Raw genomic sequence first — 68,952 nt, forward strand, 5'->3', positions numbered from 1 at the left:
AAATAAAACATTTTCGGCCAGGCGCGGTGGCTCATGCCTGTAATCCCAACACTTTGGGAGGCCGAGGTAGGCGGGTCACTTGAGGTCAGGAGTTTGAGACCAGCCTGACCAACATGGTGAAACCCCGTCTCTACTAAAAATACAAAAAGTAGCCACGTGTAGTGGTATGCGCCTGTAATCCCAGATACTCAGGAGGCAGAGGCAGGAGAATCACTTGAACCCGAGAGGTGGAGGTTACAGTGAACTAAGATTGCGCCACTGCACTCCAGCCTGCACAACAGAGCAAGACTCCATCTCAAAAAAAAAAAAGACATTTTCATCTTAGCTTTTTCCCCAGCGGTTGCAATGGGAGTGGTGGCGTGCGGAGATCTACCATATCCTACCCAGCAGAAGTGTTTCAGTTCTGCTTTCTACCATTTCCATTGGAGGTATTATTTCACTTCCTAGTATTTTTACTTAATTACATGACAACACAACTTCCTCTTGTTTAAACAAGTTATAGGGCTCTCTCTCATCTCTTTCAAAATAGATTTTTGTTTTGTTTTGTTTTTTTGAGACAGAGTTTTGTTCTTTGCTCTTGTTGCCCAGGCTGGAGTGCAATGGCGCAGTCTCAGCTCACTGCAACCTCAGTCTCCCCAGTTCAAGTAATTCTCCTGCCTCAGCCTCCAGAGTAGCTGGGATTACAGGTGCACACCACCATGCCTGGCTAATTTTTTTGTGTTTTCAGTAGAGACGGAGATTTACTGTGTTGGCCAGACTGGTCTCGAGTTCCTGACCTTAGGTGATCCACCTGCCTCAGCCTTCCAAAGTGCTGGGATTATAGATGTGAGCCACGGCGCCTGGCCGATGTTAACTATTTCCTGAACTTTCTTGAGGGATGGCCATTTTACTTCAAGTTGCTCATTTCCCTGTTCTTCTGTATTACAGATACTTCCCACTTTCTGTTTTTTAGTATGTTCACACTTCCTTATCTTCTCAAACTTTGCTTTTGGTGATATTAATATTTCAGATGACTTTATAGGTTTCACTGAGACTTAGGGGAGGAGGTGAAGGCTCCCCAGTCTGCCATCCGATTCCTCAATAAATTCTTCTTGAGAAACAACTTCCTCAAAAGCATTTTCTTCATCAGCTACATCGGTCTCCTTTGAGTGGAACTCTCTTCTCGTCTCCTCCTGAATTTTATGTGAGTGTTGTACATATCCATAGTGTCAGCTATCCTCTAATATTCGTAAGCCAATGATTCACATATCTATGACGAGCCTTCACCTCCATCTGGGCTTCCAGACCTATTCATCTACATTTTAATTATTTATTATTTTTATTTATTTATTTTTGAGACAGGACCTTGCTTTGTTGCCCAGGCTGGAATGCAGCAGTGTGATCACAGCTCACTGCCGCCTCGACCTCCCGGGCTCAGTTGATCCTCCTACCTTAGCCTCCTGAGTAGCTGGGACTATAGGTGTGTGCCACCATAATTTTCTTTTTTTTTGTAGAGACGGAGTTTTACCATGTTGCTCAGGCTGGTCTCAAACTAGGCTCAAGCAATCCACATGCGTTGGCCTCCCAAGTACCTGGGACTACAGGTGTCTACTCCACACCTGGCTTCACCCACACTTTTATCTCCAATAAAATGCAACATCTCTAAATTCACATCCTCCTCAAAGCTCTGATCCTCTTCCTATAATCCTATTTCTGGGGATGATACCGCCATCTGGCCATAGCCTGTATTATCATCCTGATCTCTCCCCCTCCCCATGTCTCACATCCAGTTGCTACTAAATCCTGTCCCATGCATACTGCCTGTCCTCCTCCTTCCCCACGGCCACCATACCAGCACTCATGCCTTCTGAGACCTGCCTTCCAGAGGAGTGCACATGCCAGGAGCGTTCACTGGGCACAAGTGGTTTTATTGTTTCTGCCTGGAAGAGGAAGCCCTGGCAGCAGCAGGGACACAGAGAAGACATGGAGCTGCATCCTGCCAGCAGCGTGGATGCTGGTGGCAGGAGTCCATGACTGTGAAGAGCTGTCAGCGTGTGAGCTGGAGCCACTGAGGAGCTGCACCTAGGCCTGCAGAGGTCACCAGCTTGAGAAGGGGGTCCCAGCCTCACCGATGCCGCTTTCGGATGCTCTGCAGCTCCTGGTAGATGGTGCTGAAGCTGGGCCGCTGCCCAGGCTCATAGGCCCAGCACTGCTCCATGAGCCTGAACACGGCATCAGGACACAGCTCTGGGCAGGGCAGACGGCCCCCTGTGAGGAGAGGCACAGCACACCAGGCATGAGGAGGGAGTTTGAGGGTGCTCAGCAGACTCTGAGGGATACCATGAGCCATAGGAGCTGCTTAAGATGCACTGTTCTGAAGGACGCACTGTTCTCCACCAAGGGCCCAAAGGACAAACAGGCCTGGCTTCTGATCCCAATCCCACCACATGCTAGTTTTGTGTCCTCTGCCAGTCTGTTTTTCCATCTGAGAAAGGGACATATTAATCCCTACCACACATGTAGTGATGAGCAAATTAAATAACGTGTGGTCTAGCACAGAACAGGTGCTTACTCAGTAGTAGCTACAGGGATATTCTATTTATTTTTTATTTTTTATTTTTTTTGAGATAGAGTTTCACTCTGTCACCCAGGCTGGAATGCGGAGGTGCGATCTCAGCTCACTGCAACCTCCACCTCCCAGGTTCAAGCGATTCTTGTGCCTCAGCCTCCCAAGTAGCTGGGATTACAGGCTTGTGCCACCATACCTGGCTAATTTTTTGTAGTTTTAGTAGAAACAGGGTTTTGCCATGTTGGCCACGCTAGTCTCAAACTCCTAGACTCAAATGATCCACACTCCTCAGCCTCTCAAAGTGTTGAAATTACAGGCGTGAGCCACTGCGCCCGAGTTTTTTTCTTTTTTGAGTCAAAGTCTCTCTCTGTCACCCAGGTTGGAGTGCAGTGGCATGATCTCAGCTCACTGCAACCTCTGCCTCCCATGCTCCAGTGATCCTCCCGCCTCAGCCTCCCGAGTAGCAGGGACTACAGGCACATGTCACCACACCCAGCTACTTTTTGTGTTTTTTGTTTTTTTTTTGAGATGGAGTTTTGCTCTTGTCGCCCAGGCTGGAGTGCAGTGGCACAATCTCAGCTCACTGCAGCGTCTGCCTCCTGGGTTCAAGCAATTCTCCCATCTCAGCCTCCCAAATAGCTGGGATTATAGGCACGTGCCACCATACCTGGCTAAATTTTGTATTTTTTTTTTTTTTTTTTTTTTTTTGAGGCGGAGTCTTGCTCTGTCGCCCAGGCTGGAGTGCAGTGGCGGGATCTCAGCTCACTGCAAGCTCCGCCTCCCGGGTTCCCGCCATTCTCCTGCCTCAGCCTCCCAAGTAGCTGGGACTACAGGCGCCCGCCACCTCGCCCAGCTAGTTTTTTGTATTTTTAGTAGAGACGGGGTTTCACTGTGTTTGCCAGGATGGTCTCGATCTCCTGACCTTCTGATCCGCCCGTCTCGGCCTCCCAAAGTGCTGGGATTACAGGCTTGAGCCACCGCGCCCGGCCAAATTTTGTATTTTTAGTAGAGACGGGGTTTCACCATGTTGGTCAGGCCTCCCAAAGTGCTGGGATTACAGGTGTGAGCCACCGCGCCCAGCCTATTTTTGTATTTTTGGTACAGATGGAGTTTCACTGTGTTGTCCAGGCTGATCTCGAACTCCTGGGATCAAGTGATCCACCCAGCTCAGCCTCCCAAAGTGCTGGGATGACAGGCATGAGCCACTGGCCAGGTTATTCTTATTCTGCCTGGTGGGAAGGTTGGCATTAAGGGATTTTGAAGAGTCTGGCTGGAGCATCTGGAAGAGGGTGCAGCCTGAGGCTGCTGTCATCACAGGGTGCTTACCCTTCTCCACGAACTCCCGTGTCTGCTGATTGCTAAGGTTGGGATAGGGGGAAGCCCCCAGGCTGAAGGTCTCCCACAGCAAGATGCCAAAGCTCCACACGTCGCTCTCGGAGGAGTAGCGGCCTGCAGAGGAGGCCAGGCAGCATGAGTAGACCCTCCCTGGGACCAGGGCGAGGCAGGAAGCAGGACCCAGGCCTTGCCTCTGGCCATGCAGTCCAGGGTGGACAGGGACTAGGTACCGTAGTTAAGGGCCTCAGGTGCAGTCCACTTCACAGGGACTTGTCTGAGGCCCCCTGAGGCCGCGTAGACCCCATCAGCTTCCTCTCGGGACATCCCAAAGTCACTGATCTTCAGGACATTCTTCTCTGTCACCAGGCAGTTCCGAGCAGCCAGGTCCCTGGGTGAGACAGGGCAGGGGCTCATTTGGCCAATAGTTGCCTGCCCAGCCCTGGCTGAACACTCTAGAAAAGCCAAGGACAAAAGCTGCTCCCAGCTCCGGGCACCCCTGTCTACCGGAGAGGCCCACTCCCCCTCTGGAGCTGATGCCTGATAGTCCGGCAGGGGCCCTAGAGGTATAGGTACTTCTTGACTCTGGTCGGAGGTGTTGGCAGGGCCCCTGGCCACCACCCACTCACCGATGTATGCAGCACTTGCTCTCCAGGTACTCCATGCCAGCAGCTGCATCCCCCACCATCTGCAGCAGAGTCTTCACCCGCAGGCGGGCCCCCTCCGTGCGGAGGAAGGTCAGGAAGTCACCCCCTGCAGGTGGGGAGGACCCGTGCTGAGCCTCCTGCGGTAGGGGTGCCACCTGGCCAGGCTGCGTGCCCTACCTGGAGCTCAGCACCCCATGCTCACCCTGCACGAGCTCCATGACGATGTAGATGGGCTGCTTCTGGGTGCAGACACCAATGAGACGCACGATGTTGGGGTGGCTGTACTGCTTCAGGATCCTGGAGGGCACTGCTGCTCAGACTCCATGTGGCCAGGCCCATCTCCCCAGGGCCCCTCAGGGATGATGGGAGAAGAGCTTGGCCTCCAAGGCCAGCAGACCCGGACGTGTGATCTGGGGCAGCCTCTACCCCTCGGCATTATAAGGGGATACTACCCGCAATGGGGGGGCCTCGAGGATTAAACGCCACCACAGAGGTCAAGCACTTTACACTGTGCCATGCAGTGTAACCTCTGTGTATGCGGGACCTGTGGAGATCATTAGTTTATCACCCACCTCGCTTCCTGTAGAAACTTGGCCTTGAGGTCAGGTGGGAGCGTCTCTCGACAAGACTTCACTGCCACCAGAGTGTTGTCGGCTCGCAGGCGTCCGCTGAACACTTCGCCAAAGTTCCCCTGAAACGGTCTTGGGCTCCTACCACGGCCTTCCCAGTCCCACAATTCTCTTCTCTGCTCCCCACCCATTCTTTACTCAGCCCCCGTGCTGGGACACCTCACACAGGCTCTCTGGGAGTTTGTCCCTCGCTGGGGAACCTAGAGAGCACACGGGGCAGGCAGGGAAAGTTGCCTCCAATGTGCCACCCTTCCTGACAGAAGTGACATGGAAATGCAAAAATCACTCTCCCTTGGGTTTGAAAAGCATTCTGATTTTTAGGAAAGTGATTTCTTCCCTAAATAGGTATCTTATGGTTTACAGTAACAGGGTGTCTCCCTGTGTGCACATAAGAGCTCGAGGGGGGCGGCCTGGGTGGGGGTAATGAGGTCAGGGTGCTGGCAGAGCTGTCTGCTGGGAGTTTTCAGGGTAGGTACTATCCCGTTTCCTGGAGGACGGTGTGTGGTGGGGGCTGGGCAGGGAGTTGGGGTACAAGTGGGGAATCAGATGGGGCATGGAGGTCTCTGGGTGGTAGCACAGGGGGCCCAGGCGTGACTCGGGAGAAGCTGCCAGCGACAAGGAGACCAGCAGAGGTGCACTCACCCGTCCAATCTGCTCGCCCAATACCAGGTCCTCATGGTTCAGCACCCACTTATCCTGGGGAAGAGAGGAGTTAGGGGATCAGAAGTCTGAAGAAAAGGGGAGCTGGGCCCTTAGAAGGGCTATGTCCTCCATTTCTTGACGCCTCCATATGTGACCAGGGGTGGGACCACACGGGAGCACACTGAAATGATACGGGGTCCAGGCAGGTACCCTGACCAGGTAAGCACCAGCCTGGTATGTACAGCCCATGGTGTAGGAGTGGCCCTGACATTCCAAACCTAGAGCGAGGCTGGCCCCGAGGGTCACTCACTCTGCACCTTGTATGTACATGGAAAGCCTGGAAAGCCCTTTCTGCTCAGACGCTGGGTGGGCCTGACCCACACTCCCCAAGCCCTGCCACAGGTGGCATGGGCCGGGCTGGGTGCAGGCTCACCTTGGGCACAGCCCTGTGCAGGACGACACCACTCTTCTTGGTGAGGGGCTGCTGGGTGCTCAGTAGGTGGTCGATGAGCAAGGGAATGCTGGGAAAGCCTTCCCCTTCCAGTCGGTACAGGTTCTGCAGGGCAGGGGACCCGGGGTCAACAGCCTCCATTCTGAGGGGGCCTGAACCCTGGGAGGGGAAAGGGAGAGCAGCAGGGGAGAAATGGCCTGCCCAGGACCAGGGGCAGAGAGACCTCCAGAAAAGATGCCATCTGATAGCGTATGACATCCTCCTGCCCCACCAGGAAGGACTCACACTTAAGCCTCTATTTTGTTGCAGGGACTGGGTGGTCTCTGTGGCCCTTTCCAGCCAGCCCTGCTAGGGAGGCATTCAACACCTGACAGCTACCCCCTACCCTGAAAGGTCATTCCCCCTGGAGAAGGGAAGGGAGGGGAAGAGTGAGGCCTGGAAGGCTCGGGTCCCAGCCCCACTCACGTCCAAGGACTGGATGATGAAGTGCCGGGGCAGACCATCCCACAGCACTGACAGCACGTACTCCTGCTTGCCCTGGCTCTCCCGCACCAGGAAGTCCCCAGAGTGCACCAGCAGCTCAGCCACCTCTGCCCTTGGGATGGCCCCGTGGTACCACAGCTGCTCATGCAGGGGCTTCTGCACCTCCGGAACAAGCTGCAGCGGTGGAGGGAGCTGGGCAAGGGAGGATCGAGGAGGAGTCACTCAACCAGCTTGTTGAAGAGGCCATGGGGGCAGCCAGGGTCTCTCTCTCCCCTCTATATGCCCTCAGCCCTCACAACCACAGAGTGGCATGCAGAGCCATCCACAGGCCCCTGGAGTGGGCAGTGGACTGGCCCAGGCTCATGCTGGGCAGAGACGGGAAGGGAAGCCCAGGCAGGAAGACCCCAAACCAAGCTGGTGCCTCCTCCTCCAGGCCACAGGCCCCCAGCCACTCCTGGAACAGGGAGAGCCATGGAATAGTCAAGGTTGCTGGTCCCTTTAGCACACAGGGGCAATGGAGAGGGAGGGGTCACAGGGGTGGCAGGGTTTGGGGACATGTGCAGCCTGGAATCCCAGGGAAGAGAGGAACTTCCCAATAAAAGCAGCCTGGGCAGAGCCTCCTCCCTAGGACATCCCAGTGACTAAATTTGAAACACAACAATAGGGGGGTCCAGGCTGGGCGTCACTCACCGAGAACTTGGGGCGGAAGATTCCTGAGATGTGGCTCTTAAGGATCTCCAGTGTGGGCGTCCTTCCCCCCTCTCGCTCCTGCTCCTGAGGCCAGGGACAGACGTCAGCAGGTGGCCAGGCTTAGGGAGGGGGAGGGCGAAAATGAGGAGCACAGCCCCAGGTGGGCAGGCCGGTGGCGGGGCAGTGGCGTGGGCTGGGCAGCTCACCGAGGACGATGTGGAGTGGCGGTCATCCTGCAGGAGCAGCACGGGCGGGGGCTCGCCGGGGCCCAGCTGCTCCAGCTTGGTCTGCAGCAACTCCTGCTGGGCCTGCAGCTTGGCCTGGTTGCACCGTGCTACCTGCAGCCCCTGCAGTGCTTCCTGCAGCGCCTGCCTCTTGCCCAGCAGCTGCACCCTGCAGGCAGGGGTGGGTGGGAAGGTGGGTGAGAAAGGGCTCAGTCTGCGGCGGGTAGCTAGCAGCAGGTAGGGTAGGTAGGAGGGAGGGAGGCCCAAGAGGCTGCTGCAGGCAGGGGCCTACTCACCGCCCCCGGGGGTGGGTGTTCTCCTCTTCATTCCGGAGCTCCTGTTGCAGCTGTGTAACCATCTCCTGCCGCCTGAACACCATCTCAGTGGCCACAGCCAGCTCATCTGTCACTGAGGTCAGCCTGTACCCAAGAGAAGGGCAGCATTAGAGCCAAGCCCTCCTGCCCCCTCAACCCACGTCCAGTGCATCCCTGTAGAGCCAAGCAAGCCCAGCCACCTGGTGACAGCTCTGTGTGGGCAGTGTCCACGACCTAGCCCTGCCTACATAAACACCCACGGTCTGCTGGGAGCCCCGCCACAGCCCAGGTGCGAAGCCACCACCCACGTGTGCTGCACGCTCTCCACAGTCAGCTCGTTCAGCTGGAGCTCCCCAGGCTCCAGTGGTTCACCCTCCTCAAGCAGTGACTCATCGAATGTGACACAGGGTGGGACGTCAGGTGCAGACCTGTGGGGGACAGCGCCCCATCAGTGGACAGGCCGGCAGCCCTGGGCCCAGCAGGAACAAGAACGGGGCTTACCCATACTGTCGAAGGAAGCCTTGGTACTCAGCCTCAGGCTGGATGCGGGCAGCAGCTGCAGCCATCTCCCGGTGAATGGCTACCACCTCATCCTGCACCAGGCTGCTAATCTCCAGGTATTCCTGCAGGATCTCCTTCCTGCCCCCCAGATGGGATCCCCAGTCAGGGAGGCCTCAGGCTGGGCAAGGCTGGGCAGTTCAGGCCTAGGACCCTGGGTTTGGAGTCAGGGCTGGGGTTGATCCCCACCTCACTTGGTGCTAGCCATGCCACTCTAGGCAAATTATTTAATTGCTCCCTAATCTTCTATTTCCTGATATGTATAAGAGGGACACTGGCAGTTGTAATAAGAATCCAGTGGGCCGGGCACAGTGGCTCATGCCTGTAATACCAACACTGGGAGGTCGAGGCGGGTGGATTGCCTGAGGTCAGGAGTTTGAGACCAGCCTGGCTAACATGGTGAAACCCCGTCTCTACTGAAAAAAAACAAATACAAAAATTAGCCGGGCATGGTGGCACATGCCTGTAGTCCCAGCTACTTGGCTACTTGGGAGGCTGAGGCAGGAGAATTGCTTAAACCCAGGAGGTAGGGGTTGCAGTGAGCCAAGATCGCACCACCGCACTCCAGCCTGGGTGACAGAGTGAGACACCATCTCAAAAGAAGGGATCTAATTGGGATCCTGTGTGCAGAGTGTCTGCTGTACAGGGAGTGCTCAGTAAACATGAGCTACAGTCATCCCTGGCCTGGTTAGTTAGCTCTGCATACCCACTACCAAATAAGCCATCAACATGCTTCCCACCCCCGTCCATATCTCCCAGCCCAGGCACCTACCCTGAGCCCCAACCTCATGTACTCTCTCAGCTACTCAAAATGTCCCATTGGCTAGCTCTAAGACACCCCAACCTCTCCAGTTGAAAATTGAGGCCGGGCACAGTGGCTCATGCCTGTAATCCCAGCACTTTGGGAGGCTGAGGTGGGTAGATCATGAGGTCAAGAGATGGAGACCAGCCTGGCCAACATGGCAAAACCCCATCTCTACTAAAAATACAAATATTAGCTGGACGTGGTGGCATGCACCTGTAATCCCAGCTACTCGGGAGGCTGAGACAGGAGAATCGCTTGAGCCCGGGGGGTGGAGGTTGCAGTGAGCCAAGATTGTGCCACTGCACTCCAGCCTGGCGAAAGAGTGAGACTACATCTCTAAATAAATAAATAAATAAATAAATAAATGAATGAATGAATGAACGGCTACCCTAGTATCCTAAACGTCTTCCTCCCACAGCCTTCCCTACGTAAGTTAACAGCCACTCCATCTTCCAGCTGCTCCAGGCCAAATCCCCAGAGTTACCCCGACCGACTCCTCTATTTCACACTCCACTTCCAATCCATAGGGAAATCCCACCGGCTCCACCTTCAAATTAGCCCCAGGACCTGACCGCTTCTCACCTCCATTGCTACCTCCCCGTCCTAGTGGCCAAAAGTTTGGATATGGATTACTGCAAGAGCCTGCTCTCTGGCCTCCCAGCTTCTGTCCTTGCCCCCTGAAGTCTATTCGCAGCATAACAGCCAGAGTGGCCTTATTAAAACAGAGGTCAGGGCTGGGCATGGTGGCTCATGCCTGTAATCCCAGCACTTTGGGAGACAGAGGCAGGCAGATCACTTTGAACCCAGAAGTTAGAGACCAGCCTGGGTAACATGGTGAAACCCCATCTCTACTAAAAATACAAAAATTAGCTGGGTGTGGTGGTGCATGCCCATAGTTCCAGCTACTCGGGAGGCTGAGGCAGGGGAATCGCTTGAACCTGGGAGGGGGAGGGGGAGGTTGCAGTAAGCCGAGATCATGCCACTGCACTCCAGCCTGGGCAACAGAGAGAGACCTGACTCAAAAAAAATTAAAACAAAATGAAACAAAAAAACAAGAGGTCAGATCATGCCATTCTTGTTCGCCCAGAGCCAAAGTCCTCACCATGGCCCTGCTGAACCCTCTATCACCCAGTAGCCCTTGATGCCTGACTCCTCTAGCCTCATGTATGACTCTCCCCCTCCCTCACTCTCAGAGGCACCACTGGTTCCTGGCTATTAGTCCCTGGTACTCTTCTACCTCAGGGCCTGTGTACTTGCTGTCCTCTTTTCTGGAATGGTCTTTCTCCAAATAGCCCCAGGATTCACTCCTGTGCCCCTCTCAGGGGCCTCTTTGAATGTCACCTCTCAAGAGGCTTTTCCAGACCACTCTGTGGACAACTGTCACCTCCTCCCTTGCCTCCATGCTCTCAGGTCCCAATCCACTTCTCTTACTTTATTTTTCTCCATGGCTCTTAGTGCTCCTCACATCCTCACTCCACCAACATGAAAGATCCCTAAGGATAGATGTTTTTGTCTACCATTGTTCTCTGCTATAATCCAGAGCCTGGCACAGTGCTCAATGAATGTAATAAAACCCTGGAATAATGGGACCCTGGAACAGTGTAATTTGGAGTTAAGTTGCCTGTTTCCAGTCCTTGGCCCAGGTCCCATTCTCATGTGGTTACATGGCCAGCACTTTCCCAGCAATGGATTTTCTGGGTCCTGCCTCTGGGCCTGATGGCTGGGCTTAGGGCTGCTCAAGGGTGGGGGCCAGGGGACGGGGCTGCAGGCTTACAGGATGCAAGCCATCTCCTCGTGCAGGTCCTGCAGTGACCGCAGCAGGCCGGGCAGTAGGAGCTGGTGGTGGTGCTGGTGGTGTAGCTGTGCAGCCCGCACGCCCAGCACATAGCGGTTGTGGTGAGCAAAGAGCTTCCACAGGCTGCGCACATACTTGTCCTTGGCCTTATCACGGTCCTTGTCTGCCGGATGGGGGGCAAGGGGTATAGATGACTGCATGGAGGCCCAGGCAGCCCCCACTCTCTGGGTACCCAAGGACAGGTCAGCACTGGCTTCGGATTCCCTCCCTGCCAGCAAGGGAAGCCACGAACCTTTGCTGGCCTCCTGGTACTTGCGCTTGGCTTGGGCACTGTCCCGTGCCAGGGCTCGGTACTGGCTCTTCAGCTTCTCAATGTCCTGGCTGTGAGTCTAGGGAGAGAGAAGAAGCCAGTGTGGGGCAGCAGGTCCCCAACTGTGGAAGATTCTTGCCTGGGGTGAAGCCCTGGAAAGGTCCTGTCGTCAGGCAAGGAGCACCTGGAGACTTCTGGGAAAGCTGGCTGCTAGTGTGAGAGTCAAAGATCAGAGGGCCTGTTAAAGACAGGCCCCTTGGGGAGGCAAAGAGGTAGACTACAGGCTATAACGGTCCCTCCTTGGACTGAGGATGGTAGCCTGATGGCAGGCAGGGCCAGTTGCAGGTGTGTGCGGCCTATGCAGTCACACGGGGCTCTACATGTAAAAGGGCCCTGTGCTTGGTTTCATGCTCCATTATTACCACCTTGAAATTCTTAACAATCTTTTAACAAAGACCCCCACAATTTCATTTTGCACTGGGTCCTGCAAATTATGTTCTTGGCAGTAGGAATAGATGACAGCCCGAGATCCGTGTTCTCGTCCCTGTTCTCCTGTTTATGTGCTGGGATATATTGGGCAAGGACCCAACCTCAGTTTCCACATCTGTAACTGAGCTAAATTCCTCGACTAGATCCGTCTTTTTCTTAAAGAGCCAGATAGTAAATAAATATTTTAGGCTTGTAGGCCATATAGTCTCCGTCACAATTACTCAACTCTGTCATTGTAGTCACAGACAATATGAAAACAAAGGGGCATAGCTGTGTTCCAGCAAAACTTGACAAAAATGGGCCCACCCTTGAATTAGATGATCTTTTGGGGAGAGGAATGGGGCCAGGGTGGCCACCAGGGGCCGCTGTGGGTCCATGGCTAGGCTGGGCTCTGCACTTGAGGAAGGGGTGTGGTGCAGGGAGGGTGACCAGCACACTGAATGGGGGCACTAGGCTCCCAGATAAATAGCCAGCTCCAAATCACACAGCCTCTAGACCGAGGAGCTCAGTGGGATTCAAACCTAGGCAGGCTGACTTCACGGCCCAAGTCCTTGACCTTCAGGAGGCCATGCTGCTGCCCAGTCTCTGGGGCCCTGAGAGGAGCCTGCCTAGGTGGAAGGCAAACAGACTGACCCTCATTCCTCTCCCTGACTCTCAGAGCCCAGAGTCAGATGGCACAGTGCGGAGGCGAGTACCGATTCTGAGCTTCTCCCAGGCAAATGACCGGTCACTCATCCTTACATTCCCAGCACTTTGCCCAGGCACAGAAAAAGCACAGAGAGGCCTTGCTGCAAGCCAGCCCAACGTAGGGGAGGAGGAGAGGAAGCTGCATCAAGGTTAGAGCAAGCCAGGCCTACGGTCAGGGACTTCCACTTCCCCAGTGAATCCAGTGCCTCTTGTGTAAAACAACCCCTTGGAGGCTCAAAATTTAGATGGAAATGACTGAAGCCCCATTGCTGCCCGCTCACCTTGGTGAGCTCCTGCTGCAGCTGCTGCCACTGCTCGCTGTAGGTCTTGCGAAGCTGCTGCCGTTCCCGGATGAGCAGGCTCAACTTGCTCAGAGGCCCTGAGTTCAGATCCTCTGCGTGCTGCCGCAGCAACCGGCTCAGGCCCTCAGTTTGGCTGGTGATCTCCATCCAGGACTATACAGCACAGATTGGGGAGGCAGGGAGGAGGGGACAATGGCTCCCAAGGCTGGGCCTGCCAAATCTCCAACCACTGCCCCAGAGGGCCCCCAGGAGAGGAAGGAGAAGGCAGTTACAGTCAGCACCCACCAGAGTCCCACGGAGACCCACCTGGCTGATGGGGCTGTCGGGGCTGATGCCCCGGCTCTGGCCCCCACTGTCCTGCACAGACATGTGATGAAGCAGTCCTGCATACTCCCTGTCACTCTTGACCCGTTGGGCCATCCACTTTCTCATGCCCTCCAGTAGACGAAGCTCGGCCTCCTGCATCTGCTGCAGGACCCCGTGGCCCTGGGGGGTGCACAGCTCCGAAGAGAAGCCCATAGTGCTGTCCTGGGGACAGAAAGGGGGCCATCCCTGGGGGCAAGGCAGCAGCTGGAGATGGAGGCATGGGAAGAGGAGGCTGGAGACTATAGGGTCAGGATGGGCTACAGACAGGGAGGAGGTGGGGTCCTGCCTCTCTCACAGGCAGCCATGGGTACCTAGCAGCAGCCTGGCCTGGGGACTGGCCCTCATTGCTTCCTTAGTGTCAGGGTTCCCTCCCCCGTTCGGGAACAGGAGCCAACCTGGAGCCTCTCTCCCCAGGCCCTTCCACCCACCGCCCCTTACAAGGACACCCTTGCCCAGGTCCTTGACAGGCCAAGGCTGCCCCAGTTGAAGCCTCAGGCTGCCATGGCCTGAGCCCTGCTCCTGCGGCCATCCCCGCCCTTCCGCGGCCCCTACCCCCACCTGGGTGGGTCTCCGGCCCTCGGAACGCCTGCTCTGCCCCTGCCTGCTGTGCCCCCTGCTCCCACCGCTCCTCCAGGCCCCGGGGCTAGAGTTACCCGCGCGGGCAGCTGCTCCTGGGGCGGCCTCGGACCGACTCAGGCCCGGTGCCGACCCCGGCCAGTTCCTGATTCCGCGCTTCCTCCTCCCGCGGTTTCAGTTGGCCCAGGCCCCGGGGCGGGCCTGTGGAGGGGAAGGGGCGGGCGGGACCGGCCCGACGGCCCCGACGCCTGCCAGCCCCCCTGCTCCGCGCTGGGCCGCAGCCTCCAGCCGGCCGCACGGCCACGGAAACGGAAGGGAGGAGGGGGCCGGCAAAGAATGGCCCAGCCGAGAGCCGCCTGCGCCCCGCAGCCCCCAGGGCCCGACAGCGCCCGGGGAACACCGGGAAGGGGTGCAAAGTGGGGGTCAGGAGGGGGGGCGCAGGGTGAGGCCCCAGGCAGATGCTGGGCCCAGGGAAGCCCAGGGTGTCCCCGGGGAACTGAGGAGAGGTGCGCGGTCCTAGCACCAGGCCAGGGGCACTGCAGAAGAGAAAGAGTGGTCCCAGCCCTCCCCACCTCACGGAATTCCCAAAGGAGAGGCTCAGGCGCCAGCTTCCATTTGAATAAAATTTCCAAGTAAATATCCCGAACAGAGGCTGCTTCTCAGGGACAGGTCCTAGTGGCTCTGTCCCCATCCTCCTACCCCCAGGCAGGGGCTTCCTGTCCCAAGGGAGACCTGGGGCAATCAAGGGGCAGGGGTTGGGGAGTGGAGATGTGTGGAGTTTTCCATTTGGGACTCAGGCTCCTCACAGCAAGTCATCTCGATTCAGTCCGGCCCCCACCTTAGGCCTCAGCCCTATAGCCCGCAGCGGCCAGGTCACTTCAGCCAAGGAAGACACAATAGGCCCAGTTCTTCACACTGCTGGAAACCAGGACTTTGGGAGTGAAGTGCTCAGCTCCTGAGGACCAGGGGTCACCAGCCCCATCCCAGGGGGCTGGCCTCCAGCCACAGTCTCCTTCCACTAGGGGCTGGCACATCCTCCCGCCCCTTGGAGGACTTTGGCCTTCTGACTGGGGCCCACATCCAGGCAGGCAGGCCACTGTGTGGGCCTAACTGGCCCCCATCCTCAGCTGCGATGCAGGAGCAATGGTACCACACTGGAGACTGGGCCTGGTTTGCATAGTCTGCACGTTTAATCACTTTAAAACCTCTAACATTATCTCGTGTCCATTAAATAGAACCAACAATGCTGGGCCTGTTTAAATTACAAGAAAAAAATCACTGTGCACCAACCCAGTATCTTACAAAACCAGCCGGGCTGGCCACGAGGGTAGGGGGATGGGAGAGGAGGGGGCACCCCTGGGCAGGTGGCTGGGTACCAGGAATGGCTAGGGGAGATAAAGAAAAGGAGGCTCCCAGATGGGAGGGGACTGATTGTCCTAATGGGAGGGGTGCAAAAGGCACGTCAGAAGAGGAGGTTTGAGGGGGGCATGACAGGTCAGTGCTTTCTCCATCAGGGCACAGTGTTGGAGGGGGCTAAGTGCCACCACCTGCCTACCCCTGGCACTTGGAGAGCCAGTGACCTATGAGCCCCTGGCATGGTGAGCCCCACTTGAAACACAGGTGTCAGCCTGCCCCTCCCACTGGGACCCCCTTTCCTTGAGCCCGCCTGGCTGGCCTGCCTCTTCAGGACTTGGGGCTCAACTATTCCTCACTCCTCAGCAACATGCTGCAGCCCCCACACCTCAGGGCCAGGGCAGCCAGGGAGGAGCAGGGCGGACGGTGGGTGTGAGAAGGTGGGTAGTCCAGCTGCTACCCCCATTAAAAATACAAAAACAAATCATCAGCGTCTAAAGTGAAATAATCACAAAGTGAAAATATATCCTCAAACAGCCCCTGAGATCCCCACAGGGGAAAGCAGCATTGGGTGGGAGGCCAGAGAGGCTGGCTGGGCCACTGCCCCTCCCCACCATCCACCCAGGGGCTCCAGGTCTGTGAGTGCCAACAGCCCAGGCAGCCCGGGCTCAGAAAACAGGGACTTGGGCCCTGACAGGAGAGGCAGGTGCAAAAGAGGGGAGGATGGTCAGGACACCAGCACAGGCTTCAGCCAAAATTTCAGCCTTGGCTGTGCCAGCCTGGTGGCCAGTGGTGGTGGAGGCACGGAGCACAGGGGTGGGTCATGGGACACAGGCCACAGGCCAACATGCCACTTGCACACCTGGAGGCACCTGCCTTGCCTTGGTCCCTTCGTATGATGGCTGCCGCCGCCAAGACTCACCAGAGCTGGGGGACAAGGTGGAGGGTGCAGAAGCCCTTGGAGAGGTGGCCTCCTCCCTCAGATACCTCCTAGGCCAGCCCCCGACTGCCTGGATGGGACCATTATTGCTTTAGAGGGACAGGGAAGGGCAAGAGCTGCGGCCTGGGTCAGGAATTCCAACAAGCAAAGGCTGCCCCTCTTCACTCCGCAGGAACCCTGGCTGGGGCCGGGGCCTGGGCCGGAGCCTGGGCAAGCTGCCCTAAAGGTTTCACTCCTTTCTCCACATGGAGGGGGTGCTGAGGGTGGGGTACGGCCCTCCCCGCACCCCAGCTGGTCCTGGGCCCACCTCAGGTGGCCAGATGGGCCCGGGGGTAGGAAGGGAAGCAGTCTCCACCCCTCTTGCCTCCCAGCTGGGGTCCAAACCCAGTCCCAAGATAAAAAAATACTTTGGTGAATTAAAAAGTGCCCAAGGAGGGGATTGGCTTGAGGGGGTGGGCAGTGGGCTCATCAGAGGGCGCTCTGGTCTTTGATAAAGGCGGTCCTCTCGCCCCGGCCCTCATCCTCTTCTGAGTCGGACGGGCACTCCTCCTGCCAGGCTTCAGGGGGCAGCCCCTTGTAGGAGATGAGGCCACGGTCCATGGTGTACACCTTCACCCCCCGGAAGCTAAAGCCAGAGCGCAGCTGCAGGACCAGGAAGACAGTGACAAAGACCAGCACGATGAAGGCGCAGCTGAGGCCGGCCACCACCTCCGGCAGGTGTGAGGGCAGCAGCCCTGCCCGCAGCCGCGGCCCCGCCTCCATCTCTGGGGGCAGCCGGGGTGGCTGCTGCTGTGGCGGGGACTCTCGGCTGCTCTGGCTTTGCCGGGAGCAAGTCTGCTCCACAGGGTCCAAGGAGGCATGGCTGGGGCAGCTGAGGCAGTCTGTCGGGGCCGGCCCCTGGCATGTGGCACATGAGGCGTGGCAGGGGGCGCAGACGCTGGCCCGGATGGTCTCCACATCATTCTCGGTGCTATAGTGTGTATCGAGGACTTGGGGGGCGAAGCCTGGAGGGCAGTGCTGGACACAGCTCTTCTGGTGCAGGGAGAAGCCTTCCTCGCACACTGCCGGCGTGGGAGAGAGGGCGAGTGTGTGTCAGTTAAACAGACTGTAGCCCCAGGACCATAGCAGCCCCAAGCCAAGTCACCACATCCCCAAGATCCCCCAGCCCCAGAACTGTGGTCATCCCAAGAGCCCCAGGGGCCCTAGGTCTCTTGAGACTTTTTTCTCTTAGAGCTGGGCTTCAGGACAGGCATCCACCATCCCCCCAGACTCAGGCCCCCAAAGCCCAACAGCACCCACTACTGACCCACACAGGCCTGACTGGATGTGAGGGTCTTGCAGCCACTGCTTTCTGGAGGTATGGGCAGCCCATCAGGGGCAGTGCCATAGAGTACGAGGGTGAACTTTGTCAGTGTCCCTGTTGCAGAGTGGTGAGGAGGCAAGAGTTGGACAGTGCTGGCACCATGCCCAGTGCCCTAGATCCTGCCAGCCCTCCACCTCGTACCCCTACCCAAGTGCCCCCAGTACCATAGTTGTTGGCTTCGCTGGTGTTTTCAATCTCTAGGACCCACTCGCCAGAGGGATCCTCATCCCAGGAATGAGTTGTCATGAAAGCCCAGTCATTAAACCCATCTGCGGAGTAGTCATGTGGCCTGGGGAGGGGAGTGCATACAGCCCTGAGGCCTCTGGGGGACCCCAAGCTAGGGACATCTAACCCATAGCACATGGGCCACACACCCTTCCCCCACGCAGACCAACCCCATGGGGCCAGAAGTGCCTGCTGGCTTGTTTCCCAGCAAGCCAGACATGCTCAACCAGGGGATTCTAGAAAGATACACAGGCACTGCACAAGGTGGGGCACACTACTGACATTAAATAGGTGCAAGCCAGGGATTTCTGCAACATGGGACAGTCCCACAGGACAAAACTGTCCCTCCCAAAATGCCAAGAGTGCCCCACTGAGTAGCACTCAGCGCCCCCTGGGCCGTGTGAGCGAGCAAAGGCAAGCACGCGGGCTGTGAGAGGAGGCGATGGGCAGGGCGGGCAGGGACAGAGCAAGCACCTGGCTGCCAGCAGGGTGGAACGGGTGCCCATGGGGCTGACCAGGTGGATGGCCAGGTCGCCACGGCGATTATAGGACAGGGTGAGCCGCGCCTGAGCGTGCTCCAGCCGAGTGATATGGTTGGGCTCGCCCAGGCACGCGGTCACGGTCTTCCGCACCTCGAGCCGTTTCCCGATGTCTCTGTGCAGGAGAGCACCATGATGGTCAGCCTGGCCCAGAGGGACCAGCAGGCACCCCCTGCGACTCTGGTCCCACTGGCCCCCTCCCAGCCTGGGTCCAGCCCTCACTTGGGCTCCATGAGGATGTCGATGATGCACTTCCGCTGGGGGCCCACTGTGGTCCAATTCTGGGCCAGGGCCACCATGGCGCCTGCATCCAAAAGCCCGTAGCCATACGAGTGGCTCACTGTGGGAACAGGGAAGGTGAGGTCAGCTGTGAGACACAGAGTGCCTTCCATCTAACTCCACATCCAGCCTGCCGGGCCAGCCTGTCCTCACCTTTCCGGCCCACACCATTGGTGGCCCAGTCATTGGCGTTGAGGTGGGCTGGCTTCGAGGTCTGTACCACCAGGTGCTGCATGTCCCGCCATGTGAGGTTTTTACTGCAAAGAAGGAAGGGAGAGGTCAGGGATCAGTCTTTTTTGGGAGCAGCTGGAGACTAAGGGCTGCCCTACAGAGAGTGCTGGTAGGGACAGGGTTGCCCCTGGCCCCCACCCACTTACTTGGCCTCCAGGGTGAGAGCAATGATGCCAGCTGCTAAGGGGGCAGACGCTGAGGTGCCCGTGTGAGACTCTGTGCACTTCTGCCGCAAGTCAGTCGTCACCTGCCAGGAAGATAATCATATTGGGGCCTATGATGGGTGGAGGGGGCTAGAGGAGTCACTTGCCTACCCTCCCTCTGCATACAGGCCCTGGGCACCACAGATGGTATGAGAAGCCAGGGCCAAGACCCCTGGGTCCCAGCTGCTGCCCTGCTAACTTGCTGTGGACAGGCTAATGATGAGCCCCTCCTGGGCCTCATTTTCCAAAGGAATAAGGGGGTTCAACTAGCAGTTGGAGATGAATAAGAACAACGTATGTTTTTAGGGAGAGACTAGGCTTTTCAAAGGCTTCAGAGATGGCTCCACCGCCTCCAAGAACTTAGAGAGCCTCAGAGTTCATGTTCCATGATGCCTGAGCCACTATCACCCAGCCACATGGGGGTGGAGGCAGACAGCCTCCAAAAGAGGGTGCTGGGCAAAGCCAGCCAGCAGCCCCATTTCCCCAGCCCCCAAGCCCAGGTAAGACTCACGATCTGCTTCTCATTCTGGTTGCCACTGCTGTAGGTCGTGGCCAGTGTGGATGAGCAGGCCTCACTGTACCAGGGCACGTTGCCAAACTGCGTAGCGCTGCTGATGGACAGCGTGTAGATACTGTTGGTGTAGCCGTCGCAGTTGCAGCTGTCATGTTCCCGGCCCCCGTTCCCCGAGGCCCAGACAAAGATGGAGCCCAGCCCCCCTCGGCCCTGTGGACAGAGTGGGCTGGGGTCATTCAAGATTGGGACTTGAGGGAGGGTTGGCAGGAGGACACTGCTGGAGAACTGGGAAGGCTGGGGCCTCATTCTCTGGGAACCTCCTGTCCCCTGTGAGATCCCTGGTGGATCAAGTGTGTATCCAAATATGTCTATCTAGACACACAAAAAATCAGACCAGAAGACCAAGGTGGGAGGATTGCTTGAGGCCAGGAGTTCAAGACCAGCCTGGGTAACATAGCAAGACCTCATCTCTAAAAAAAATCTGTTTTTTAATTAGCCAAGTGCAAGTGGTATATGCACTTTACTTTTCTTTTGTCCCTTAATGTTTCAATAAAGATGCTTTGTGTAAAGTTAAACATGAGAATAAATAAACCAAAAAAAACACCCAGCCTGCCCCCATGGGCTGGACCGATCCCCACCTCACCTGGCTAACCCCACGGAAGAAGGCCTCCTCAGCGAGGCGGGCTGGCCCATCCACTGTCTTGCCGTCATCCTCGGGGCCCCAGCTAGCACTGTAGATGTGGATGTGGTTGGGGTTCAGGCCCAGCGAGCGTGCCTCCACTGCATCTGTCACCTCGCCATCCAGCATGCGCACCCCTGGCCATGAAGAGGGGGCATGAAGAGGGATGCTGCGTGGGTCCAGCTGTCGGGGCTCCCACCCCAAGGAGCACACCCAGCCCTGCACCCCAGGGGATGAGCAGGGGAAGGTGGAGGCTGATGCTGGGAAACCCTGAACCCCCAACTACCCGTCTGCCTCTGCCTTTCAAAGACAAGACCCAGAGAAGGGAAAAGAGAACACCTCCTGCCCCCAACCACACCTTCTGAACCAGAAAGAGTCTCCGGTTCCCAAAGGAGCCTGGTGATCAAGGATCTGCTACATGAGGACTCACAATGGGTCGTGAGGATTTCAGGAGACTCCTGCTAGGAAACCCTCACTCCACAGGAGTCCAACTCTTTCAGTCTTTGACCCTTTGAGAACCCTCCATAGAACAGCCATGTGATCAAAGGATCCACAGTGGGAAAGTGGCAGGCATTAGCCAGATGGGAAGCGGGCAGGGAAAAATCCCACTGAAGGGACCTCCCAAAGACAGGGTGGCCCAGGCCCACACTTACCTCCAATGCGGGCGTTGTAGGCCACACCTACACCACAGACACCATTGTTGGCCACCGCAGCCACTTCCCCCGCACACCGTGTGCCATGCCTGCCATGGCCAAGTGCATAGCATGAGTAGGACGAATGGAGTGAACAGGGCCCAGCAGATGTGGCCTGAGGAGCACGAGGGATCTGCACATCTGACACCCATCATCCCGAGTGCCCAGCCCGTCTCCCACACTCCACTGGGCCTGTGGCCATCTCCACTCTGACCAAGCCCTCCCTCAGAGCCCTAGGTGGGCCAGGACTGTGGAAAAAGCCTCACCCTTTTAGGCAGGGCACATCTCACCCAGGCTCAGCCCTGTTCCTCAGTGGAATAAAGGAGAAGGGAGGCAGAGGCCAGGAGCCTGCCACTTCTTACCTGTTGTCATTCATCTGTGTGTAACGAGGCTGGGGGTCAGGGTCCTGGTCATTGACATCAAAACTGGCCCCAGGATCCTAAGAAGGATTTGGCCACCATCAGGAGAAGGCTGACCTCACTGATAGGACAGCCCCTAGACACACCTCACCACAGATCACGGCCTCCCTCCCCCACTTCCTCACATAATTGCCTGCCAAGTCCGGGTGGTTCTTCTCGATGCCATCGTCCAGAATGGAGACCACAATGCCGTGCCCTGTGTAGCCCTGCGCCCAGGCCTCCTTCACATTCAGGTCCCGCTGAGTGACACCAGACTGCAGAGACACCCACCCCATCACTTATGAGAGATGATTGGTTTTGTGAGGCTAGGGGCAACTTGAAGAATCCCCTTGCCACCCTAAAACCTCCTCCTCTACCCATCCCTGCTCCTGAAAGGCTGCCACTGACTGTTTGGACTCCATGGGAATGTAGAGGACTCTGGGAGGGCCACCCCCAGGATTGCTTATTAGGATAGGCCCAGAAGAGACTGCCCAGCAGGAGGAAAGGAAAAGAATCAGAGGAGGCCTCGAAGTCAGCCTCCTCTGTCCAAGAGCTCATGGTGGGTGGATGGTGCATCTGGGGAGGAGGTCCCAGCAGCTGAGAAGGCCGCATACCAGGTACCACTGCTGAGGAAACTTGGGGTCTGTGGGCTCCTGGTACAAGTCCCGTTTAGTCCGTCGCTTTGCCACCTGCTGTTCCAGCCACTGTACCTGCGGGGGAGTGGAGGAGAGATGGTGTGGGTGGAGCAGGAGACGAGAGGGGCTCCTGAGAGCAGGAGGGGGAGGGTGGCAGCAGGAGGGGGCTGGGGCCACTCTCACTTGAGGCTCCCGCTGCAGCCGGCTGTGCCGCGGGCGGTGAGGCGACAGGGACCGCTTCGTCACTCCTCGATGCCAGAAGTGGTAATAGTCCCCGAAGATCTGCAATAAAGCAGGGAGACTGAGCTGGGCTTTCCATCTGTCAGTCCCCAGGGAGGCGGGGGACGGGGGTGGACAATGGCTTCACCAGAGGCTCGCCACGGTCGGGGGTGCGGGGCATCTGCTCTCTGTCCAGGACCCAGCAACATGCAGGGACCGTGAGGACTCACTCTCACTGGGATATGCTGCTCGCCTGAACCACCTGTGCTTTCCTCCTGGCCACCCAGAACATGCCACCTACCCAGATGCCCCTGAGCAAACAAGGCCAACAGTTCCTGCTCCCTGGTACCAGAATCCCTGTCTTCTCTGGTCCCACCCCCTGGCAATGTCCTGTGCCTAGGCCAGCAGCCCAGGTAAGAACACCTACCTGGCCCAGGTTGAGGAACCCATGCTTCCGTGCCACGCTGTTGGCCACCGCTGGGCCTCCAGGGATGTGCACAGCCCACGTGTTGGTGAAGACCTTCTGGCCCTGAGCATCAGCTGCTAGCAGGACCAAGGTTCCTGTTGCTGCTACCACCCATAGCAACCAGGACCTCAGCTCCATGGAGGGGACAGGTGGCTGGGATCCTGGAGCGCCCGTCTCCTTGGCCTGGTCACAGGGCCTCGGCTCCCAGGTGCCTGCTCACTGCCTGTGGCCCGGGGCTGACTGGTGGGGGCATGGGGACGAGATGGGCAGGGCTCGGGAGGGTGAGGAGTGCCGACTCTGAGAGGAATAAGAAGAGAAAAGCGGGGAGAGGGTCAGTTCCTCCCCTGCCATGCACTAAAGCTGCCCTGCCCACCTCAAGTTTCAACTGGGGCCTGAAATGAGATCTGGGGGAGAAGGGTAAAAAAATAAGTACTCCCCAGAAGAAATCTAGCACCCGAGGCCAGTCAGATAGATGGACAGATGGATGCCCTCACAATCCCACCCAATCCTTTCTCCATGCAAGAATGTAAGAAGTGTAACAGAAGGGCCAGGCATGGTGGCTCACTCCTGTCATCCGGCACTTTGGGAGGCTGAGGCGGGTGGATCACCTGAGGTCAGGAGTTAGAGGCCAGCCTGGCCAATGTGGTACAACCTCATCTCTACTAAAAATACAAACATTAGCCAGGTGCTTGCAGTCCCAGCGACTCGGGAGGCTGAGGCACAAGAACTGCTTGAGCCCAGGAGGTGGAGGTTGCAGTGAGCCAAGATCGCGCCACTGCACTCCAGTCTGTGCAACAGAACAAGACTCCCTCTCAAAAAAAAAAAAAGTGTAACAGAAGCAGCAGGATGAAGACTATCAAGCCCTGAGTCACTCAAAATCTGAAACAACAAATGAATAAATATTCAACTGATCAAGGTAAAAAAGATGCATTATAAAGCAGTATGTACACATAATCCCATTTTATTTTTTAAAAACTATTTATACATGTATATTTATACAAACCAAAACAAAATCTGGAAGGACACATGCTATAAAACCTTAACAGTGGTTATCTCAAGATGGTGAGAATTACAAGTAATTGTTATTTTCTTCTTTGTGTCACTGTATTCTCCAAATCACCTAGGTACATTTTACATAGGAATAAGATGTTGGCTTTTCAAGGTTTTTAAATTAATGGCATCTATACAACTCACTAGGGTTTCCTAGTTCAGCAAAGCAGATTCAGCCATAGGAGTTATTTGCAAAGCCCCACAGCTCCTAGGAAGAAAGAATGGGTGACCCTAGGTGGGATGGTACTTTTATGGGCCACGTCCTGAGGGGGTGCGGGGTGGCGATCACAGGGGCTTCACCTCCCTCTACGGCTGAGATGGCTCTATCAGCAAAGTCAGGGGCCCAGGCTCGTTTTTACTGTTTCCTGGGGAACGCTGGGGCCACCAAGCCCTGCCCCGCCTGGGCCTGGAGGCCCCCAGCTGCCCCTTTGCTTGCTCCACGCCCACCAGTCTTGCGTCATCCGAGCCCAGGCAGCCAGGGCAAACACTGGCTGCTGAGCCAGGAGCGCCAAGGTGAGGCTGAATCAATAGTCCGAGTGTTGTTTTTCCTCCTTCAGCAAACAGACGGCGGGACCTCTCTGCCCGGGGCCACATAACTGTCCCCACATAGAGCCCCTAACTAGCCAGAAGCCAAGCCCCTGGAGGAAGGAGGGAAGCTGGGGGAGGTCCCAGCAGTGCTGCTGGGGGTATCCCGTATCAGTGCCAAGTTCCATTAGCAGCGGCAGGTCCCTGGATACCCTTACCACTTCCATAGCCAAGGCCACTCTTTGCCGGATACCAAAAGAAAGGCACCTTTTGCCTCACGTAGGTCCTGGGGAGCTAGAGAGGCAGGCTCACCATAGAGAACTCTTTACTTCTCCAGAGGCTGCCCTTAGACACAACCGGCCTCCCTGACTGCTGCAGTCCCACCCTGCAGGCTGGGGGTACTCCACACACAATTCCTGGAGTATTTTCAGTTTGGACCAAAATAACCTGACAGCTGATGGCAGGAGATATCTACAACACAGCTCCTGCACATCCCTGTGGGCAGACTCCACAGGGCGCCAGGGCAGGCCTGGGAACCACAGCCCCATGGTGCCTTGGGTGGTTGGTTCCAGAAAGCTGGCCTGATCAATGGCTGGGCAGCTAGGCGCCACAGCCCTAGGGGATGGAGGGACCTCCTCCCAAGTCCCTCATTTAACAGAGGATGTGGGACCCTGGGGGCAGAGCCTCATAGGAACAGGGCCTCATCTCTCTCCTCCTGCCACCACAGCTGCCTCTTGGATCCAGATGTCACGCAACTATCCCCCTGCCCCCACCACCACCAACCACAGTGCTGTGAGTCCTGCTGGAGCCCCCAAATCGAGGCTGGGTTCATCTGGGTCTAGCCCAGATTCCAGCACACTGTAGATGGAGCCGCAGCTGCTTGGCGTTAAAAGTGATTAACCAACTATTTAATTACCTTGCAGCATTCGGAAAGAAAGCAGGCTTCAGGCGCAATTGAACAGTCCCCCCAAAGAAAGAGGGCCAGCCTCCCTCTATCCAACAACCCCACCCATGGTGAAGGGTGGGGATGGCTTCCAGAAAATGAGACCCCCACAGACGGCTCTGCCACAGCATGCGGGACAAGGGAGGATCCCCGAAAAGAGTAAGAACTGAAAACAATGAATGAATGGGTTTCTCCCCACCCCCATCCCAGACTCTGACTCACCCTCTAGTCCCAGTTTGTCTCAAACCTGGAGGCTTGCTGTATTTCTCATGATCTTGTTTCACATGGGACTCTGCTCCAGGCTGTGGCCAGAGAGAGCTGTGGGTGCTCTTCCTGGCTATGTTCTTGGGCAGAGCCCTTTTCTCCAGCTCTAGAACCTCCCGACACAGAAAGCCACTCTGGGTCACTTAAACTGCGCCTTACCCCAGGACCCACTGCTGTTTCCCAGACACTGGGGGTCTGGTTCTGACACAGCCACAGAGCAGGCCACGGGAGGGCCACTCGGACACCCAATCAGTCTCTTCCTCTAGAAGAGACACCACGCAGGGTCCTGTTACCCGCCCTGGGAAGCTCCCGTGAAATTATAGCTCCCAGTCCCTGCCCACTATTTGCTAGATGATCTTAACAAGTCACTTCCTCTCCCTGGGCCTCAGTTTCCTTGGTGGTAAAAACTGCTAGACCAGCGGCTTTCAAACTTTTTTTAAAAAGCCACAGAATCCTTTTTAAAATCAAATGCTCCAGTATAGGAAATAGTAAAAGGAGGGCTGCTCTGCTTGAGAAGAGGCCAGGCTTGGCTACTCTCCTATGCTGTGTCCACACCTGCTCAGCAGCCGCTCTCATCAGGCCACATCACCTGGGTTCCCCTCGCACTTCCCAAGTCAGAATAAGAATTCCAACACCCTCCGGTGGATGAGGGTCTGCACCTCAGGGGCCATGGGGTAGAGGATGATGGGAAAGCGGGTTCTGACCAGACAAGTGACTGCCGTCAGACCTGTCTGGCAAGCAGGCCGCCCCTCGGTTCAGCCACCCCGCGGAGGCACAGGGGCCTCGGCCAGGCCGCGGCAGAAGGCAGCCCCGGGACCTACCTGCGCCGGCCGCTGGCGCCCGCGGATCCCGCACCTTAGTCCTCACCGCACAGGTGTGCGGGCGGGGGCGAGGCCCGGGAGAAGGATCCCCCGCCTCGCCCCCGGCCGCTCCTCCCCTCCTCGGGCGGAACGCAGGCCCTACGCGGCCGCGGAGTGGGCGAGCCGGCTGCAGCCCCCAAGGCGGCGGGGAGGCGGGAGCACCCGGCGCCTGCGGAATTTTCTCCCCATCCCACCCCCAGCAAGGGCCCCGCAGGCGCTTCCTGAGGTCAGAGGGCTCGCCCTGGCCTCACGCGGAAAAGTACCGGCCAGGGCCGGGGGTCCGAGACGGGCCCGACACACTCAGGTGGGCTGCGGAGCGCCCTGTCTGCTCCCGGCAGCTCCACCCTCGGGGCCGGCCCCGGAGCCAGTTCCCGAAAGCGGGCGGGCAGCCGGGCCCCGGGGGACCCGGGTCGGGGCTGCACCGGCGCCAGTGCCCTGACCCTCCCCGGCCCGGGCACCCGGGCCGCGGAGCTCGCTCCTGGGGCAGAGCGGCCCGGCCGGCCGGCTCCCCTCCGGCCCGGCTCCCAGGCGCGCTTGCCTTCCCCGGGCCCTGGGCCCCGCGCCCTCGCTGCTTACCCTCGGGAGCCCGGGCGGGGAAACTTTTACAGGCGAGCGCCGCGGCGGCTCGGGCGCCTCTCGGCCGAGCGAAGAGCCCGGCGGCGGGGGCCTGGGCTCGGCGCGGTCCCCGCGCCCGGCGGCAGCGTCACGGCGCGGAGGCGGGGAGGCGCGGCGGCGCGGCCTCGGCCCGGCCGGCGACCAGGGCAGGGCTCGGCCTGGGCTCCAGCTCCGGCGCGGGCGGGGGCAGCGGCCGGGCCGCGGCGGCGCGGCTTGTTTACTCGGGCCGCTGTCAGCGGCGGCGGCGGCGGCGGCCGGGGCTCCTCCTCCTCCGCCGCCGCGCCCCTCCCCCTCGCGGCGCCACCTCCGCGCTTCCCCGGCCGCCGCCACCGCCGTCTCCGGCTCGGCCGCCTGCCGCCCATGTCGCCCGGCCCCGGGCCCGCGTTCCCAGCGCCGTGCGCCCCAGCGTGTCCGGCCCCGAGCGGCGGCCCTGCAGGGCCTTCTGGGGCGCCCGCTGCCTCCGACTCCCAGTAGGGGCAGGTAGGAAGTGGGGCAGGCGATCCCAAAGTCCTCGCGGCCGCCCGGCACGAGGCGCCGCTGCAGTGCCCCCGTCCCCGGGCTCGGCTCTTCGCCCCGCGAGCTCCCTGGGAAGACGGCCGCGGAGACCCGAACTCGGAACCGAGGGGAAAGGCTTGGGGGAGGCACTCCGAGCCCTGCCTCGGCCGGACTCTTGGGGGGCCGACCCTCTCCGCCCCCCTCTTCCCCACTCCTGGGCCACGAGTTTGAGCCTAACCGGGTTAAGTGCCCAGGGACGGCGGACCTGGGGTCCTCCAGTCCAAGGTCGAGGGAGGACTGCACAGCGGCAGGGCCAGCCTCCTCTGGGCCTACTGTTAGAGGAGTCACGACTTCGTCTGCATTTGTATAGACAGGTGGATATATGAGCAGAAGTAACCCACCCCCTTTTAATATTTTTAGCTTTTTGTTTTTTTTAAACACCAACCGCTTGCCAGGCACCAGGCCAGTCACTTTATATTATCTCCTCATTATGTACATGATTTGATTCACATAATCCTGTCAGGCTGACATTATTAATCCCATTTTACAGATAAGGAAACTGAGGCGCACAACGTTTAAATAATTTGCCCAAAGTTCCACAACCAGCAGACCTCAGATCCTGCAGGAGACTGGGGTGTTTGGCAGAACCTGAATCCAAGCTACTTGCAATATACTAGCCGGAGCCTCTCCCTCCCTGGGCCCTAGAAAACGTTTGTGCTACTTGGCTGAGGCCGACGCTGCTTGAGCTGAGAAAGAAAAGAAGGAAAATGTGGCCAAGAGCTTCCAAGCTGGGTTATTCCAAGGTCGCAGAGCAGCCTGTGCCCAACTCTTTTCGCTTCCTGTGAGATAACCTGGCTCCACAGGATCAGCCTGTGGCCTCCTGAACACAGGTTCCCGGGTAATGGAAAGAAAAAAAATCGGCCGGGCGCGGTGGCTCAAGCCTGTAATCCCAGCACTTTGGGAGGCCGAGACGGGCGGATCACGAGGTCAAGAGATCGAGACCATCCTGACTAACATGGTGAAACCCCGTCTCTACTAAAAATTACAAAAAACTAGCCGGGCGAGGTGGCGGCGCCTGTAGTCCCAGCTACTCCGGAGGCTGAGGCAGGAGAATGGCGTAAACCCGGGAGGCGGAGCTTGCAGTGAGCTGAGATCCGGCCACTGCACTCCAGCCTGGGTGACAGCCCGAGACTCCGTCTAAAAAAAAAAGAAAAAGAAAAAAAAATCCAGAGTGTTTTCTGTGAGCCAGGCACCATTGAGAACTCTTTTCCTGTGTCAACCCCTTCTATCCTCACCACATGCCCCATGAAGTGGGTACAGTACATTTTCCTTTAAGTACCTTTGGTGTATCACTGTCTACATTTTATGTAGGAGGAAACTGAGGCCCAGAGAGGTTAAATCATGGTAATTCTTAAGGCAACTGATGAAAATCAGCAAACCGGTTCAAATCCCTGGGGCACTATTTTTTACTGGGACACCTTAGACAAGTTAATTTATCAGAGACTTCCTCAATTTACTCCTCTATAAAATGGAGATAATATTTAATGAATGCCGATCCCATTCATTCAAAGGTACGATTCGGGCACCTTTAGAAACACTGCAAAAACTGGAAACTGGAGGAACAATGCCAGATCCTCAAAGTTGAGCTGGAAGGTAAGTCCAGTTGGCCTTGTCCCAAAGTGGGGACTTCCCCTCCACCAAGGAACTAAGACTTGTAGGGGCCACACTGGGTAGTGCCAGCCACAGTTGGGAGAACAATACTCCAGCAGTCAGACTGAGGCAGGAAGTGAGTCACGCTTCTTCCTTAGGCTGTGAGCAAGAGAACTCCATTGAGGGGAAACAGGGACAGGGCTGGCCCCACCTATCTTCCCACTTGTCCTCAGGCCTAGAAGAAAGGTCAGCCCAAAAAAAAGCAATACTTGCTGCTTCAGGTGCCCCACCCATTCTGGAGGCTGGCCCCAGGGGAGCCCGCAGTGGGTCTTTGGAGGGGGAAGGGCTAGCCTAGGCTCAGATGGCTGCCACCCAGGCAGAGGCGGTGGGAAGTGCAGCTTCCCAGTTTCTCCCAGCCAGCTTGCCTCTTCAATCCTGACTTTGGCATAAGGCAAAATTCTCTAAACTGGGTTCTCGGAGGTGCATCCCTCAGAGGGAGGAATGAGGACAGGATTGAGCAGGTAAGCACCTCTCTCTGCTTCACCCAGAGTGTCTCATATTTTAGGGTTTCACATGAGATTGTATTTTACAACAACTCTGCTGCTAAAAAGAATTTGAAAGCCACTCTCCGTGAGACCTCACTGGAAAAAATCCCATTTGACCACAACTGGTGACTTCTGCCTTTATCTCATTGCAACAAGTCCTGTGGGCAGGTATTGTTCTCTTTATCACTCTCAACTGGCCCTGGAGCCCAGGTCTCCTGACTTGGGGCCCTAGGGGCCCAAGGTCCTCTGGATCCCACCTTATCAGTTTTACACAACAGTTAGCAGGACTTGGGCATGTGACAGAAGTCTGGAGATGAGTGGGAGGAGCAGGGCCTGATGGGTAAGTGGGGGCTGCAAAGGGGCTCCCATTTTCCCAGCAGGGCTCTGGGAGGAAGAGTTCAGCTAGGCCTCTCTTTATCCTTGATTTGGGGCTAATCCAGGGAGGCTCCTGAGAGTAACATAGTCCTAAATCCACCCAGTCATCCTGACTCCAAGTGCTCCTGTTGTCTCCTTGGGGTGCTCTGGGAGTCCTCTGTGAAATCTCTGGCCCACCTCAGGCACAGCAAATAAAGCCTCCGGCAGCAGCACCCACACCTCGTTTTAAGCAGAATGTCTACACAACATTCAGACTTGCATAGAAGGATGCCCAACAAAATTCCACTGGTGTTCTCTCCGAGTGAAAGGGTCACATTTGCGATCTTTGTTTTCTTCTTTTTGCTTACCTGCATTTTTCAGGAATGTCTACAAGAACTCCTAAAATAATTAAACCTTTAAGTCAATGCGAAATCGAATAAAGCATATCCATACTTCACCATCCAGCTCTAGAACACCTGGGATTCATCCTGGCCGCTGCTGCTTCCCCACCACAGGCTGCAGCTGCAACAGTCAGGCTCCTATCCCTTCACAGGGCGGGGCTCTTCCAGTTCTGGCTAAACCACTTTGGGAAAACCTTCTTTATATGACAGGCAAATAGGGTGTCTGTGGGTGGGGGGAGGAGCTAAAAGTGATGTGGTGGTGACATATCTGGTCGCGCTGGGACTGGATCCTAACATGGCCAGCCCTTCTCATTTTCCTCACGTACTGGGGTAGGTCTGCGCTTACCTTCTGCCTAGCTTTGCTGCATCCCAGCCACTGGCTGACTTAATGGCTTCCTCCCACCAGCTCCAGCTCCTTGTCTTCTGCCTTGCCTTCCATGGCCAGCAAGTGCTGCCACAATTATGTACCTAATAAATGCTTTGGGTGCGGTCTCACCTGGCAGACATTCATTGAGCAGCTGCTGAACGCTGGGCTGTGGTGCGCCATAGCTGGATCCCTTAGAGCTTGTCCACAGGAAGCCAGAGACCACCTCTAGTAGGGTTGCATGGAGGTACCTGGGACACACCACGATCTTCTTCAGTCTGCGACCTCCCTGACCTTCCAGCTTCAACAAGCCTGCTGCCCTTCCTTCTCTCTGTTGATTCAGAAATGTGAATCACTCAATCCTCATAGTTTCTTTTTGTTTGTTTGTTTTATGTTTTTTTTTTTTTTTTTTTTTTCTGAGACAGAGTCTCGCTCTGTTGCCCAGGCTGGAATGCAATGGCCTGATCACAGCTCACTGCACTCTCCACCTCCTGGGTTCTGGCAATTCTCATGCTTCAGCCTCCCGAGTAGCTGGGATTATAGGCGCCTGCCACTTGTATTTGTGTGTGTGTGTGTATGTTTTTAGTAGAGAAGGGGTTTTGCCATGTTGGCCAGGCTGGTCTCGAACTCCTGCTCGAGTGATACACCCACCTCGACCTCCCTAAGTGCTGAGATTATTAGGCGTGAGCCACCGTGCCTGGCCCCCTTGTTGAGTGTACAATCGGTTTGTCATCCTGAACAGGGTTTCTCTACCTTGGCATTATTGACATCTTGGGTCGGATACTCTGTAGGGGAGACTGCACTCTGCATTGCAGGATGTTTAGTTGCATCCCTAGTCACTAAACATTAGCTGCTAGTAGCCCTCCCGCTCCCATGATGACAACCAAAAAGATCTCCAGGTATTGCCAAATTTCCCTTGGGAGACAAAAATCACTCCCAGCAGAGAACCACTGTCGCAGAGTGAGGAGTGGGAACGTCACAGGATGGTGGTTAGTGTGCCAGGGTTCGAGGCAGCAAGAGTTGTCTGCTGGGAACTAAGCTCTAAGACAGCTGACAGCGAGGGAGAAAACTCCCAAACTTGAAACCGCCCAGTATGCCAGCACAACAATGGGCCATTTAGTGAGGGCAGAAAAATCATGCATCCTCATGACATCTTAGGACATCACTTTCCATCGTGTTGGTGATAATGCTGAATCAAGGAAAGGATCAATCATGTTGATCATACTCCATTTTCTAAGGAAGGGAGGTATGTGGGCCCTTGTAGCATTAAAGACGTATTTGGAAAACAGATCAGTGGTTGCTTGGGGAAGGGGGCCGGGAGGGGTGGGAGGAAACTTTTGGGAATGATGGACATGTTCATTATCTTGATTGTGGTGATGGTTTCATGGGTGTGCCCATATGTCAAAACATATCAAGTTAAATCCATGCAGTTTATAGTGTGTCAGTTATACCTCAGCGAAGCTGTTTTGAAGGTGTGTTGTTTAAAGTTTTAGTGCTTGAAGGGCATTATTTTGAAAATTCACTACTGTGGAGTAGTCCATTTCTTGACTGTGCTAAATAAATAAGGGGTCACTATAGTACTTAAAAAGGAAACAGGAAGAAAAAACAAAAAGAAGAAAAGCGATCATGGGCTGTAAGGTCGTCCTAGGCAGGGAAGGAAAGGAATGGCGTGAAGAGTTGGCTCAGTCACCCCTGAGTGTGGCCCGGAGAGCCTGTCCTCTGGCCTACAGCAGGCCTCAGAGAGTCTTTCCGTTGACTGATGCCATCAAACCAACATGTCTGGAACGGTATTATCAGGGACTTGGGAAAATAGAGTAACAAATGTGCTGGCTGCCAGGAAAGGAACAGATGATTCTGGAAATTATAGGCTCCTCCGCAAACTTTAATCCCTAAAACAAACATTGCTGGGGAAAAGTCGGTTAATACCTGGAGGAGGGTAAGTGCTGTCCTTCGGTAGGGCATGGCACACCTGGGAGCAGAGAGCATTTACAGAAGCCAGACGCCGTGTGCCAACCTGTGTGTTACAGGCTCATGCCCAAGGGGCTGCACCTGGCAGGAGGGAGCACTGCGAGCAGCAGTCAGGGGCCGTCTCTGACTGTGCAGATGCTTTTTGGCTGATGGAGACCTCTACGGAGGTTCTCAGGAGCCCCTCAGCGAGGCGGGGGAGCAAGGAGAGGGACTGTGACAGGGATGAGTTATATGTGAAAAGAAAAACTGCTTTCGTGGAGGTTGATTGTGCACCAGGCATTTCATTCATTCATTCCTCAGATACTCAGTGAGTGCCACTGGGTTCAGGACCTCTTCCAGTGCTTCAGTTATAGCGAGGGAAGCAGGCAGTTCGCAGGTGAATAAGCCAGTTTATGAGAGAAGTTCAGATCATCCTAAGAGCTCTGGAAGAAAATGATAAGGTAATGTGGGAGTGCCTGGGGGAAGGGGAGGGCTGCTATCCCTGGGGTGGTCGGGGAAGACCTCTGGGAGAAGGTGATGCTTGAGCTGAGGCTGAAGAAAGAGGCAAAAGTGTAAAGATCTAGAGGAAGGGTGTACCAGGCAGAGGGAAGGGCAAGGACACGGGCCTGGCGCCATGAGCTTATACACTTCGGGAGCAGACACTTCTTGGAGCATGACGGAGAGATGAGGTAAGAGGTAGGTAATGGGCTGGATCACAGCACTTGCCAAGCTGGGTCCAGATGTTGAGTTTAATTATCAGAGCTATGAGCTCTGGATTCTCAAAATTCTTTTGGAAATTTGACTGATTTACCCTTTAATAACAATTATTTATTTATTTAGAGATGGAGTCTTGCTGTGTTGCCCAGGCTGGAGTGCAGTGGCGCGATCTTGGCTCACTGCAACCTCCAGCTCCCTGATTTAAGCAATTCCCCTGCCTAAGCCTCCTGAGTAGCTGGGATTACAGGTGCACACCACCATGCCCAGCTAATTTTTTTGTATTTTTAGTAGAGACAGGGTTTCACCATGTTGGCCAGACTAGTCTCGAACTCCTGACCTCAGTCAGTCCACCTGCCCTAGCCTCCCAAAGTGCTAGGATTACAGGCATGAGCCACCGCACCTGGCCGTTTTATTTTTATAGTTTTAAATTTAATTTAAAAGATGGGCTTTCACTCTGTTGCCCAGACTGGCCTCAAGCAATCCTCCTGCCTCCGCCTCCAGAGGTGCTGGGATTACAGGCGTGAGCTACCGTGCCCGGCAAATTTACCCTTTTTAAAGGCTCTTCTGACTACCATGGGGAGTAGAAATACAGGGAGTTCGTGTGGGAACCCACCACAGCCCGACCCAGGAGGCACCATAGGTGACCTTCCCGATGTGAAATGTAGGGGACTAGTTTGGGAGAGTCCAGTGACTTTTTTTTTTTTTGAAACAGTCTCACTTTGTCACCCAGGCTGGAGTGCAGTTTCGCGATCACAGCTCACTGCAGCCTGTGCCTCAGCCTCCCTGAGTAACTGGGATTACAGGCATGTGCCACCACACCCGGCTAATTTTTTGTATTTTTAGTAGAGACAGGATTTCATTTGCTATGTTGGCCAGGCTGGTCTGAAACTCCTGACCTCAGGTGAACCACCTGCCTCGGCCTCCCAAAGTGCTGGGATTATAGGTGTGAGTCACCGCCTTGAGTGACTATAAGCACCAGCCCTTGAATGACTTACAAACCAGTAAGCAGGTGGTAGGCTCCTGCGCAGGCCTGGGAAGGCTGGACAGGAGGTGAACCACACATCTGACCTGCAAAGTGGGGGCCTCTGCAGGACAAGAGCTGGCAGGGTAGCCAGGCCTGCGATCCCCCAACCCAACTGCTTAGGTGGGTTCAGGTGCTTCTCTCTAAACCATAGCCCTTGGGCATCTTTAGCCAGAGACTTGGCAACAAAAAACTGCTTTGAGTTAGCAGCTGAAACTCACAGCGCATTTACGGGCTCATGCTCTCAGGCTCTGTGCTCAATGCCTTATAATGATTGCTTCATATATTGCTCACGACAACCCTTGAGGCAGGTGCTGTTATGATCCCTGTTTCACAGATTGGGAAGCTGAGACCTGGACTCACAGTCACTAAGGAAAATAAAGATCCAGGATTTGAACCTGGAACATAAGAATAGAAAGCCTACACACTTCAACCACTCTGCCTTCTGCCTCTACAAGAGTGCTGAACTGTGGCTAAATCAGACACAGATTCACTCAGCCATCATGATGTGGGTGGCTCAGCTGTGATTCACATTTGACTTTTTCTTGGACAAGAATTGTTCACCTATGTTCTCACAGTAGTACATGCTGATTTTTCTGGTTTCCTTTGTTTTTGTCTGAAACAGTATTGTTCTGTTGCCCAGGCTGGAGTGTAGCAACTCTTCACAGGTGCCATCAGATCATACTACAGCCTTGAACTCCTGGGCTCAAGGAATCCTCCCACCTCAGCTTCCTGAGTAGCTGGAACTACAAGCACGTGCCACCATGCCTCCTGAATGTTTTATTCTTTCATAAAGACAAGGTCTCACCATGTTGTCTAGGCTGGTCTAGAACTCCTGGTGTCAAGTGATCCCTCCCTCCTCAGCCTCCCAAAGTGCTGGGCCTACAGGCATGAGCCACTGTGCCTGCCCTGATTTTTATTTTTATAATATTCATGCTACTGAAGTGCTGAACTCCCCTTCCCCTCCACAGACTTGTTGGGAGGCTGCAGTGTTGGTGGTCCGCCCAGCCCTCGATTCAGATTCAGCTCTGAAATGCTCTTGAATGTCCCTAGGCAAATTATTCAACCTCCCAGGGCCTCAGTTTCCTCCTCTGTAAAATGGGGTAAAAGCAGTACCCCATCATCAGTGACAGCTGTGAAGTGTGCAGCACTGTGCCAACCAGCACCAAGGGCTGCTGGGGTTGTGTTCTACCCTCCCTCCTCCTGAAGCAGGAATGCACTTCCAGTTGGCTGGCCCGCAAGGCTTTTCTGACCCTTCTCTGTTGGCTTAGTTTCATGGCTGAGCCTCTGCTCTGACAGCAGCTTGGTGCTGGCAGGTGATTTTTCTCTTGGGAGAGAGCTACTAGTCCCCTTGCATGGCTGTGTACTTTCAGTGCAGCCTTTGGTGTGGCCTGGTTCCTGGGTGGCCCACGAGGTGCCCTTGTACCCATTTTGTAAGATTTCTGCTCCTTTGACCTCTTGCCCTGAGGTCAGAGGTCAGCAAACAATCCTCTGAGGCCAGTACTTCCCAACTTGTTCACATGATGCCACACAGATTACATGGGCAACCCGCTGGGGCCCGTGGACCAGGCTGACTGAGGCTGGCAGAGCCTTGCTGGCATTGGTCGCCCTGGACCCTGGCCTGCTTGGGGGAGGAGAGGATCTAGAGCCCATTTCAGGCACACTAGTGGGCAGTGCTCTCTAAGGGACCCTGGTGGCCTGACCACATGGGGGACAGGTGGGAAAGCTGCTTCCCTCTGACAGCCACTTCATTGGGCTTGCTAAGTTCTCTCCTCAAGAGATCCTGGCAGGGCCGATCTCCCTGATCTTGTCAGTTTTAGAGAGAAGGAATAATTTCTAAGTAGTGCTCTAGGAAGATTATTTTCCTGAGAAACGACAGGGCTCTGTCTGGTCATGGCAGTCAGTCTCCAAGCCACGTACATTATTTACGGGAAAGAGACTCCTGCAGTGCCCCACCCCTACTCGCGCCCCAATATGCTGATGTCAGTTATTTTTGTGATGTCAGGTATACATTTCTTCTTATAGCCCCTACGCAAACATCAATCCAAGATGAATAGGTAATACATGACTTGAAGGTCAAAACTACATGGAAAAATACACATAAAACAATCTTGCTTCTACCTTCGTTCCTTCTGTGTAGTCCCTCTCCACACTCAAGTACTAATTTTTATGAGATCGGATTGATCCCTCTGTTGTCTCTTTTTGCCAAAAGAAAAAATATATAGACGCATACATATACATGCATATAGAGTTATCTATATTTTTATACTCCTTATTTTATTTTATTTTATTTTTGAGGTGGAGTCTCACTCTGTCACCCGGCCTGGAGTGCAGTGACATGATCTCGGCTCATGCAATCCTCCTGCCTCAGCCTCCTGAGTAGCTAGGATTACAAACATGCACCACCAAGCTCAGCTAATTTTTGGATTTTTAGTAGAGACAGGGTTTCACCATGTTGGCCAGACTGGTGTCGAACTCCTGATCGCAGGCCATCCACCTGCTTCAGCCTCCCAAAGTGCTGGGATTACAGGCGTGAGCCACCGTGCCCAGCCTATACTCCCCCATTATTTTATTTTATTATTATTATTTTTTTTTTCGAGACGGAGTCTCGCTCTGTCACCCAGGCTGGACTGCAGTGGCACAATCTTGGCTCACTGCAACCTTTGCCTCCTGGGTTCAAGCAATTCTCTTGCTTCATCCTCCCAAGTAGCCGGGACTACAAGTGCGTGCAACCACACCCAACTAATTTTTTGTATTTTCAGTAGAGACAGGGTTTCATGGTGTTAGCCACGATGGTCTTGATCTCCTGACCTCGTGATCCCCCCCACCTTGGCCTCCCAAAGTGCTGGGATTACAGGCATGAGCCACCATGGCCGGCCTATTCTCCCCTTTTTGATCAAAAGGCAGCATATTACAATTTTTTTTCACTTAGCAGTACATGTACATTGGAGAAATGTACCTAGTAAATATAAACAAAACTGCAAACCCAGTAAAATTTAAAGTAACAAGATCTGTTTAATGAGAAGGATAATGTTTGCCTGAAACCACATTGCTACTTTTAGCGACATAGGACTGACCACTCAGGGCGGATCTGCTTTTGAGCTTGACATGTATATGCATGCTACCATGCACTGGGGAATGACTCAATTCTCCCCAACTTTACTTGAATTACTGCAATATTTTTGTTTGCACAGTGGGCTGTTACATCATTTGGCCTTCACTTGGCTTCAACACATCATTTATGCATTAAATCCGCCTCTATTCTTTTCTTGTTAGCCAGCAGCAATTAAAAAGGACTGCTCGATGCCAACACAATCATAAACACAAATGCAAACTTGGGCAGTGAAATCCTATGTCAACAATAAATTGTAAGGTGGTCAAGCCAATGGTGATGCTAATGAAAATAATCGTAATGGCCAACTTGCTGTGTGCTGGCACCATGCTGAATGTTTTACATGCAAGGTTTTATTTAATTCTCCCAGCAGCTCTGTAATGAAGTAAGCACTACCCATTTCACAGAAAAGAACATTTAGTCTTAGCGGGATTAAATAACTTGCTCAAGGTCACATGTATAGGAAGTGGTAGAGGCAGCATTTGAACCCATGTCTGTCTGACCCCAGGGACCAGTAAGGGTTTGTTATGGGAACATGGACCTTACTAAGCTTTTTGCCATCAGTTCCTGGCCATAATTGCTCTCCTTGGCCAGGTCTGCTGGGCTGGACAAGGAAGGTATGTGGAACCTGGGGCAGAGAGTGGAAAGGGAGTGTGGTGGTCACAGTCCCTGTTGAGACCTGGACTCCCAAGGACCTCTCTCCCTGAAGTCCTGGGAGAAATTGCACCAAACCTGGCCTTGTGACCCTGATTCCTCTCACCCAATATCAAAGTGAATAAATACACACACGCCAAAGATACCATTTAGAAGATAATGATCTATGTCTATGACTGTAACAATGCCACTCTGTCAGGTCTTGATGAAGGACTAAGAGTTCCATATGTTCCTGCGGTGTCCCTGGCTGACCACCCTAGGCTGGAGCTGGGCAGTGTTCAAGATGAAAGCACAGCCAGGCGCGGTGGCTCAAGCCTGTAATCCCAGCACTTTGGGAGGCCGAGACGGGCGGATCACGAGGTCAGGAGTTCAAGACCATCCTGGCTAACACGGTGAAACCCCGTCTCTACTAAAAAATACAAAAAGCTAGCCGGCCGAGGTGGCTGGTGCCTGTAGTCCCAGCTACTCGGGAGGCTGAGGCAGGAGAATGGCGTAAACCCAGGAGGCGGAGCTTACAGTGAGCTGAGATCCGGCCACTGCACTCCAGCCTGGGCAACAGAGCGAGAATCCGTCTCAAAAAAAAAAAAAAAGATGAAAGCACAGGGCCAGGCATGGTGGCTTCTGCCTGTAATCCCTGTGCTTTGGGAGGCTGAAGCAGGAGGATCACTTGAGGTCAGGAGTTCAAAACCAGCCCAGGCAACAAAGCATGACAATTCCTCTATAAAAAAATTTTTTAAAACGATGAAAGCACGTGCCGGGCGCAGTGGCTCACACCTGTAATCCCAGCACTTCAGGAGGCTGGGGCAGGTGGATCACCTTAGATCAGGAGTTCGAGACCAGCCTGGCCAACATGGCAAAACCCCATATCTACTAAATACAAAAATTAGCCTGGCGTGGTGGCGTGTGCCTGTGATCCCAGCTACTCGGGAGGCTAAGGCAGGGGAATCACTTGAACCTAGGAGGCAGAGGTTGCAGTGAGCTGAGATTGAGCCACTGCACTCTAGTCTGGGCAACAGAGTGAGACTCCATCTCAAAAAAAAAAAAAAAGAAAAGAAAAGATGAAAGCGTAGACTTGTGGCCAATATCTCTCTCTGGCCTTTCATCCTCCTCCCGTCCTCCCCTGTCTTACTTCATCTCCCACTTCCTCTCCTGTCACTGCCGTTTGTTCTTTCCCTGTCCTGGGCCTGTCTTTAATCCCTGTTGGAGCTGGAATCTGTGGCTCCAACTTTGTTTAATAAGAAGGGTGAGATAGGGTGGCCAGGCAGGCCTGGAGTCAGAGGCTCAGCCCAAGCTTAGTTACCAAGTCACGGAGCAGGTCTGAGCTTCCCACACCGCTGGGGCAACAGATGTGTTAAGTGTACCAGTCCCAAAATGATGACGGGAGTGTCCTGTGGGGACCTGGTTGCCACTCTCCTTAACAACAGCTCCAGGGTGGGAGTTTGGCCCTCAAGGATCAGGGCAGCTGAGGCCAACCGGGCTCTTGGGGGCTGACTCACACTAAGGCATTTACATAACAAATGCCCAAACCCTCTCCAATGCCCAGGTACTTCCAGGCCTGCCAAAGCCCCTGTCCCCAGAGAAGGTACGCACACACCCAAGCCAGCAGCCAAGGGTGACACCATTGCGTCTCTGCACCCACTTCCTCAGATCCAGGCCCAAGAACACAAACACCCTTCCCCCTCCCCACCAGGACCAGACAGCCCAGCACTTTCTGATAAGCCTCTTGCCCCATATAGTGATTTGGTTTCAGTTTTCCTAGATCAATACAATTGATTGTGAAAACCCAGTTCCCCTGTCCCTTTGGCTGCAGGTGCTGGGAACTGTTAGAACTCCAGCTGTGTGCTCCGGTCATGCGGCTCCCAGGATAGCCTTCACTTGGCTCCCCATGATTGGATTTGAGTATTCGCAATCTTTTTATCCGGGTTTCAGCTTCTACTAGAATTCAACCCTTCCCTATTAAAAAAAAATGTAGTTTCTTACATTATGAAAGACATTTCTGTCTTTCTTTTTTGGAGTTTCACTCTGTTGCCCAGGCTGGAGTGCAGTGGCGCGATTTCAGCTGACTGCAACCTCCACCTCCCAGGTTTAAGCAATCCTCCTGCCTCAACCTCCCGAGTAGCTAGGATTACAGGTGCCTGCCACCAAGCCTGGATAATTTGTTTTTTGTTTTGTTTTGTTTTGTTTTGTTTTTTTTGAGATGGAGTCTCACTCTGTCATCCAGGCTGGAGCACAGTGGCATGATAGCCCACTGCAGCTCTGTCTCCTGGGTTCAAGCGATTCTTTTGCCTCAGCCTCCCGAATAGCTAGGATTACAGGCAAGTGCCACCACGCCCAGCTAATTTTTGTATTTTTAGTAGAGATGGGGTTTCACCATGTTGGCCAGGCTAGTCTCAAACTCCTGACCTAGTGATCTGCCTGCTTCAGCCTCCTAGAATGCTGGGATTACAAGCATGAACCACTGCGCCCAGGCAAAATCCAGTTCCTTGTGTTATGAAAGACATTTCTATGAAAGCTCCATCGGCCTTCCTTATACATGCACACGGTCCACCACCTGGCACATCCAGCTCAGCCACACTGGCCTTCCTGCTGTTTCCCCCTCCCTCCCACCACACTGCTGCAACAGCACCTTTGCACTGGCCATCCCTCTGCCTGGACCTCGCTTCCATGACACCTGCTTGTCCTAGCTCCCTCATCTCTTTTGGGACGTTTCTCGACTATCACTTTTGCTGACTGCAGGATGCTGAAATGCAAACATAGCACTCCCCGTCCCCCATCCTTGTGTCATTTCTCTCCATAGCACTTTTTGCCATGGGACATCCTCAGTATTCTCACTTATTTATTGCCTTCCTTCCCCCATGGGAACGTCAGGCCTGTGTGGTGGGCAGGGATTTCTGTGTTTTTCTCACTGCTATATCTCCGATGGCTAGACAGTGCCTGGCACCTAGTAGGTGCTCTATCAACAGTTGTGGAATGAATGATTTCACTTTAGAAAACTTGAATTTACATAACACAAAGAAGAAACACACAATATCTATAACCTCCATCCTTTCCAACTGAGCTCCCCGTCTCTGGAGACATTCGAGTGGAAGCTGGCCAGCCATTTGGTGAGAGGCTGTGGAAAGAATATGTGCACTGGGCAGAGGTGGGATTATGGGACCTCTAATTTTCCTGCTTTCAGGAAAACTCTGGGCTCCTGAAAAATACTTTTTGTCTTTCCCCGCACTCAACTCATTGTCTGGGAATTTTGGAACCACTGACTGACTCTTCGAGCACCAGGCTTTTCCTTTGGTCCTCAGCACTGGGTGGGGAGCCCTACATCCCAGAAGGCTTGGGAAATAGCATGGAGCAGAATCACCTATCACAGCCAAATAAGACTCTCCAGGAGGAAATACAGCAGAGACCTGCTTAGGGCTTAGCAAACAGTGACAAAGGTGAGGTGAAGCCAGTCGGGACACACACCAGCCCAGGATGATGTGAGGAATGTCAGGCAATCCCTATATCCTCAGATGTGTCCCCATCCACCTGGCACATGTCTGGAACTTCACCATTACAGAGACTTCAGTGTCTGCTTTTTTTTTTTTTTTTTTAATTTTTAATTAATTATTTATTTTAAAAAATAGAGATGGGGTCTTGATAAGTTGCTCAGGCTGGTCTCAAATTCCTGGGCTCAAGCAATTTGCCCACCTCAGCCTCCCAAAGTGCTGGGATTACAGGCGTGAGCCACCACACCCAACCCAGTGTCTGCTTTTAAGATGCACTGTTTGGAAAGTCAGTTGATTCAACATTGCAGCCACATAAACCAGGTCTGAATTTGCATGTCACCCCTGACTGGGTCAGGAGTGGGTGTGAGTTTTGGTAATGGGGGCATTTAGAAGCAGGGGCACTGCCAGGAAAGGAGGCAGCCTGAGACCGCTGTACTATGTGATAGGAGTCCTCAGGATCAAAGGCCTCAAGACAACAGATGTGACCTCACAGATAAACCCCAGAACAGACACTGGGGCCAGGTATCTGGGACAGGAAGTGACTATGAGAAGCAGAACCAATGTAAAACCCCTCAACAGCCACAGCATTTCCAAGGGCTCAGTCTTCATAGAAATGGGTTATTAGGACATATCACCTATGTCCTATGAAGGGGAACTCCCTCAGGGTCCACGTGGACAGGACATTTGGGGGTTCACATTTATGGCAAACACACAGCACAGAAGCCACCACTGCTGCCTCCTAGCCCATGGCAGACACGAACATTGCCAATCTACTCACCATACATCTGTGGAGCCCTTCTCCCCACAGTGACCCAAACAGTCACTGCCAATCTATCAGAATTAGCATAAGGCCGGGTGCCATGGCTCATGCCTATAATCCCAGCACTTTGGGAGGCTGAGGTAGGCAGATCACTTGAGGTCAGGAGTTCGAGACCACCAACGTGGTGAAACCTCATCTCTACTGAAAGTACAAAAAATAGCTGGGCGTGGTGGCACAGGCGTGTGATCCCAGCTACTCGGGAGGCTGAGGCAGGAGAATCCCTTGAACCCAGGAGTCAGAGGTTGCAGTGAGCTGAGATGGCACCACTGCACTCCCCTCCCACCTGGGCGACAGAGTGAGACTCCATCTCAAAAAAAGAAAAAAAAAAAGAATTAGCACAAGAGGTGAAATGGTGTGGTGTCATGCACCTGTAGTCCCAGCTACTCAGGAGGCTGAGGTGGGAGGATGGCTTGAGCCCAGGAGTCAGGGGTTCTGGGCTATAATGCACTGTGCTGGTCCACACTAACTTCAGCATCAATATGGTGACCTCCCAGGAATGGGGACCACCAGGTTTTCTAAGGGGGGGTAAACTGGTTCAGGTAGGAAACAGAGTAGGTCACAACTCTTCTACTGATCAGTAGTGGGATGGTGCTGTGAATAGCCACTGTACTCCAGCCTGTGCAACATAGCCAGATCCTCTTTTTTTTTTTTTTTTTGAGACAGAGTCTCGCTTTGTCACCTAGGCTGGAGTACAGTGGCATGATCTCGGCTCACTGCAACCTCTGCCTCCCGGGTTCTAGCGATTCTCCTGTCTCAATCTCTCAAGTAGCTGAGACTACAGACGCCTGCCACCACACCTGGCTAATTTTTGTATTTTTAGTAGAGACACAGTTTCACCATGTTGGTCAGGCTGGTCTCAAAACTGCTGACCTCAGGTAACCCACCCGCTTCGGCCTCCCCAAGTGCTGGAATTACAGGCATGAGCCACCGGGCCTGGCCGTCAGATCTTATCTCTTAAAAAGAAAAAGAAAAGAAAGAAATGTGTTTTTACTGTCCCTCCCCTTCAGGAATCACAGGGTTAGGATTCCACAGAAGAGAAGAGCAACTTGGACTCAGGGAGGGAGTGAGACCGGGCCCAGGTCACACAGGGCATCGGCGGGGAAGGCAGGTCTGGAGCTCTGAACTTCCCACGGGCCCAGGTGCTGTCGCCTGTGACTGGACAGTTGGGCCAGGACTCAGAGCACATGTGTCCATTCCCATGCCCACACGCCCAGTGGAATAAGCCATTCCAGCCCCACATGTCAGCAAGCACAGAGTGTGAAGACCCAGGGTGCTTGGGGTGACCTTCTACAGTTTGGACTTTCTGGACTCCAGGAGTCACCTGGGTGCATTGGGAAGATGTTGGGGAGGCCTAGAGCCCAGGATCTGGCAGCTGACCCGACATGTCCATATAAGCCTTTGCCCCTAGCCTGTGCCCTCAGAGGGCAAACTCCCCAGTGCCCTCTAAAAGAGGCAGCCGGGCCTGGCCCAGCAGGACAAACCTGGCCTTTGGCTGGTCCCCAGTCTGGACAGGCCATCTCCACTCTCTTGGCTTCAGATGCTTGATCCATCCATGAGGAAGTAGGCCTGTGGCTTAACTTTGCAGGGCCTCCATTTCTTCATCCATTAAATGGGGATACTGATACCTCCCCTGCTGAGGTATCGCAGGAATGGGATGAACTAATTCATAAAATGTTTGGCATGGCATCCTGCACACAGCAGGTACTCAGGGAGGACAACTGGGATTCTGACTTGGCCTAGGGACTTTCCCAGCTCTAAGAGCTCAGCCTGTGACCCACACCTTCCCATGGTAACCGTCCACCCCATACCAGCTCTGTCGTCACTGGAACTGAAATATCTTGGCTGAGCTTGGAAGGTAAGAAACTTGATTTCTGCTGATTTTGGAGAAGGACAAGGAAGATGAGAGTGCTCTCTTTTTCCAAGAAGCAGCTCAGAAATTTCCAAGCAGTTGCCCACAGTGCCTATGTTCTCTGTGGTTTCTCTCTCTCTCTCTCTCTCTCTCTCTCTCTCTCTCTCTCTCTCTCTCTCTCTCTCTCTCTCTCTCTCTCTCTCCTCTCAAGTGACAGAGGCTCCTCCCCTTCATGGAGGGGATTCACAGTGTGGTTGGGGACCCAGGGTGGGTAGATCAGTGAATCTCCTGCTTGGAAATGTGTACCCGTGCCCAATTCTGGCTTCCCAAGGGTCATTCCATGAGTCCTCAGCCCCGATGTGTGCCCCCCACTCCCCACGGACAGAGGAGCACTGGATGGGAGGAGGAAGAGTTGAGTTTGCTTGGTCTACAGTGGTTTTGGTTTTTGTTTGTTTTTTTGAGACGCAGTCTTGCTCTGTCGCCCAGGCTGGAGTGCAGTGGCACGATCTCAGCTCACTGCACCTCCCAGGTTCAAGCAATTCTCATGCCTCAGCCTCCCGAGTAGCTGGGATTACAGGCCTGTGCCTCCACATCCGGCTAATTTTTGTATTTTTAGTAGAGACAGGGTTTCACCATGTTGGCCGGGCTGGTCTTGAACTCCTGACCTCAGGTGATCTGCCCACCTTGGCCTGCCAAAGTGCTGGGATTACAGGCGTGAGCCACCGTGCCCAGCCTGTTTTTTTTTTTTTTTTTTCTTTTTTTGAGACAGAGTCTTACTCTGTCACCCAGGCTGGAGTGTGATGGCATGATCATGGTTCACTGTAGCCTTGACCTCTCTGGGCTCAGGTGATCCTCCCACCTCAACCTCCAAGCTCTAGCAGGGAATATAGGGGCATGGAGCCATGCCTGGCTAATTTTTTTATTTTTGGTAGAGACATGGTTTTGCCATGTTGCCCAGGCTGGTCTTGAATTTCTGGGCTCAAGTGATCTGCCCACCTCAGCCTCCCAAAGTGCTGGGATTACCAGTTTGAGCCACCACACTTGGCTGGTCTACAGTGTTTTAAAACAAAAAACAGCCCATCATTGAGAATTAAAAGAAAAAAAGCAGCTGGCTATAAAATAATATATATAAATAAAGTTTATATACATATACTGAAAACAGACTGGAGGGAAATACACCAGCCAACTAGAATGATTGTTCCTGGGGTGACAGACTTGAGGCTGGATTCTTATTTTCCTTTTTTTTTTTTTTTTTGGAGACAGGGTCTTGCACTGTTGCCAGGCTGGAGTGCAGTGGTGCAGTCTTGGCTCACTGCAACCTCTGCCTCCCAGATTCAAGCAATTCTTCTGCATCAGCCTCCCAAGTAGCTGGAACTACAGGCGCACACCACCACGCCTAGCTAATTTTTGTATTTTTAGTAGAGATGGGGTTTCACCATGTTGGACAGGATGATCTCGATCTCTTGACCTCATGATCTGCCCGCGTCAGCCTCCCAAAATGCTGGGAATACAAGCGTGAGCCACCATGCCCGGTCACCTTTCAAACTTTTTGATAGTGAATACAACTTGCTTTTACCATCAGATACAATAATAGCAAACATCATTTTTATCCAGGGGAAATGAAACCTGTGGTTTGGGCTCCAGCGGTGAGCGGGGCCGACTTTTCTCACTTCCCCTGCCATGGGTGGTGACCCACAGACTGGGGTGGGGCCGGGTCCACCTCTCCTGTTCCCCAGTCTTGAAGGTGGCAAAGGCCCTTTGAGCCACCTTGCTGGCCCACTAAGGAGCTGTGGCGAGGAACACGCCCCATCAGGGCTGACTCCTTGCTGGGAACTGGGTGAGGCAGATGGACGTGGTGCTGAGTGACAGTGAGGTTCCCCCCACATCCTTTTGCCTGCCCTGCTGCGTCTGCTGCTGAGTCAGGATCCATCTGGGGAGCCACCGTGGGATGTACTATGATGCGCTGGGCTGCCTCCGAGGGCCAGGCAGGCTTTGAAGAGAGGCAGGAAGCTCAGAGGAAAATCAAAGGCATTCTGTTTCTATCTGCATCCACTGCTCGGTCCCAGGGGTCATTCTTTGCCAGTCTCAGACCTTGCCACAGTGCTGTGGCCAAAGCACCCCTTAGGCACTCCTCAGAGACTCCAACATGTCCTTATGCCAGGCGCTGGCCTGGGTATATCCCCATGCTCCCTGGCACAGCCCTACAAGGTGGACGTGGCAGGAGTAAGGACTGGTGCCTGACCTGCATCTATCTCAGCCCTTCCCTACTCACTGCCTCCACTTATGGAGGCTGGAGTTTTTCAGTGGGGTATGGACATTTTGGCATTTGGATGGGACATTTTTTTTTTCTAGGGCTGGACAATTCTTCATGTAAGACGGTTCCATTTGTTGCAGCTAAATCATTGTGACAACCCAAAATGACTCCACACATTTCCAAACATCCCTTAGAGTTCGCCCCAGGTTGAGACCCACTGAGCAAATCTTGGATCTGTGTAGCCGGCAGGCTGGTTGCAAGGCTTCCCTTTGGCCGTGACATTGAGAGGAAGTCTTCAGGTAAACAGGTTTTTCTAAGAAAAAAGACAAAGATGATGAATCCTCTCTGACCTCCTGAACCAAAACCAGCAACCACACATGGCTGAGCTTTTTGAGATGAATGAACAAAGCTGCTGTTTGCAGGAGGCTGGAGCTTTGCAGCTACCTGCAGCCAAATGCATTCCTAACTGCTATAGGTGAGGAAACAGGCAGAGAGAGATCAAGTCACTTGCCCAAGGTTGCTTCGCTGGAAAGGAGGGAAGCCTGGATTCACACCCGGACATTCTATGATGCTGCCCTGACTCATTCCTCTCTTTCTCTCTCTCTCTCTTTCTTTCTTTCAGACAGACTCTCACTCTGTCACTCAGCTCTGTAATCCCAGCACTTTGGAAGTCTTAGTTGGGCAGATCACCTGAGGTCAGGAGTTTGACACCAGCCTGGCCAACGTGGTGAAATCCCATCTCTACCAAAAATACAAAAATTAGCTGGGCGTGGTGGTGCACGCCTGTAATCCCAGCTACTTGGGAGGCTGAGGTAGGAGAATCGCTTGAACTCCCAGAGGCAGAGGTTGCAGTGAGCCGAGATCACAGTACTGCACTCCAGCCTGGGCAACAGAGCAAGAGTCTGTCTTAAAAAAATAAATAAAAATAAAAATGGCCACAGAAATATTTCCAGTCCCATGTGTTCTTCCAGAACTTTACCACTCTCCCATAGGGGAAAGAGTCTTTTTCCCCTCTCCCTTGGGCAGGCTTTTGTGGCTGCCTTGATGAGTAAAATATGGCCAGAAGTGATGCTGTTTGGCCTCCAAGTCATCAAAGGTGATGACGTCTTTCTCTGTCTCTCAGGATATTTGACCTCTGAAGTCATCTGCCATGTCGTGAGGAAGTCTAGGCCACATAACAGGAGCCATGTGCAAAAGTTCCAACCAATGCCCAGCTGAGACGTCGGCTGCTCAATCACCAGCATCGGTAGCCAGTGAAGTGAGCAAGCAAACTTCACGATTCCAGCTCCAGCCTTCCAGCTGAAGCCCCACTGGGCTCTGTCCAAATTCTTGGCTCACAGAATCTGTGAGCCTCATAAACAGCTCTTTTACTCCTTTGAATAGGAGGCTACTAAGAGTTTGGACTTTGAGTCAGGAGCTGTGGGATGTTTTCAAGCAGTGTGACTGCGGCGCTGGCCTCTCTGAGCTCCTGAGCAGAGTGGAGACCCAGAAGATAGGGAGGCCAGTGAGGAGGCTACACTACACCAGTCCAGGCCCCAGTAAGGAGGGGCCTTAGGGCAGAGAGGAAAGGAAGGTGGGGGGTGGGAGGCACAAGAGAAAGCACAGAGGCCAGGCAGGGTGGCTCACACCTATAATCCCAGCACTTTGGGAGGCCAAGGTGGATGGATCACTTGAGGTCAGGAGTTCGAGACCAGCCTGGACAACACAGTGAAACTCTGTCTCTACTAAAAATAGAAAAATTGGCCAGGCATGGTGGCTCACACTTGTAATCCCAGCACTTTGGGAGGCCAAGGTGGGCGTATCATCTGAGGTCAGGAGTTTGAGACCAGCCTGGCCAACATGGTGAAACCCCATCTCTACTAAAAATACAAAAATTAAGGCTGGGTGCGGTGGCTCACGCCTGTAATCCCAGCACTTTGGGAGGCCACGGCAGGCAGATCATGAGGTCAGGAGATTGAGACCATCCTGGCTAACATAGTGAAACCCCATCTCTACTAAAAATACAAAAAAGTTAGCTGGGCATGGTGGCGGGCCCCTGTAGTCCCAGATACTGGGGAGGCTGAGGCAGGAGAATGGCGTGACCCCCCTGGGGGGCGGAGCTTGCAGTGAGCCGAGATTGCACCACTGCCTGGGTGACAGAGTGAGAGTCTGTCTCAAAAAAAACAGAAAACAAAACAAAAATTAGCCAGGCAGCTGTAATCCCAGCTACTTGTCCTGTAATCCTAGCTGTTTGGAAGGCTGAGGCAGAAGAACACTTGAACCCGCAAGGCTTGCAGTGAGGTTGCAGTGAGCCGAGATTGCACCACTGCATCACTGCATTCCAGCCTGGGCAACAGAGTGAGACTCTGTCTCAAAAAAAAAAAAAAAAAAAAAAGCTGGGCGCGGTGGCTCACACCTGTAATCCCAGCATATTGGGAGGTGAAGGCAGGTGAATCATCTGAGGTCAGGAGTTCGAGACCAGCCTGACCAACATGGAGAAACCCCGTCTCTACTAAAATACAAAAATTACCCAGGTGTGGTGGCACATGCCTGTAGTCCCAGCTACTCGGGAGGCTGCGGCAGGAGAATCACTTGAACCGGGGAGGCAGAGGTTGCAGTGAGCCGAGATCGTACCACTGCACTCCAGCCTAGGCAACAAGGGTAAAACTCCATCTCAAAAAAAAAAAAAAGAAAAGAGAAAGAGCACAGAATGGCCCAAATATCCAGTTATCATCTCACCTTGGTTACCAACTTGGCAAGTCCTTTTCCTTTTTGGAGCTTAACTTTTTTACCTTTATTTATTTATTTATTTATTTATTTATTTATTTTTGAGATGGAGTCTCGCTCTGTCGCCCAGACTGGAGTACAGTGGCCGGATCTCAGCTCACTGCAAGCTCTGCCTCCCGGGTTTATGCCATTCTCCTGCCTCAGCCTCCCGAGTAGCTGGGACTACAGGCGCCCGCCACCTCGCCTGGCTAGTTTTTTGTATTTTTTAGTAGAGACAGGGTTTCACCATGTTAGCCAGGATGGTCTCGATCTCCTGACCTCGTGATCCGCCCATCTCGGCCTCCCAAAGTGCTGGGATTACAGGCTTGAGCCACCGCGCCTGGCCTTTTTTACCTTTAAATAAGACTTTTTTTTTTTTTTTTCTTTCTGCATCAGTTCTCTCTAGTGCTCAAGGCCCAGCCCGTGTCTCACTTCCCAAAGGTCAGCCGTTTTGGAAGAAGGAGTTCCTTCTCCTCTGAAAGACTCTGGTCTTGCTCCCAGCTCTCTTACAGAGCCTCTGCAAACTTTTCCTGTTCAGTATAGCTTTTTTTTTTTTTTTTTGAGACGGAGACTCACTCTGTCACCCAGGCTGGAGTGCAATGGCAGGATCCCAGCTCACTGCAACCTCTGCCTCCCGGGTTCAAATGATTCTCCTGCCTCAGCCTCCCGAGTGGCTGGGATTACAGGTGCACGCCACCATGCTTGGGTAATTTTTTTTCTTTTTTCTTTCTTTTTTTTTTGAGATGAAGTCTCGCTCTGTCGCCCAGGCTGGAGTGCCCGGCTAATTTTTGTACTTTTAGTAGAGATAGGTTTTCACCATGTTGGTCAGGCTGGTCTCGAACTCCTGACCTCAGGTGATCCTCCCACCTTGGCCTCCCAAAGTGTTGGGATTACAGAGATGAGCCACCACCTGGCTCCCTCTATGTTGTTTTAAGCCACTAAGTTTATGGTGGATGCAGGTGGAAACAGAATGCCTCTGATTTTCCTCTGAGCTTCTTGCCTCTCTTCAAAGCCTGCCTGGCCCTCGGTGGCTGCCCAGTGCATCATAGTACATCCCACAGTGGCTCCCCAGATGGATCCTGACTCAGCAGCAGACACAGCAGGGCAGGTGAAAGGATGTGGGGGAAACCTCACTGTTGCTCTTCACCACGTCCATCCGCCTGCCCCAGTTCTCAGCAAGGAGTCAGCCGTGATGGGTGTCTTCCTTAGCCACAACTCCTCAGTGGGCCAGCAAGGTGGCTTGAAGGGCCTCTGCCACCTTCAAGACTGGGGAACAGGGGAGGTGAACCTGGACCCACCCCAGCCCTGCTTGGTGTATCTTACTGATAATTCACTTTTATGTTGTTTCTTTTATTTGTCAGGCCATTTTCCATTGTATGAGTGTATCATACCTTGTGTATCTCCTTGATGACGTTTCCAATTCCTTCCTCCTGCGTTACTCATAGAGCTTCTGTAGAGTCTCTGCCTGGAAGAGGAATGCTCACAGATGTGCTCACCTTCACCCTGACCTTGACCTGACCTTCGAGCTGCCATTTTGTGTCCCTTCCAAGTGACTTTACCAATCTTCTCCAGAGCTGGTGGGTTTTTGTTTGTTTGTTTGGGATGAAGTCTCACTCTTTTGCCTAGCCTGAAGTGCAATAATGCGATTTCAGCTCACTGCAACCTCTGCCTCAAGCAATTCTCCTGCCTCAGCCTCCCGAGTAGCTGGGACTACAGGCACGTGCCACCACGCCCGGCTAGTTTTTTGTATTTTTAATAGAGACAGGGTTTCACCGTGTTAGCCAGGATGGTCTCAATCTCCTGACCTCGTGATCCGCCCACCTCGGCTTCCCAAAGTGCTGGGATTACAGGCTTGAGCCACTGCGCCCAGTCCAGAGCTGGTGTTTTTAAGGAGTCTCATTTGGGTCTACATTTAAAAATATCAGCTTTGGCCGGGTGCGGTGGCTCCAGCCTGTAATCCCAGCACTTTGGGAGGCCGAGACGGGCAGATCACAAGGTCAGGAGATCGAGACCATCCTGGCTAACATGGTGAAACCCCGTCTCTACTAAAAAATACAAAAAACTAGCTGGGCGAGGTGGCGGGAGCCTGTAGTCCAGCTACTCGGGAGGCTGAGGCAGGAGAATGGCGTAAACCCGGGAGGCGGAGCTTGCAGTGAGCTGAGATCCGGCCACTGCACTCCAGCCTGGGCGACAGAGCGAGACTCCGTCTCAAAAAAATAAAAATAAAAAAAAAAAACTAAAAAATAAAAATATCAGCTTTATTTTTTCTTCCATTTTAAATTGTCTGATGGGTGAGACATAATATTTCCTTGTTGTTTTAGTTTACCTTTCTCAGCCAAGCACAGTGGCTCATACCTGTAATCCCAGCACTTTGGGAGACCGAGGTGTGTGGATCACTTGAGGTCAGGAGTTTGAGACCAGCCTGGCCAACATGACGAAACCTCATCTCTGCTAAAAATACAAAAATTAGTCAGGTGTGTTGGTGCACACCTCTAATTCCAGCTACTCGGGAGGCTGAGGCAAGAGAATTGCTTGAACCCAGGAGGTGGAGGTTGCAGTGAGCTGAAATTGCACTACTTCACTCCAGCCTGGGCAACGGGGAGAGACCGTCTTAAAAAAAAAATTTACACTTCTCTGATACCATTGAGACAGAGCCTTTTTTTTTTGTTGTTTTTGAGACAGGGTCTCACTCTGTTGCCCAGGCTGGAATGCAGTGGCATGATCATAGGTCACTACAGCCTCCATCTGCTGGATTCAAGCCATCCTCCTGCTTTAGCCTCCAGAGTAGCTGGGACTACAGGCACGCACCATCATGCCCGGCTAATTATTTGTTTTCTGTAGAGATGAGGTCTCATTTTGCTGCCCAGGCTGTTCTCCAACTCCTGGACTCAAGTGATCCTGCCACCTTGGCCTCCCAAATTGCTGGGATTATTGACATGAACCACCATGCCCAGCCCAGAGTCTCTTTTTCATATGATTATTGGCCATGTAGGCTTTTTTTTCTTGTAAGGTGTTTGTTCATAGCCTGTGCCGAGTTTTCTGTTGGGTTGGTTGTCTCTCTTCTTGATTTGCAGAAATTCTTTTTTTTTTTTTTTTTTTTGAGACGGAGTCTGGCTCTGTCACCCAGGCTGGAGTGCGGTGGCCGGATCTCAGCTCACTGCAAGCTCCGCCTCCCGGGTTTTCGCCATTCTCCTGCCTCCGCCTCCCAAGTAGCTGGGACTACAGGCGCCCGCCTCGTTGCCCGGCTAGTTTTTTGTATTCTTTAGTAGAGATGGGGTTTCACCGTATTAGCCAGGGTGGTCTCGATCTCCTGACCTTGTGATCCGCCCGTCTCGGCCTCCCAAAGTGCTGGGATTACAGGCTTGAGCCACCGCACCCGGCCAATTTGCAGAAATTCTTTACATATTCTGGATACTAATCTGCTGATTATATTGCAGCTATTTCCTCCATATTGTGCATATCTTTTATTTATTTATTTATTTTTGAGACAGGGTTTTGCTCTGTCACTCAGGCTGGAGTGCAGTGGCCCAGTCTCAGCTCACTGCAGCCTCTGCCTCTCAGGTTCCAGTGATTCTCCCACCTCAGCCTCCCAACTAACTGGGACTACAGGCATGCACCACCACACCTGGCTATTTTTTGTATTTTTTGTGGAGACAGAGTTTTTCCGTGTTGCCCAGGCTGGTCTCAAACTCCTGAGTTCAAGCAATCTGCCTGCCTCAGCCTCCCAAAATGCTGGGATTACAGGTACGAGTCACGGTGCTCAGCTGTGCATATCTTTTAATCTTGTGGCATTTTTTTGTTGAACTTAAGATGTAAATGTCAATATCATCAGACTCATCAATTTTTTTTCGTTGTAGCTGATACCTTTTGTGCCTAAGATATTCTTTCCTGTCAAAAGGCACAAGGAGCTGGGTGCAGTGGCTCGCACCTGTAATCCCAGCACTTTGGGAGGCTAAAGCAGGTGGATTACTTAATGTCAGGAGTTCGAGACCAGCCTGGCCAACATGGTGAAACCCTGTCTCTACTAAAAATACAAAAATTTTCTGGGCGTGGTAGCACACACCTGTAATCACAGCTACTTGGGAGGCTGAGACAGGAGAATCACTTGAATCCGGGAGGTAGAGGTTGCAGCGAGCTGAGATCACGCCATTGCATTGCACTCTAGCCTGGGCAACAGAGTGAGACTCCATCTCAGAAAGAAGAAAAGAAAAGAGAAAACAAAGGCCAGGTGCAGTGGCTTATGCCTGTAATCCCAACACTTTGGGAGGCTGAGGTGGGCAGATCACCTGGCTTCGGGAGTTTGAGACCAGCCTGACCAACATGGAGAAACCCCATCTCTACTAAAGAAAAAAATTAGCCGGGCATGGTGGTGGATGCCTGTAACCCCAGCTACTCTAGGGAGGCTGAGGCAGGAGAATCGCTTGAACCCAGGAGGGGGAGGGTGTGGTGAGCTGAGATTGCGCCATCGCACTCCAGCCGGGGCAACAAGAGCGAAACTCCGTCTCAGAAAAAAAAATTAAAAAGAGGCTGGGTGTGGTAGCTCACGCCTGTAATCCCAGGCTTTGGGAGGCTGAGGCAGGTGGATCATGAGGTCAGGAGATCGACACCATTCCAGCCAACTGGTGAAACCCCGTCTCTACTAAAAATACAAAAAGAATTAGCCGGGCAGGGTGGTGTGTGCCTATAGTCCCAGCTACTCAGGAGGCTGAAGCAGGACAATTGCTTGAACCCAGGAGGCGAAGGTTTCAGTGAACTGAGATCATGTCACTGCACTCCAGCCTGGGTGACAGAGCAAGACTCCGTCTCAAAAAAGAAAAAAAATGGCATGTAGGGGCTTTGGAAGGTTGGTCTGGATGCTGGGTACACAGCTGGGGTCACTGTGAAATTTCATCAAGCTCAAGCGGCACCCTTATGACTTGTACACTATGCATATTGCAATCAGACAAAAAGTTTACTTAAAAAAGAAATTGTTCCTTACCCTGAGGTCACAAAAATATTCTTCTACATTTTCTTCTAAATGTGTTAAAATTTTGTTATTCACATGTAAGCCCTGAATCCACCTGGAGTTTTGTGTGTGGTGTTAGGTGGGGATCTAATTTTACTTTTCCCATATGGATCACCACTTGTCCCAACACCATTTATAAAAGAGTCTATCTTTTCCCCACTGGTTGATGATGCCTCTCTGTCATACGGCAAATTCTCATTTATGCAAGGTTCTGTCTCCGGGGCTCCTGTTCTGTCCTTTTTTTCCTCTTTATTTTTTGTTTTTAAATGGGCTCTCACTCTGTCACCCAGGCCAGAGTGCAGTGGCATGATTTCAGCTCAATGCGGCCTCAACCTCCCAGGCTCAAGTGGTCCTCCCAGCTCAGTCTCCCAAGTGGCTAGGACTACAGGCATGTGCCACCACACCCAGCTAATTTTGTTTTTGTAAAGACAGGGTCTCTCTATGTTGCCCAGGCTGGTCTCAAACTCCTGGGCTCAAGGGACCCTGGCCTCCCAAAGTTCTGGGTTTACAGGCATGAGCCGCTGCATCCGGCCCTTCTTTATTTATAGCCAGATGCCAAAGCCATTCTGTCTTAATTTCTTTAAAAAATTTTAATATCTGATAAGACCCTTTTGAGGACTTTAAGATGAGAAATGGTCAGAATGATGCTGGGATGAGGTCACTTTGATGAGAGGAGAATGGGTTTTAGAGACCAAAGCCAAAGGGTCAGGAGTCCAGCTGTTGGTAGATACGGTGACCAGGCAGAAGGTGAGCAGCCTGGCCTGGGAGGTGGCTGGGAAGTGTGCTGAGCACGCTGCTGTTGATGTGCCAAGGTAAAGCAGATGGGACTCACTGAAAGGTTGGATGTGGGGGTGAAGCAAAAATTGGGATCCAAGATGACTCTGTGGTTTTGGCCAAAGTAACTAGAGGATAGTAGAGCCACTGGCTGAGATGGGAAAGCCTGGGGTGATGCTGACGGGTGGGCACTTAGAAAGTGCTCAATTTGGCCGGGTGCGGTGGCTCACGCCTGTAATCCCAGCACTTCGGGAGGCCGAGGTGGGCAGATCATGAGGTTAGGAGATCGAGACCATCTTGGCTAACATGGTGAAACCCTATCTCTACCAAAATACAAAAAATTAGTCGGGCGTGGTGGCACGTGCCTGTAATCCCAGCTACTTGGGAGGCTGAGGCATGAGAATTGCTTGAACCCAGGAGGCGGAGGTTGCAGTGAGCTGAGATTGTGCCACTACATTCCAGCCTGGTGACAGGGCAAGACTCCATCTCAAAAAAAAAAAAAGAAAAAGAAAAAGAAAGTGCTCAATTTGTCAGGCACAGTGGCCCACACCTGTAATCCCAGCACTTTGGGAGGCTGAGGCGAATGGATCACCTGAGGTCAAGAGTTCTAGGACAGCCTGGCCAACATGGTGAAACCCCCGCCTCCACTAAAAATACAAAAATTAGCCGGGCATGGTGGCGGGCGCCTGTAATCCCAGCTACTCGGGAGGCTGAGGCAGGAGAATCACTTGAACCCAGGAGGCGGAGGTTACAGTGAGCCGAGGTCATACCACTGCACTCCAGCCTGGGCAACAGAGTGAGACACTGTCTCAAAAAAAAAAAAAAAGAAAGAAAGAAAGTACTCAATTCACCAGGCATGGTGGCCCACACCTGTAATCCCAATACTTTGAGAGGCCAAGGCAGGAGGATCGGTTGAGCCCAGGAGGATGAGGCTGCAGTGAGCTGAGATCATGCCACTGCACTTCAGCCTGAGCGACAGAGCAAAACCCTGTCTTAAAAAGAAAAAAGAAAAGAAAATACTCAATCCACGCTTGTCTGAATGAATGAGCAAATGGGTGGGTGGGCATGAGTGAGTGGAGAGGCTACCCCACTGCCTGCAGCCCACCTGTCTGAGTCCTCAGGGTGGATTAAGTAAAACCCCCCTTGTTCACATGGTTCCGTGTCTCAGTGAGTGTGTGCCACGTCCCCCCAGCAGGACTGTCATTGCTGGGGGCATCTTCCCCAGTGTGGCAGCACTACTACCTCCCCACCAGGTACATCGCTGGGCCCCCCAGGCTCTTGGTCCAGACCACAGGTTCATGGAATGCTCCCAGGCCCAGGGGAGCTAGGGAGGGTGCAGCCAGGCCCTTAAGGCTGCAGGTCTGGCCCTGTCACTCATCTGCCTCCTCAGTTAAGGAGGTAGCATGGGTGAGCCTCCAGGTCATTTTGGGAGCCTGTGCTATTTGCCAGCACAAAGCAGCACCAGTGTGGAGAAGCCACAGCCTCAGAGGCCCTGCTTGTGGGTGGGGGCTGAGACCTGGGTGTTCAGGACCAGATCACTGCTCTGTTTACAGCCTGCCTCTGGCTCATCGTCACCAGCTGTTATGAAAGCACCTTCAGTCCATAAAACGTGGAAGTTGCATCTGAGCACTCAGGCTGAGTCATTTCTCTGAGCAAGCCTTCAGCTGGAATAGCATTTTTTTCGACCACGCCTGGAGTGGGGCTCCATGTGGTTCTGTGTTTACCCTATGGGCAGCCCCAGGGGGCCTGGCAGGCCCTGGGCACAGGCTTCATTTACTCACTCATTGAATCAAGGACCCTTTTTAGGCTGGGCACGGTGTCTCATGCCTTTAATCCCAACACTTTGGGAGGCCAAGGCAGGAGAATGGCTTGAGTCCAGGAGATCGAAACCAGCTTGGGCAACATAGACTCCATCCCTACCAGAAAAAAAAAAAAAAAAAAAAAGGCCAGGCACTGTGGCGTGTGCCTGTAGTGCCAGCTACTCAGAAGTCTCAGGGGTAAGATTGCTTCAGCCCTGGAGGTCAAGGCTGCAGTGGGCAGTGTTTGTGCCATTGCACTACAGCCTGTGGGACAAGACAAGACACTGTCTCAAAAAAAAAAAAAACACCAGTTTTAGCCAGGTGTGGTGGTATGTGCCTGTGGTCCCAGCTACTTAGGAGTCTGAGGCTGGAGAATTGCTTGAGCCCAGGAGTTCAAGGTTACAGTGTAACTGTGATGACATCCAGCCTGGGTGATAGAGTGAGACTCTGTCTCTAAAAAAGAATTGTTAAAAATTATTTTTTCTTTTTTTTTTTGAGATGGAGTGTCACTCTTGTCGCCCAGGCTGGAGTGCAATGGCATGATCTTGGTTCACTGCAACCTCTGCCTCCTGTGTTCAAGCGATTCTCCTGCCTCAGCCTCCCAAGTAGCTGGGATTACAGACATGCTCCAACACACTCGGCTCATTTTGTATTTTTGGTAGAGACAGGGTTTCTCCATGTTGATCAGGCTGGTCTCGAACTCCTGACCTCAGGTGATCTGCCCGCCTCGGCCTCCCAAAGTGCTGGGATTACAGGTGTAAGCCACCAAGCCCGGCAAAAAAAATTATTTTTTCAAAGGATCATTTTAGAGCCCCTTTTGTGTGTTGGGAGTCAAGCACTATCACCAGGATGGACAAGGAGAATAAGGGAGGGAGAACCCTGAGTTCTTACATCCACAAATAACCTGGAGATGTGCAGAGAGGTCAGGTGCAGGTTCAGGAAGACTGGGAAGAGAAAAGGAAGGGAGGAGCTGAACTGCAGGGTGGAAAGATTGAACTGCAGGGTGGAAAAAGATTGGGCTCAGCCTGGGTCTGCCCTGCACCTCCACCTGGGGGTCCTTGGCCTGGAGCTCTGTCTGCCCTGCCATAGCCTCTGGGCTGAATGGGAAGGAGGGAGGAGGGAGGTGTAGTAGAAACCAGTCTTTTTTTTGGAGACAGTCTTGCTCTGTTGCCCTGGCTGGAGTGCAGTGGTGCGATCTTGGCTCACTGCAACGTCTACCTCCCAGGTTCAAGCTATTCCCCTCCCTCAGCCTCCCGAGCAGCTGGGATTACAGGCAGGTGCCACCACACCCGACTAATCTTTTTGTATTTTTAGCAGAGACAGAGTTTCGCCATGTTGCCCAGGCTGGTCTGAAACTCCTGGCCTCAAGTAATCCTCCCGCCTCAGCCTCCCAAAATGCTGGGATTGCAGGCATGAACCACTGTGCCCAGGCCAAACCAGTTTTTATTGAGCACCTACTTCATGCCAAGCCCTGGGCTAGCTTGTTCTCTTAAGGCCTCACACCTGGTCCAAGAATTCTGACCACTTGCTGTCTGCAAGGATTTGAGTTAGTGACTTCACCTCCTATGTGTTATATCCTCTTAGTCCTCTGCCTCATCTTCCTCACCTGGCCTTGTGGTTGTGCGGGTCAAGCAAGATGACACAAGCAAAGGCGTTTACTCCATAAATGGCAGATGGTGCTTTTATAAAGCATCATGCTGTGGTTAGCATTTATGAAGTGCACATTTTACCAGGCACGACGCTGAGTGTTTTCCTCACAGTAACTCAGTGAATCCATCGTCTCTGGTCCATTAAAAAAAAATTGTTTTATAGTCAGATAAGGAAAACATGGAAACATCACATTCTCCCTCCGGGGGAATTCCTGGGGCACTTGAATCTATTAAAGGCTCTTAGCCTGGGCGCAGTGGCTCACGCCTGTAATCCCAGCACTTTGGGAAGATGAGGCAGGAGAATTGCTTGAGCCCAGGAGTTCGAGATTAGCCTGGGCACAGTGGCTCACGCCTGTAATCCCAGCACTTTGGGAGGATGAGGCAGAAGGATTGCTTGAGCCCAGGAGTTCGAGATTAGCCTGGGCACAGTGGCTCACGCCTGTAATCCCAGCACTTTGGGAGGATGAGGCAGGAGGATTGCTTGAGCCCAGGAGTTCGAGGCTGCAGTGAGCTGTGATTGTGCCACTGTACTCCAGCCTGGGCAACAGAGCAAGACCCTTTACTATATATTACAGGGACTCAGGAGTCCTGTGGTTAAACGGAAATAAAAGCAAAACCCACCTATTTGTGTTTAGCTAGAATTTCCCATGTTTGTTTGCTCCCTGAGCTTCATTTCTGAGGAGCCCTTATTAAGATTGACATTGAAGCCTGTCCGTGTTCACAGGTACACATGCAGACCTTCAATAGCTGCCTCGCCCGTCTTTTACGGGCTTATGGGCCCCGTGTACCACTTTGGCTTTAGGACCCTGTATTGTTCATTTTTTCTCTCATTCATTCATTCTTTCAACCATGCATCCCTTAATTCTCAAAGGCACAGTGAGAGATGGGTAAGACATAGCTTCTGTTTTAAGGATCTCATGGATCAGGCCAGGCACAGTGACTCACACCCGTAATCCCAGCACTTTGGGAGGCCGAGGCAGGCAAATTGTTTAAGCCCAGGAGTTCGAGACCAGCCTGGGTAACAAAGCAAGACCTTGTCCTGACAACTTAAAAATTAGCTGGGCATGGTGGCATACACTTCTAGTCCCAGCTACTGGGGAGGCTAAAGATCCCTTGAGCCCAGGAGTTTGAAGTTGTAGTGAGCTATGACTATGCCACTGCACTCCAGCCTGGGTGACACAGTGAGACTCTGTCTCAAAAAAAAAAAAAAAAAAAAATCTCATATATCTGATGGAGGAGACGGAACAGTGTGATCAGAAATTCAAGGCACTGAGAGAGCCCAGGGGCTGGTACTTAACCCAGTCTGGGCATCAGGGATGGCTTCCTGGAGGAGGTGTGAGTTAAGTTGACCAGGTAAAGGACGTCGGTGATCAGAGTTGTACATATTTGTACATCTTGGAAAATATTTGTACATCTTTGAAAAACTGTGCATTATCTAGACTCTCCAGGACCTCCCTTGGATTATCTGATTCCATTCTATGAAGACTACTTACAACTCTTTAACTTGTAGGCTAGTGATAGCAATGCAAAATTTTGCTTGTCTGTAGACCTGCAGATTCCAAACTCCAATAGGAGACTAGTTGACTCTCCCTTCCCTGGCTGTGCCCCATTTGCATGTTGTTGTTGTTGTTGTTGTTTTGAGATGGAGTTTTGCTCTTGTTGGCTAGGCTGGAATGCAGTGGTGCAATCTCAGCTCACTGCAACCTCTACGTCACAGGTTCAAGCGATTCTCCTGCCTCAGCATACTGAGTAGCTGGGATTACAGGCATGTGCCACCACACCCAGCTAATTTTTTTTTTTTTTTTTTTTTTTTTTTTTTGGTGGAGACGGGTTTTTACCATGTTGACCAGGCTGGTCTGGAACTCCTGACCTCAGGTGATCTACCCACCTCGGCCTCCCAAAGTGCTGGAATTACAGGCATGAACTGCTGTGCCCAGCCCCCATTTGCATGTTCTTTTCCATATTCCTGATTATTAAATGTATCTGTTCTTTAGATTTCATTTGAACCAGTTGTAACATCTGCCTGGTTTCCTTAAATTGGTTTAGGAGTAGAATAAAATATTTAACACATGTTCTTTTTTTAATCTATGTATGGAAGTCATGATTTTGCCTCTTTTTGAAGAGTCTTTTAAAAGGATGATAGTGAGAGGCTCACCAGGCAGAAGGCATGCGTGCAGAGGCCTGGAGGCTTGCTCTTCTCCGCTGTTGAGCAACCGGTAGCCTGATGCAAATGCTTACCAGAGCGTACCACCAGGAGCTGCTGCAATAGACACATTTTTCAGCCCCCACTCATGAAGGGTGGAGGGAGCTGGAGGAAAATGAAAATGTGCTAATGACCAGTGGCTAGGCATTGATGTGTCTGCATAACCAGGGATTTCAGGACTCTGTGTCACCTTCCAGTTATGTTTGCATTTGAGTTAAATGCGCTTCTGCAGTGGAATCCATTGCATCTCAGTCAGTGCAATTGAAGTGGTCGTTTTAGAGAGCCAGCACTGGGCAGGGGCCACTGTGTTTAATGAATTCACCTTGTTCACTAACACAAGCAAAACTCACCAAGAACAGAAGTGAGTTGGGACATTCACAGCCTTGGTCTGAAACCAGTGAGATTCCACAAAAGCTTATTAGTATTGCTATTCCTAGGCACAAGAGCCCTTCAATCAATTAGCTTAAAAAACTTCTGAAGTGCACACACAAAAAAAGCAAAAGAAACTGGACTTTCCATCTAAGAATGTTGTGTAATATACACAGCATTGGAAGGAAACTGGCTTTGGGCTCTTCCAGGCTGGCCTGGAGCGTGAGGCCCAGCATGACCTGCGTTAGCCTCAGGCTGTGTTGGGAAGCATCTCACACTTCTCTTCTCCCTCTTTCTTGTCCATTTTGTTGGCTGGGCTAACAGCAAAACCCCTGTTCCATCATCCTCAAGAACAAGTCTAGGCCAGGCACGTTGGCTCATGCCTGTAACCCCAGCACTTTGGGAGGCCGAGGTGGGTGGATCACCTGAAGTCAGGAGTTCAATACTTGCCTGGCCAACATGCGAAGCCGTCTCTACTAAAAATACAACAATTAGTCGGGCGTGGTAGTGCTTGCCTACAATCGCAACTACTCAGGAGGCTGAGGCAGGAGAATCATTTGAACCCAGGAGGCAGAGGTTGCAGTGAGCCAAGATTGAGCCACTGCACTCCAGCCTGGGTAATGAGTAAGACTCCATCTCAAAAAAAAGAGCAGCGCCTGTGTGGGTGCCTCAGCCAGGCACCACTTTGTTCCCTGAGGACCAGCTCCCCATGGATGTGGTGCTGTCAGGGGGGTTCGTTGGTGTAGGAGCACTGGGCATCTGTGATGTGCCAGGCACTGTGCCAGGCACTGGGGAGACAACACTGACCTAAGCACACTCTGCTCTCATGGAGCTCACAGCTAAGGAGATAATACAATGTGGAGGGGCCGGACTGAGAGGAGGTGCCCAACGGGGCATGGGCACAGAGACACCCCAGGGGACGTCCCTGCAGTGGAGGGGCGCCTAGTGGTAAAGGGAAGGAAAATGGCCATCACATCACAGTACCTGTTGGAACCGGTTCTGAGCTCCCATCAGATCCTCTGGAGAACTCGTAGGAATGCGGGAGGTGGAGCTGAGGGGCAGAGGCCAGAGCTGGACTCTTTTCCCTGTACTGGATGGATAGCGGGCCCTTTCCTGAACCCCAGGCCTCCTGCAGGGCCTAAGTAGGGGCTCCTACTGCAGCTTCTTCCCTGGTAGAGCCCAGCAGGAGCTCCTCTGCTCCCCTAGCTCTGCTTCCTCTTTTGATTTGCATAACAATCTGCCCAGACTAGCTTTGTACCTCTGCATCAAGGCTGGAACCTGGCACTGAGCTCTGCCAAAGGAGGAAAAAAAAGAAGCTCTCACAATAAGAAAGCCCGATGGTGGTTCCTGGGCAGGCTTCCCAGGGAATCAGCTCTGGACGACCTGCTGCCTTTGGTGTGGGTTTGGGTCCGACCCAGGTGAGGGGCCCTCTTTGAATCTTCCCCTCCTGGCATAAGGCCCAGAGTCCTGTTCGTGGGGCCTGCTGGAGCCTGGTGCCCAGAACATTTATCCTATACACACCCTGTATAGGATATGCCAAGATGTAGGATAGTGTAGTCATCACAACACTGCTTGTCTTAGCAAAAGACTGGAAATAACCTGCATGTCCATCAGCAGGGGATTGGTGATTCTGGACATCCATACAATAGAGTGCTGGGACCCCATAAAAAGAATGAGGTCTGGGGCCTGGCGCAGTGGCTCACGCCTGTAATCCCAGCAATTGGGGAGGCTGAGGCAGCCGGATCACCTGAGGTCAGGAGTTCAAGACCAGCCTGGCCAACATGGCAAAACTCCGTCTCTACTAAAAATACAAAAATTAGCTGGGTGTGGTGGCTCATGCCTGTAATCCCAGCTACTTGGGAGGCTGAGGCAGGAGAATCGCTTGAACCTAGGAGGCGGAGGTTGCGGTGAGCCAAGATTATGCCATTGCACTCCAGCCTGGGTGACAAAGTGAGGCTCTGTCTCAAAAAAAGAACGAGATTCCATGGGGTGTGCTGGGCATCAGTTCTTGCACCCCCATGTGGGCACTTTGCCTATTCCATGCCCCTAGAGGCTTCAACAAATGCATCAGCTGGGGGTGGCCCACATGCTCCAGAGACCCAGCATCCCTGCTTTCCGTGGCTCTAGTCCTTGCCTGGCACTGGGGCTGAGGAGTCTGCTGAACCCAATGGGCCTGCCAATCTCCGCTGTGTGGCCACGAGTGGCCTCTTCTGCACTTCCTGCCTCCGCTCCCTCATCTGTAAAATGGGGACAATCCACCGACCTTGCATGTGTGGTGAGTGCCTGGTGTACAGAGTGGCTGTGCAATAAAGGTGACTCTGACGTTTTGCCTCGTGGGAACTGTAGGGTGGGGGACTGTGCTGACCAGGGAGAGCAGGGACAGAGTCCCAGAGATGCCCTGATCGGTCTTCAGGGAGGAGCGGGGGCTCCAGGACTTGGGCCCTACTTGTCACCTGCTATGTGTGTGTTGGGGGCCTGAGCTGCCTTCATAACAGACAGCGCTCTGGAGGGGAAGAGTTCACCTCACAATTTCCTGAACTGGGGAGGAGGGTGCGTCAGGCAACACCGTGGTGACAGCCCCCGCCCTCGCCCCCGCCTGCCCCGAGATTTACCCAGCCCTGCTGGCAGTGGCAGGTGACCTCAGCTCACCCACCAGTCTCAGGAAGGGGTGAGGTTGTGCTAGGGGATTGCCCTGAAGCTGCATTTGCTGCAGTGCCTAGAGGGTATGATTTGGGGGTGATTTTGTAGGACCTGGTGGAGATGGTGTGGGATGACACTTTCCAAGGCTCTGCAGGGGCACGGGGACCTGAGCTGAAAGAGAAGGGGGCTGAGCCGGGCGCGGTGGCTCACACCTGCAATCCCAGCACTTTGGGAGGCCGGGACAGGCAGATCACCTGAAGTCAGGAGTTTGAGACCAGCCTGACCAACGTGGTGAAAGCCCATCTCTACTAAAAATACAAAAATTAGCCGGGTGTAGTGGCACATGCCTGTAGTCCCGGCTATTTGGGAGGCTGAGGCAGGAGAATCACTTGAACCTGGGAGGTGGAGGTTGTAATGAGCCGAGATTGTGCCACTGCACTCCAACCTGGGTGAGAGAGTGAGACTCCGTCTCAAAGGAAAAAAAAAGAAAGGGGGCTGAGAAGGGAGGCCCCACTGGGCCTGGAGGTCTGGGCCCAGTCCTGTCCAGCATCTCTCAGTGTCTGACAGTGCCCCCGTGACCCCCACAGACCCTCAACTGGCTCCATAGGGAGCCTCTGTCCTCCCAGGAAAGTTAGGGTTTTTAAATTTCCATTACAACTTTTTTTCACATTCTTCCCTTACTGACTTGATTTCCCCTTTTCATTCCCCCTTCCTGTAAGCTCATGTCTCATTGTCATTCTTTCCAACAAACCTGAAACTAAAAATAGCTAACATTTCACACATGATCTTCTTGATTCCTATCAAGCAGCTTGTGATGCCCCTATTTTTCCGATGAGGAAACAGAGTCATCCAGGGCAAAGGACTTGGCCAAGGTCATCCAGTGGGCAGGGCTTGTGTGCCTTCCTGCCTCCTTGGTGCAAGGCCTCAAGGCTTTGCCGGCTCTGAGCCTCTGAGTCACTGGACCTTGGCAGAGCCAGGTGGTCTGGCCTGTCAGGGCAGCCTTCCAGAAAAGGAGGCCTGGAAGCCTGGGAGCGAGGGAAGCAGGGGAGGGAGGAGATTCTGGTGGAGGAAAAAGCACCTGCAAAAGCCAGAAAGTGGTTGGCTGGGTGCGGTGGCTCACACCTGTAACCCAGTACTCTGGGAGGCTGAGGCGGCAGATCACTTGAGGTCAGGAGTTCGAGACCAGCATGGCCAACATGGTGAAGCCCCGTCTGTACTAAAAATACAAAAATTAGCCAGGCATGGTGGTGCACACCTATAGTCCCAGTTACTCGGGAAACTGAGGTAGGAGAATCACTTGAACCTGGGAGGCAGAGGTTGCAGTGAGCCGAGATCATGCCACTGGCACTCCAGCCTGGGTGACAGAGCAAGACTCCATCTCCAAAAAAAAAAAAAAAAGCCAGGCAGTGGGCAGGCCTGTATGGCCAGAGTGAGGGCACAGTGGACGGGGCAGGAGTCAGGGCCCCGCTTAAGAGATAGGTGGGTGATGAGGGGGAGGAAGTGGATGGGGCTTGGGGAGCTCACCAGTGCCAATGAAACAAGGGCTTAGTTAGGATCAGGACTGGGACAAGCATCTCTGGCAAGAGGGCCTCAGGAGACAGGCTGGATGGTTCTTCCTTCCAAGAGGGGCTGAATACCCAGGGGAACCAACTTCCCTTTTCAGCTCTTCCCAGGGTCAGCTGCTCCGCAGGGAATCTTATCTTTAGCTGGGACCTCCAGAGACTCTGGGTCCCCACGCTGTCTTCCTGAAAACCCTGTTTACACAAGAGTGTCAATGACTCATCCAGCTTCAAATGTAGTGGTTCTCAACTCCAGCTGTTCAGAAGAATCATCCTCCATAGATGTGTGTGTTTATGTGTGTGTGTGAAGGTAAATAGTTTTCTTTTCTTTTCTTTTCTTTTCTTTTTTTGAGAAGGAGTCTTGCTCCATCGCCCGGGCTGGAGTACAATGGCATGATGTCGGCTTACTGCAACCTCCACCTCCCAGGTTCAAGCAATTCTCCTGCCTCAGCCTCCCAAGTAGTTGGGATTACAGGCACCCACCATCACACCTGGCTAGTTTTTGTATTTTTAATAGAGATAGGGTTTCACCATGTTGGTCAGGCTGGTCTCGAACTCCTGACTTCAGGTGATCCACCTGCCTTGGCCTCCCAAAGTGCTGGGATTACAGGAGGGAGTTATTGCGCCCGGCCTTTGTTTTTATAATAATGATATATGGCCGGGCGTGATGGTGCATGCTGTCTCTACTAAAAATGCAAAAATTAGCCAGGCATGGTAGTGCATGCCTGTAATCTCAGCTACTTGGGAGGCTGAGGCAGGAGAATTGCTTGAATCCAGGAGGCGGAGGTTACAGTGAGCCAAGATCACACCACTGCACTCCAGCCAGGGCGACAGAGTAAGACTCCATCTCAGGGCCGGGTGCGGTGGCTCAAGCCTGTAATCCCAGCACTTTGGGAGGCCGAGACGGGCGGATCACGAGGTCAGGAGATCGAGACCATCCTGGCTAACATGGTGAAACCCCGTCTCTACTAAAAATACAAAAAACTAGCCGGGCGAGGTGGTGGGCGCCTGTGGTCCCAGCTACTCGGGAGGCTGAGGCAGGAGAATGGCGTGAACCCGGGAGGCGGAGCTTGCAGTGAGCTGAGATCCGGCCACTGCACTCCAGACCGGGCGACAGAGCAAGACTCCGTCTCAAAAAAAAAAAAAAAAAAAAAAAGACTCCATCTCAGGAAAAAAAAAAAAAATTATGTATGCTGGCTGGGTGTGGTGGCTCACGCCCATAATCCTAGCAGTTTGGGAGGCCGAGGCAGGTGGATGACTTGAGGTCAGGAGTTCGAAACCAGCCTGGCCAACATGGTGAAACCCTGTCTGTACGAGAAAAAAAAAAAAAAAAAAAAATTAGCCAGGCGTGGTGGTGTGTGTCTGTAATCCCAGCTACTCAGGAGCCTGAGGCAGTAGAATTACTTGAACCTGGGAGGTGGAGATTGCAGTGAGCCGAGATCATGCCACCACACTCCAGCCTGGGTGACGGAGACTTCGTCTCAAAAAAAAAAAAAAAAAAAGATAGGTGCTAACTCTCAAACAAAACAAACAATACAGAAAAGTACAAAGAAGGAAGTAACAAATTCCTCCCATTAGAATGACATCTTCAGGCTGGGTGTGGTGGCTCACGCCTGTAATCCCAGCACTTTGGGAGGCTGAGGTGGGTGGATCACGAGGTCAGGAGTTCAAGACCAGCCTGGCTAAGATGGTGAAACCCTATCTCTACTAAAAATACAAAAATTACCCGGGCATGGTGGCGGGTGCCTGTAATCCCAGCTACTCGGGAGGCTGAGGCAGAGAATTGCTTGAACCCGGGAGGCAGAGGTTGCAGTGAGCCGAGGTCGTGCCACCACACTCCAGCCTAGGCGACAGAGTGAGACTCCATCTAAAAAAAAAGAATGACATCTTCATGAAGGCAGGGGTTTCATCTGCTCTGTTCTCTGCTGCACCTAAAACCTCTGGTGCTCAGTACATGCTTACTATAGCCTATTATTCGTGTTAACCTTGGGGAATGCCATCTACACAGAGAAGTTTGCAGAAATGAAGAGGGATAGGAAGGTTGGGACTCAGAAAGTGATACCCAAGACTGGTGCTCTGAATGCGGAGAGGCCTGTGAAGCTGCCTAACCTTGTCTTGTACCCTCCCATCCTCCCTACCCCCGACTGGAGGGAGGGACTCTTCCTGGAATTCCTTATCTGAGTAAGAAAGCTTCTTTCCAAAACAATTACAAAACCAGGTACAGCAGCATGCACCTATAATCCCAGCTATTTAGGAGGTTAAGGCTGGAGGATCACTTGAGCTCAGGAGTTTGAGACCAGACCCAGCAACGTAGGGAGACTCCCATCTCAAAAACAACGACAATAAAAGAATTGTGGTTGTCTGGGCTGGGCACGGTGGCTCGTGCCTGTAATCACAGCACTTTGGGAGGCCGAGGCAAGTGAATCACCTGAGCTCAGTAGTTTGAGACCAGCCTGGCCAACATGGTGAAACCCTGTCTCTACTAAAAATACAAAAAATTAGCCAGGCATGGTGGCGCATGCCTGTAGTTCCAGCTACTTGGGAGGCTGAGGCAAGAGAATTGCTTGAACCTGGGAGGCAGAGGTTGCAGTGAGCCGAGATCACGCCATTGCACTCCAGCCTGGGCAACAAGAGCGAAACTCTGTCTCGAAACAAACAAACGAACAAACCCAACTTTTGTTCCTGTGCAGTTCCGCCCTCACCTTCACATAACTTGTCCCATTCAGCTCCCAGAAATCATTTGCTAATCACTGTCTGAGCACTGAGCCATTCATTTCTCTGTTTTCCTCTCTTCAACCTTTTGACGCCTCTTAGAGTTCATATATTGTATGTCTCATGTGCATGTAATAAGCCTGCTATTCTTTTCTCTTGTTAACTTGTTTTTTGTTATAAGGGTGCCGGTCATGACCCTTTACATGGGGAGGAAAGAGATCACCCCACTTCTGCCCCTGCAGTTCAGAGAAAGGTAAGTCCAAACAATTTTAGAAGATGAGATTTCACCGTACCAGTTCTATTTTAAACTAAATATATTGTGTTTTACTTGAGTTTAACAGAAAAAAAAAAAAAAAAGATCAGGGGCTGTGGCTCACACCTGTAATCCCAGCTCTTTGGGAGGACAAGGTAAGAGGATCCCAAGAGTTTGAGACCAGCCTGGGCAACATAGTAAGACCCCCGTCTCTACAAAAAAATTTTAAAAACTAGCTGGCTGTGGGAACATGTGCCGCCTGTAATCCTAGCTACTCAGGAGGCTGAGGTGGAAGGATCACTTAAGCCCAGAAGTTCAGAGCTGCAGTGAGCCATGATCGTGCCACTGCACTCCAGCCTGGGCAACAGAGTGAGACACTGTATCTGGAAAAAAAAAAAAAAAAAAAGGAAAAAAAAGAAAACCCAGAAAAATTGCTGAATCTTAAAATATTTACTTTCACAAGAGCTATTACTTCATAACGAATTTCTCATGGTTCACAAAAAAGATTACGAAATTCATTAAGACATTGGAGTCTTGAGGGGAAAACCCAGATGTTTCACTTTGAGCAGGATCAGTCATTTCTTGGGATAAAAGAGGGGACCACTCCCCTCAAACATCCTCCTTCTTCCTCTTGCCCACCCCAGCTCTGATTTTGATGCTGATATTTTTACTTTGTCAACGTTTATTTATTTATTTATTATTTTATTTATTTATTTTTGAGACAGAGTCTAGCTCTGT

The 68,952-nt window shown here is 53.1% G+C and overlaps 2 protein-coding genes across 13 annotated transcripts; both read right to left on the reverse strand.

Annotated features, from left to right (window-relative positions):
* Nucleotides 1-1,886: 1,886 nt before the first annotated feature.
* Nucleotides 1,887-14,061, reverse strand: FES (FES proto-oncogene, tyrosine kinase). 9 transcript variants are annotated; one of them, XM_033188968.1, is made up of 19 exons: nucleotides 13,926-14,061; nucleotides 13,213-13,434; nucleotides 12,886-13,059; nucleotides 11,411-11,507; nucleotides 11,098-11,281; nucleotides 8,462-8,599; nucleotides 8,269-8,388; nucleotides 7,943-8,065; nucleotides 7,629-7,815; nucleotides 7,423-7,506; nucleotides 6,715-6,924; nucleotides 6,232-6,408; nucleotides 5,799-5,852; nucleotides 5,100-5,218; nucleotides 4,730-4,824; nucleotides 4,510-4,633; nucleotides 4,114-4,271; nucleotides 3,875-3,997; nucleotides 1,887-2,247 (listed from the first exon to the last, which is right to left on the reverse strand). In XM_033188968.1, the coding sequence occupies exons 2-19, from the start codon at nucleotides 13,423-13,425 to the stop codon at nucleotides 2,105-2,107; spliced, it is 2,523 nt and encodes an 840-aa protein (XP_033044859.1). In that variant the 5' UTR covers nucleotides 13,426-13,434; nucleotides 13,926-14,061; the 3' UTR covers nucleotides 1,887-2,104. The 9 variants fall into 9 exon arrangements, with proteins under 9 accessions (XP_033044859.1, XP_033044864.1, XP_033044862.1 ...); XM_033188973.1 differs by having other exon boundaries at nucleotides 6,232-6,354; nucleotides 13,926-14,058; XM_033188971.1 differs by having other exon boundaries at nucleotides 13,896-14,023.
* A 954-nt stretch (nucleotides 14,062-15,015) lies between these two features.
* Nucleotides 15,016-30,462, reverse strand: FURIN (furin, paired basic amino acid cleaving enzyme). 4 transcript variants are annotated; one of them, XM_033188977.1, is made up of 16 exons: nucleotides 30,339-30,462; nucleotides 22,546-22,881; nucleotides 22,083-22,181; nucleotides 21,879-21,974; nucleotides 21,411-21,539; nucleotides 21,229-21,305; nucleotides 20,828-20,916; nucleotides 20,139-20,311; nucleotides 19,493-19,705; nucleotides 18,925-19,025; nucleotides 18,701-18,804; nucleotides 18,491-18,608; nucleotides 18,204-18,383; nucleotides 17,669-17,793; nucleotides 17,448-17,558; nucleotides 15,016-17,202 (listed from the first exon to the last, which is right to left on the reverse strand). In XM_033188977.1, exons 2-16 carry the CDS (start codon nucleotides 22,720-22,722, stop codon nucleotides 16,610-16,612), a joined length of 2,385 nt encoding a protein of 794 aa, XP_033044868.1. In that variant the 5' UTR covers nucleotides 22,723-22,881; nucleotides 30,339-30,462; the 3' UTR covers nucleotides 15,016-16,609. The 4 variants fall into 4 exon arrangements, with proteins under 4 accessions (XP_033044868.1, XP_033044867.1, XP_033044870.1 ...); XM_033188976.1 differs by lacking the exon at nucleotides 30,339-30,462 and adding an exon at nucleotides 26,803-27,067; XM_033188979.1 differs by lacking the exon at nucleotides 30,339-30,462 and adding an exon at nucleotides 26,188-26,713.
* Nucleotides 30,463-68,952: the final 38,490 nt, after the last annotated feature.

The sequence above is a fragment of the Trachypithecus francoisi genome, unplaced genomic scaffold (genome assembly GCF_009764315.1).
Source record: "Trachypithecus francoisi isolate TF-2019V2 unplaced genomic scaffold, Tfra_2.0 Lachesis_group3, whole genome shotgun sequence".
In the NCBI taxonomy this organism is placed as follows: domain Eukaryota; kingdom Metazoa; phylum Chordata; class Mammalia; order Primates; family Cercopithecidae; genus Trachypithecus; species Trachypithecus francoisi.

What these genes read in the sequence shown, in the direction of transcription:
- FURIN (XM_033188977.1), bottom strand. Translation starts at nt 22,722, where the DNA reads ATGGAGCTGAGGTCCTGGTTGCTATGGGTGGTAGCAGCAACAGGAACC. An exon ending in CAGCGAAGCCAACAACTATG is followed by an intron (nt 17,559 to 17,668) that starts GTACTGGGGGCA and finishes ACTCTGCAACAG; the next exon opens with GGACACTGACAAAGTTCACC. An exon ending in ATCCAGTCAGGCCTGTGTGG is followed by an intron (nt 17,203 to 17,447) that starts GTCAGTAGTGGG and finishes CCACGCCGGCAG; the next exon opens with TGTGCGAGGAAGGCTTCTCC.
- FES (XM_033188968.1), bottom strand. Translation starts at nt 13,425, where the DNA reads ATGGGCTTCTCTTCGGAGCTGTGCACCCCCCAGGGCCACGGGGTCCTG. An exon ending in TCATCATCCAGTCCTTGGAC is followed by an intron (nt 6,409 to 6,714) that starts GTGAGTGGGGCT and finishes TTCCCCTCCCAG; the next exon opens with GGTTCAGGCCCCCTCAGAAT. An exon ending in TGCACAGGGCTGTGCCCAAG is followed by an intron (nt 5,853 to 6,231) that starts GTGAGCCTGCAC and finishes TCTCTTCCCCAG; the next exon opens with GATAAGTGGGTGCTGAACCA.